The sequence below is a fragment of the Dicentrarchus labrax genome, unplaced genomic scaffold (assembly GCF_905237075.1).
Source record: "Dicentrarchus labrax unplaced genomic scaffold, dlabrax2021, whole genome shotgun sequence".
Classification (NCBI taxonomy): Eukaryota; Metazoa; Chordata; class Actinopteri; family Moronidae; genus Dicentrarchus; species Dicentrarchus labrax.
The window spans coordinates 20,461,177-20,522,124 of NW_026136718.1; the positions used below are offsets into that span (position 1 = coordinate 20,461,177).

General features: G+C 40.1%; 2 protein-coding genes across 4 annotated transcripts in view; one reads left to right on the forward strand and one right to left on the reverse strand.

Moving 5' to 3' along the window:
• polrmt (polymerase (RNA) mitochondrial (DNA directed)) overlaps positions 1-8,054 on the forward strand; it is a 46,688-nt gene extending 38,634 nt beyond the window's left edge. The window contains exons 17-21 of the mRNA XM_051375497.1: positions 823-921; positions 1,342-1,414; positions 3,180-3,271; positions 4,555-4,628; positions 7,144-8,054. Of these exons, the coding sequence (XP_051231457.1) occupies positions 823-921; positions 1,342-1,414; positions 3,180-3,271; positions 4,555-4,628; positions 7,144-7,193 (388 nt within the window). The 3' untranslated portion in view covers positions 7,194-8,054. The remainder of the gene's footprint in view (positions 1-822; positions 922-1,341; positions 1,415-3,179; positions 3,272-4,554; positions 4,629-7,143) is intronic.
• Positions 8,055-13,692: 5,638 nt separating this feature from the next.
• On the reverse strand, positions 13,693-60,703 carry hcn2b (hyperpolarization activated cyclic nucleotide-gated potassium channel 2b). 3 transcript variants are annotated; one of them, XM_051376065.1, is made up of 9 exons: positions 60,463-60,703; positions 59,157-60,212; positions 56,963-57,386; positions 51,227-51,388; positions 41,941-42,159; positions 30,676-30,822; positions 29,662-29,902; positions 25,228-25,392; positions 13,693-19,578 (listed from the first exon to the last, which is right to left on the reverse strand). In XM_051376065.1, exons 2-9 carry the CDS (start codon positions 60,032-60,034, stop codon positions 18,608-18,610), a joined length of 3,207 nt encoding a protein of 1,068 aa, XP_051232025.1. In that variant the 5' UTR covers positions 60,035-60,212; positions 60,463-60,703; the 3' UTR covers positions 13,693-18,607. The 3 variants fall into 3 exon arrangements, with proteins under 3 accessions (XP_051232025.1, XP_051232027.1, XP_051232026.1); XM_051376067.1 differs by lacking the exon at positions 59,157-60,212 and having other exon boundaries at positions 60,463-60,699; XM_051376066.1 differs by lacking the exon at positions 60,463-60,703 and having other exon boundaries at positions 59,157-60,230.
• Positions 60,704-60,948: the final 245 nt, after the last annotated feature.

Here is a 60,948-nt window from a genome sequence, read left to right on the forward strand (position 1 = left end):
TTGAATCAAATTGTGCTCTAATTTATTAATTTCTCTGTCACACCCAGCCTCCTGATTTAACAATGCGGCTGATGGAGGTGTGGGTGGTCGCTGTGTTTTCTGAGCCACAACCACTTTCTAGGGAGCCAATCACAATTTTCAATCAGAAAGTAGTCACATAATGTTTGATAAAGACGTTTTAACTTCAGTTTCACTGTGACCTTAAAAGGACCAGTGTGTAGGATTTAGTGGCATCTAGCGGTGATTTTGCAGATTGCAACTAACTGAACACTGCTTGTGTCTGTATTTAATGACCTGGGAATGAGAAGAGGCTGTGAAGTGTGTAGGAGAAACTACGATGGCTATAAAATGCCCCGTCTATCTACAGCTTGTATTTGATTTATTCCCTAGTCCCTTGTGGGCTACTGTAGAAACATGGCAGTTCTACATGGAAGGCGACCCGCGATGTCTGTAGATAAAAATGGCTCATTCTAAGCAAAGCAATTCCTATATTCAGTATGTCCAAACATTGCTCCTGGCTTTTACTTTATCTGCACATTTACTGTACTATTATGAAACTCCTCAACGGTACAGTGCGTTTTATGTAATGGTTACTAAAACCTGCTGTCTTCCAAGCAGTGCACAACTTAAAAAGGGAATGAAAATAAAGGTTTGCAAACTGTCTGCTCGGGAGTTATCAGCACAGTTCATAATGAGGCCACTTCAACTTGGCAGAAACATCCCTTTTTATATTAGAAAGCATCAAAGTACAGGTATCATTGCAGAAAGTAAAGTGTTTTTTATACTGTCAATACAATGTCTATGCTTTCTATCCTTTCTCAGGATGCCAGACACAGTTAAACAGAAGAATGCCTTCCCACCAAACTTCATCCACTCTCTGGACTCCACACACATGATGCTGACTGCTCTCCACTGCTATAGGTATCATTTAACATATCATACTTAACCCATAAAACCCATGCAATCATGTTTCTAAAGGCAGTCTGAAATATGCTCCTGACATTGACTCTCTATGTATGCATGACCTCAAATAGCTTTGAGAATGTACCCTCTCATTTTAAAAGCAATTATCACTTCAGATGAGCATTATATGATATCCGTGCAGTATAAGCTCACAGAATTGGCCTCTTGACAGGTGTGTTAATTCATGATTGAACTCACGCTGGCTTTACATGAAGGTCCGCTATGGTTTTAGGTATTATTGTCGCTGTAATACACCTTTGCCAAAGTCTACCAGTTTTTAATGACCTTGTCTTCTCTTTCATGTATTTTTCTTTGTCTGATTTCAATCCCTGAACATGGCTTCTCTTCAACCCTTTGTTCCCTCTCCTTTCCTCTCAGTGCTGACCTGACATTCGTCTCGGTTCACGACTGTTTCTGGACCCACGCCCTCACTGTGGACACCATGAACAAGGTATCAAATTACAGTCCAATCATTTTTTGCTCCCACCGGTTCAGACTCTTTCACCATTCTTGTACGTATCATCCTTTCAGAGCTGTTTTCAACCTGTCTGATCGTGTATCATCAGGGTTTAGAATTCTCCTGTTTTTACTGTGTAATTAAAGCTTAAGGTGACACGTGATTCAATTCTTCTGGTTCTATCTTTCCTTTACATCCAGGTTGGTTTGTTTTATATATTTTTGCTGAATTGAACAGAAGAAGGATTGTGTGTTCTTGAAAGCTGTGAGTACTTTTACAGTGGATGCTGGTGATAAAAATACATTTTACATGTAGCATCACTAGTGCTAGGTAGAAGACAGGTTTTGTGAAGCCACTAAAACAAATGAAATATTTTCACAGTTTCATACATTTACTGGCTGCTGGCTGTAGGTAGCACCTTTAGACAGAGCCTGTTGTGCTGAATAAATGACTGTCTGCCTCTGCCTGCTGAAACTAGCTTGTCAACAGACCCAGACTGAGACACAGCATAGAATAAAATGGATCAATTTACCTTAAAGTCCCAGTTTTCTGTAGATGTCAGTTTTATGTCTTCAGCCCATCTCAGAGGAGTTGCAACCAATGAAGCAGTTCCCTTTCAGTACATTCATATTTAATATCATTCTCAAGATATTAAATATCTTAGTCAACACCTAAGCACATGAAGAAGGTCCTTTTTTTAAGTGCAACTGACCCTTCCTCAATTCTTCATCCACCCATTTTCTGAACTGCCAGGCTGCCAGTATAAACAGGTTTCTGAGTGACGTGGGGGGCAGAAAACAAACCAGAATGACTGAGAGCGTATGAGAAGATCAATATGAGGAGTTCTGTTTGTCCTTTAAACTACAAAAGTAATGCATGGGAAGATTTAATATTCCAAGAAGGAAACCCTCCCTGTTAGCTCTGCTGATATAGTCAGAGGCCTGGGTTTTAGTAAAGTGGTTTTCTTGGGAGTTTGCATAGAAACTGGTGAGGGAGAAATGCCTTTCAAGGCAAGACAGCTCCCACTATTACTGCGTGTTTAGGATTTTTTGATGAATAGTGCACAAGTTTATCAAGCTCTATAATCAATTATTTGCTGATCAGTTTGTGTTTTGAGTATCAGTGTGGGATTTGTTGGCAGACTGGTGGCTTTGGATGGAAAATTTGTCATGTGTCTGATTTCTAATATTTCAGGGAATAGTCAGGTTTTTCTGAGTCTCTTTTCCTAATTCTGCACCCCTTCTGCAATGCACTGGTTTAATGGCACCAGACTAGAGAATTAGCACCGGCAGCTGTTTATCTCATAATATTAATCGTTGTGGATGGAAACGGACATTAATTTGTGTTTTCTTTTGTCAATTTTTTAGAAATTTGGTTAAAATTCACACTAGATTTTAATGAAAACATTTGAGACTTGCAGTGTGTTCTACATACTAAAATGCATCCTGGGAAACACATGGGGAGGATTCTAATAACCTGCAACCAACACAGAAATGAATAGCACTTCTTTTCCCCAGGTGATGCTGTGGTGTGTCAACAGCAATATAAATCAAATCCACAGTTTTTTTTTTTTTTTTTTTGGTCAAATTTGTATTTGACCAAAAAAAATTGTATAATTCAAGGAGGAATTGAGAAGACATACAGAAAAGTTGTTTATACTCTGGGAGATGATCCATTTTCCTGATTTGCTTGTAGGTCAAGTGTGTTGGCAAGATTAATTCAAAGTACACTTCTTTCTGCCTCTTCCTCCTCCTGTCAGGTCTGTCGGGAACAGTTTGTCGCCCTGCACAGCCAGCCAATCCTTCAAGAGCTGTCCAACTTCCTGCTAAACAAATACTGCAGCAGCCCCCCGTGAGTTCACACACCTGCATGCTGGAACACATTCGACTGTTCACACTCATACATACATAGGTTAAGTCTCAAGAGCAACACCGTGGTCAGTTATCTATAAGGTTTATGATGATAAAAATAGGTCTAGCTATCTTTTTTTCCCATCTCTATTTCAGGTACAAACGATTATTGTCATACAGTATCTACACTTAAGCAAAATTTTATGCAATAGTTACTCTGTCTGTGTCTATGCAACGCTGTATATTATCTTTATGGACCTTAATGGTATAGACAAAAGCCATCATACGCTGAACATGCAACTCCCAAATGTACATACAATATAAAACAGTCCAAGGAGAAGGTACACACACTAAAGGTTATAAGGCAATAAAAGTTAAATTAGCATGCCAGAGTTTTTCCTCCACTTGTCTGTGACCCCCCCCCCCTCTCTCTCTCTCTCTCTCTCTCTCTGTGTGTCTGTGTCTGTGTTACTGGCCTCAGGCTGGGTTATGCTCATCATCTGACTGTTTTTCTCTCTTTGGGATAATTGGACACCTTCTCTACAGCCTTTACTCCACAGCAGCCCTCATCCTCTTTGTCTTTCTCCCTCCCTCTCACACAGACACACATCACTGTTCCCTAATCCTTGCAAACACATGATTCATTCTTGTAGGTACCAGAGAGAAAGACTTGTGGGAATAGGAAGACTTTTTGGATTTCTTCACTGGCTGCAATGTGTAACTGAATACCAGTAGATTTTATTTTTTTTAACAATCCTTACAGTTTAGGCAGGAATTGGTTCAATATAATGATAGGTTAACCCCCTGCTTAAATGAAAACAAATGGATTAGTCTACATGTTCTTGCTTTTCAACTTTCTACTATCCTAGAAGTTCTTTCAAAGTTCTACAGTTCTAGTGTTATCACCCTACAGAAAAAACATTGTGTGGTAAAACATTAAAATGGCCTTTTTTGGGTGTACCAGTCACATCTCACATTAACATGTGTTCTGCCACCTCTTGCACATCACATGAGAAGTACTAATTATGTGCTAATTCCAAGGCAGTGAGTCATTGGACTTGCTGTTTTGTCTGAAAAACAACTCACAACAACCTCAAAAACTCTAATGTAACATCCAGGTGTCATAGTAGTTTAAATACGTGGGACCATCAGTCAGCAGAACCGGTGAAGACACTTGAAGGAGACGACTCCGAAAGGCCAATTAGTACTTCTATAGTCACTCAAACGTGTTCTTCTCAGAGTTTTTGAAGTCTTAACTTTTTTTGTTCTCCTCTTTTGTGGCAGGGTTGAGGACACGAAAAAGATGAATATGGAATATGAGAATCTGAAGCAGCTGCTGGCCCAAGTGCCCAAGACAGGTCAGTTTGTATGCAGCTGTCTGGCTCCTAAACACTTGGTTGCACCAAGGCACGAGTATTGTTTGAAAGAGCCAAATTACTGGGTGCTAGTTTTTTTCTGTTTTTTTAATTGGATTGAAGAGGACTTGTATGTCCTGAAGTTCGGTTTGAGGTTAGCAAGAATGATAGGAATGTTATTAAATTAGGTTCTTGAACAATCCTGTTTTCTATCCTGAACAAAAAGAATTGCTACTTGTTGTTGCCTATTGCTTGTATAGTCATCCCATTGTCTGAAGTCGGATGTCGAGCTGTCTGTGTTGCCCAGACATGGTATTCTGCCTGTTGATTCAAACAGGAAATGCCAATGAGTTTGGCTGAAATTCAATTTTCAGGTTATGTCATGAGTGGTCTAGCAGGTCCAGATTTCCCCAGTTTTCCTTTGACGCCACTGCAAGCATCTGTCTATTATTGTCCAGTGTGGAGGTACAGAAGCAGCGCCTCTCTGTCAGTCAGGTGGATGGGGGCTTTGCTGTTATATAACCCCTCGCTCCATTTCCATCTGTACCCTTAGTGTCTGCTTGGCACCGACAGCTGGGTTGTATAAATTGATTACTGTTAATTGTGTCCCTCCTCTGCATAATCAGCTTATGTGGCTAAGACCAGTCAGGTGTGCTCCTGACGGAGGGGTGTGTGCTTGTGTGTGTGTCCCTGAATGTCCACTGTGTTTAATGTTAAATATGAGACTCAATGGATCTGGACTCAAATCCATTATAAGCTTCACTATGAAAGATCCTGAACTGATTATTAAGGTGAGTCTGGTTTCACCGTGTGTAATCCAGCAGGAGGTCAGACGAATCAGGTGGATCTATGACCACAGAGACTGCAGAGAACACTGAATAACTTAGAGCCATTACCGTGCAAAGACACTAACGCAGCTAGAGTCTGACTTTGACGCTACAGTTGCTGACTTTTAGGATAGTAAATGCTTTAAGTTATTCAGTGTGTTCATGTCTTTACTCTTTTAAACACTGACATTTTTTACTTTGGTGTCATTTAACACCATTAAGGCTGTACGTTTGTAAGACCCAAGTTGGGTGGTTGTGAAGAAGCATGTCTTTTCAGCTTTATGTGCCTTCACTTCGGTACACAGTGTTGTACATTATGTGATTGTGGTAACAGTCTGTTTATCTGTTATCATTATTACCAAAATAGAAGATTGAAGTGTGTGCATTCTTAAGCTTTTTATGGCCTTTCCTCAATAATTCACGCTGTAGCTCCTGCTGGCGTACGCTGCTGTCAGAGAGGCAAAGAGTACACAAGGCAAAGTACAGAGTGCAGGACAGGGCCTCATCCAGAGCTAAAATTAGTAGTGTGTGTATTAAAGTTCATAGAAAATTTACTGGTGCCCAGTAAAACTAAAAAGTTGTATCTGATTTAAAAATTAAAGCTCCTGAGTTTGACCCACTTAAAAAATAACTTCTCTTCTCCCTCTCATGAAGTTTGTAACCCTGGCCTTTTAATAGACTCAGGACAAACTACATCCTACCTACATCCTAATGTTCTTAACAGTTTCCTTAATTGATCAACGACAGCATAGATGATAGATGGAAAATTGACCACAGTGCAAATTGTCCGAATTGATTATTTATCAGCATACAAAAACTCCTTGAAATCTTATTTTTAAGGAGTCCCATATATTAAAAGCTTACAAAATACAAAGTGCATATTCCCTCAGTTTTGTTTTTTGGTCATTATGATCAGGATCTGTTTCCCAGCAGCAGTGCCAGTCTGCCAGCTGGTCAGTCCACCACTTTCGTCCAAACTGAAATATCTCAACTATTGGATAGATTGCTATGAAATCGTGTACAGACATTCATGATGTCCACAGGAGAAATCCTGCTGACTTTTGACGATCCCCTGACTTTTCATGTAGTGCCACCTTGAGGTTGACATTTTATGGCTTTTACTGAAATGTTTTGACAAATATTGGATGGCTTGCTGTTGAATTTTGTCAGTCACGTCCCTCTCAAAATTAATTAGTGATCCGCCATAATCCAGTCCAAATGTCAGCCGTACTTGTGCTAATAAGTCTGACTCACTGGATGTAGACTGTGGGTATAAGCCTGCCATTGGCCACGTATTTCACGCAACATTCTCCTTCCACCGTCTGTGTGTTACTGTATTCAAAATCCCCTTCGCTATGGAAAACAAAAACAACCTCCGAGCTTGCAACTTATTTAATTGGAAAATGACAAGTTTACCCTAACCTGGTCGCTAAAGGCACGAACTTCAACAAGCTAGCAGCTGTTACTTTTTTCTTTTGCGGGTAATCAACCATTTTAATCACAGTGCTCGCTTCCCCATGTGCATATGTTCCTCCAAAACACAGCCACCCCCCCCCAAATTTGAACACGATCATATGTGGTGATTTTAAGTTTTCTTTTGTAATTAAAGCTGCAGTACATATACTTTACTTTCTCAGACTACCATCCACTGACTTTAACCTGCTCTGATACTTTGCCTCTTACCTCTCCAGGTGATTTGGATCTCCAGCAGGTCAAAGATTCCATTTATTTCTTCAGCTGAGAGGCTTGTGAGGGCGAGCAAGCGAATGCAGATGAGTGGAATTGACACAGTGCAGCAGGGAGGCTGCAGGCCCCAGGGTCTCGACTAGCTTTGTCTCCCCCAGACATCAGGACATTGATCCAGCCACACCCTGCCCGCCTCCTGGTCCACAGGCTGGCTGGAAACTGCTGGAGCTACTGGAGGCATTCGCAAACACTGAGCCCTGCCTGATTAACTGACTAGTGGGCTGATGGAAATGGTGGGGAGGGGGATACTCATCCAAGCGACAGATGAGGAAATCAGCACCGGATGGAAATGTTAAGACTTCAATCAGTGAAAAGTACCTCTTATAATGGATTTATTCAAGTGTATGTGTGTGTGTGTGTGTGTGCGTGTGTGTCTGTGTGTGTGCGCGTACATGACCCTCTACTGACTGAATCACATGGGAACTGTTGATTTCTTCATCACTCAGCAACACTTCTGCTACTCGATAAGACTGAGCAAAAGCTTCTCACCTACAAACTGTAATTGCTAGTGACTGGTGGTGTGTGAGCATTTGTCATGCTGTGAAGACCTCCACAGAGCGCTGACCTGCCTCTGCGACTCTCCCACCTAATCGTCGATCCCATCATTACTGGCTGGCAGGACGCTCTCTGACACAACGTTTAAACATTTAAAGGTTTTCTGAAGAAGTTTGAAGAGAAGACGTTTCAGGTGGAAATTAAATCAAACAAAGAATTACAGGATACGGGGCTCTCGGAGAAAGATAAATGTGGAAGGATGAGTAAAGGGGAGACAGCATTGTGTGCCAGGGTACTCTTGACTTAACTTTTTGGACTAAACACTTGACAGTTGCCTTTAAAATAAATGTGTTTCTTAAAATGTCTCCTTATTCATTCAGTGGTTCAAAGAAATAGCTGGTATTCTTAGTGGGCTTAAATAGGATGAATGACAGTCTGTTATTTTGTTATATGTATCTGCATATTTCAATTCTACTGTGTATCATGAGATGAAGGCCTCCTTTTAGATGCACCACAAAGGGTTTGCAGGCTTTGCTAATCAACTCAGATCTTATTTTTTCTGGGCCAGTGCCACATCTAGAAGTAAAAATAGCAGAAGTGCTATCTGATCATTGCTGGAAACGTTACAGCAGTTTCAGACAAAAGGTGCCGTGGATGTTCAAAGGCAAATGTAGGCTCAGACAAACAAAGCTGGCTGAGTGACAATGTAATGAAATGGAAATAATCTCCGAGGGGGCATAAATAGTGTGCTGATTAGACTGTAGAATTTGACATGATTTGCACAGCAACATGCACATGGAGATGTTCTTCATATTTTCTGATGTGAATGAGATGTGGCTTTGATCAATTATTTTATTGAGTTGGTAAAAATGATATATCACCTAATGACTTGATTTTACAGTGAAATCTTCTTTGAACTGTGCTCACTGTGCTCTCTGTGAGGACCAGCCATTAATATTTCCAAAGGCAAATTCACACACACACACACAAATGAAAAGTTTGAAAATGGTTTCATCTGTTTAGAATTGATAATATAAGCAGATGTGTCTCTCTTGTGTTTACAGACACTTTAAATGAAAGTAGACTTTAAAGGGACATTGTGTAATGTTTTAAGTATTGTATTAGCTAAAATCAGTCTTCATTCATTGGTGTAAAATTACCTCTGCCAATGATCTGACTTATCCTCCTAAGCAAATAATTTTTTATCTGTATATACATTGGATGGGCAAGTCCATGGAGGCTCGTTCTGCCATTTTGAAAAACTATAATCGCCGAGAGGGACATAAAGCACTAGCCTACTTGTCTAGCTAATCCACAACGCGGTTTCGTTCAGAGCCAGCGTCACGTGACTGAAACCAGAGGCGCTTGTCACTGCCCCGGCACACTTGAAAGTCTGCACTGCACTTTAGTTCATAATGGAGGATCATACTTATGCCGAGCCACAGGAGAAGGAATCCTCGGCGCCGAAAAAGGGAATTAAAAAGGCAACGTGACCGGAGAATTCAAAAAACGAGGGTAAACATCGGGGTAGCTTTTCCCAGGTGGAAAGAGCTAATGAAGGAGAAAGACTTTCAAAGGAACGCTGAAGTTGCCTGCTTTCTCCTCGACAGGTAGGCTTTTTGGTACATAACGGCTACCGTAGTTGCAATACGCATTTGAAAACGCGAGGCACTAGAGAGCACTATTCATTTAATGCAAAATACAATTTCACCGCTAGATGGGAGAAATTCCTACACAATGTCCCTTTAAAGACATTTAAACAATAAGTTGGATGTTGACCTTTGTCTATTAAGGAAATAATTTGAAAATGGAAACTATTTCTCACTTTCTTGCTGAGTTAGTTGAGAAGTACACTGTACACTAAATGAGAAACTAGAGCTAGTAGCTGCTTAGTTTAGCATAAAAACTGGAAGCAGAAGAAGGAAAAGGCTAACTTGGCTTTGTCCAACAACATCTACCTATAAACATGTTTTATTTTGTTTGTATAATCTGTACAAAACAACAAATGGTCTGGTTTTACGGGGGAATACGTGCAGAACTATTTCTTGGTCGGAAACTTTCTGGAATCTCTGCTGGTTGCCTGGAAACAGATTATTGTGTCAGTAGCTACGGAGCTTCTGTGTATTTCCTTTCTACCCTTTACTTCCCCCCGGTGGTGGTATTTTGTTACAATAAAACGTTACTGAGGAGGGAAAATAAAGCTGTCAGAGCTAACAAGCTCGCTAACCATCAGTTAGCTTTCACCCAATCGCTTAAGTTCGCACACATTTTCAAAAGATCTCCATTTCTAACATCAACTCCATTTATATTGTATTTCCCTTATAACTGCAAACCAGTGTTATTTTATAGAACTCTTTACTTGGTCAGAGAATTAGATTTTGCCATGAAATTTAGCCATTTGAAATTCTGCTGTGGGCAGGCCTTTAATGCTAAGCTAACTGATGGCTGGCGATGGCTTCATATTAACTGTAAGTTATATATATAACATATATATCATCATGTTCTCATGTAACCCAAAGGAAATAGGCATATTTCCTAAAATATTGAATTCCTTTAAGTTGAGGTTGCATTCATCCTCTGATTTTGTGGTGGATTTCGTTTGCGTTTATGTTCACAAGATGTTTACATCACACTTATAAACAGGTGATTAACATTCTTATTTAACCTTCATTTTCTCAAGGATCAGGTTATATGTGAAAATAAAGTTCATAAAAGCATGAAAGTCGCTACACATGTACAGTTTGGGGCCCTGAGTGGTTAACATATCACCTCAAATTTGGCACATGTATATCATCTGAACTCTAAGCCATCTTGGTCTCCTTCCAGCAGGCGTCAGGCCAGCAAGTCTCTCCTCTCCTTTTGTCTCTTTGAGACTAGTTGTCAAGGACAGAGCCCTCTCCTGTAAAGTGCTATTAAGATCTCACATACTTATCACATATTACATTTCACAGCTTAGCTTCTGACACACAGTCCATGAGTGGATGGATGGATGAATGCTGAGGGTATAAGCGCCTCAATCAATAGCAGTGACTCATGCCAGAGGGACAGTGGGACGACTGCTACAAATTAGCTTTAAAATGCTGCCAGTACAGCATTTAAAGTGGCAGAACATGTAGCTGGGTCACTGTGGAGGGGGGCAGGTCAGGGAACATACACATTTAATGTCTGTTTTTGTTGAGATGGCGTTTGTGTTTTCGGCGTAAACTACTGTTGACTTTGGCTGAGTAGAGTAAACAGGATATTGAAGATGTCCTTACTGCAAATTGCAGTTGCTGTGTAGCTTGATGGGCCTGTCTCAGTTTCTCTGGGGTGATTCCAAGGATGTCTGCTGTTAGATCAGAGAGCTGCAACGGTCCAGCCTGCAGTAATGGAGCAAAGCTTGTAGCAGGATATAGTCAGATAGCTTCCATTAGCTCTTCAGAGATTCACACATCTTGTTGATGATGATTTTGTATTAGGGAAATATATAGTACAGAGGTTATTGTGTTTGACATCTCTTGAGAGAGGAAAATGCAATTATTCACTACCTTTTAAAAAAATGTTTCCTTTTGAGCCCACATGTTCAGTTTTTATGCCCGACTTAAGCCTTTATGTATGCTGATATCTCTAAAACACAACAAGATTTTCAAGTATCCTTGTTTTACAGTATTTTTTCATTTAAAACGTATGAAGTGCCTGCAACCATGAATGTGCTTATTCAATGATTGAGGCCTTCAATCCCGAGCAGTGCAGTTAAACAGGAAGCTCAGTCTGTCATAATGTTTAAGGCAGTCAGACTTAGACGGGATGTTTACATGTTAACGTATAGTAACACTACAATATCATATTATAATATAAGATTCTAAGAGGCGTTTAGAAGTTAATGTAATAATAACTTAATTGCTAGAATGTGGTATATTTGGCAATTTTAATAGGTTATAAACAAGCTGTCTTGACCACTTACTAGCTTTTTTTCTTTTTGGAGCTTTATAGGATGGAGTTTGCTCAGTTTTCATCTGCTGATGAATACTCAGTAGCATCTATTCCTGTACACCAAGTGAGGAAGACTGTGATGCAGATGAATGCTCTGGGAAAAAAATTGGAAATAGAGTTAAGATTGTTTCATCAAGCTAGCTTAGCTGCTTTCTGCCCACAGTCCAGCTACACGCTGAGGTTTGAAATTGCTCATAAATGTGAATCCGAGTGTCCCTCTATCTGTGTTAGCCTTGTGATGTAGCAGGGACCTGTTGGGGGTGCTTCCCTGTCTCACACCCACAGCATGCTGGGATAGGCTTCGGCCTGTCACAACCAGAAATAGACATAAGCTGTTGAAACAATGGACAACCATGATTGCATTAGTTGATAGAAAGGGGTTCCTTTTCAAAATCCAAAAAGGGATGAATATTTGTCATGATAGATATATTAGTATGGAACACCTGTGCTGTTTTACATTACACTGAATTTAATGTTTGCTGATATGATAATATGTGACTGTACCGTTGAATTGAGAAGGAAGTATATCCTATCTAGCACAGGCAGTAGTGTTGGGCTTTTAGCAAGTTCTTTATTCCAGCCACAGGATCATTGGGAAGTGGACACTATGGAAGTGTTGGGCGCTATCTGCCAGGTATACCAGAACTGGAAGCCACTCTCTGATAGCCGGACCACTCACTCTCATTGAGAGCACTTTGATTTCCTTGCCAGGCTCCTGGGCTCTCCCGGCCTATCTCCTGCCCCGTGGCGTCATGAGCGGCCAGCACTCAGCGGCACTAGCAGGGGAGCAGAGTGTGCAGACAGTCCTGGAGGGAGCAAGTGGGGCCAGAGCTGTCTGACAGCAGGAGGCAGCACAGTGGAGAGGGAGGCAGGTGGTACAGTGTTGGCAGGTGTGTGTGTGTGTGTGTGTGTGTGTGTGTGTGTGTGTCAGTGTGAGATGCCTTTGTCTGACCTTTCTTCTGACTGACAGGCTGTGATGAGTTGATTAACAACCATCAAACATATACAGTACACACACATCTGGTGCCTGATGCTGTGACTTTTCAGTGAACATGTACTTCCAAAAGAAGGGGGTCTTTCTTTTCTTTACATGTTTAGATCTAGTTTAAACCTAGGTTGTTTTTTTTATCTTGATATATATGTGAGATTTATAACTTTGTGGATGTAGGGGCTTCTACTGTGGCAAAATAGCTAGTAAATTATGGGCAGAAAGTAATAAATCTACAGAGGCTTCTTTAATAATCCGCCTTTAAACAGAAAAGTCACACACTAAGTGTCTGACTTCTTTTCAGTTTCCCCTTTAGAAACCATCTGTCCTAATTGTACTAAAAGTCTGGCTGACAAATTTCCCCAAATTCCCCATCAAGAATCATTAATAGAGGAGAATAATGGATTCTAGAAAGATTTAACGGAGATGTTTGAACGGGCGTTGTTCCCTGTCCATACTACAAAGCAATACAAGAGTTTTCAAATGAATTCTCCTAGTGTTGTCACCAAAGTAAGTGACAATTTGTGCCTTTCCGTCATATTAAGATCAACTCAATTTTATATAGTTATCTAGTGCTAACAAAAAAAAACACATGTTCACGTAGAAACCAGCGAGGTGGAGGGAAGTGAAGTCGATCTAAACTTAACTTTCAGTGGGATCGGGAAGCACATTTCTTCAAGAATCAAGTGGTTCATGTAAATTCTTTATAGTCCTCGGTGAATAAACATCAAATTACCGCATATAAGAGAGAACCAGCTGCATACTAAAATACTGACAACTGCACATAAATAGGTTTTTAAAAAAATCACATTTTATAATGAAAGCATTCAAATACTCAACCTATTAATTCACTATTTCACACAAGAAATATGGCAATCTTTTACTGAGTTTGAAGGTTTTTTTTATCTCTTCATAACCAGGCAGATAACCAGATGTTATTAAATCAGTAAGAAGTAAACAATCAATAACAAAGATTCAGAGGCCATTGTAACTCTGACACATTAGCAATAACATCACGACTAACAGAAAGCAGAGGCAGTCACCATCACATGCCTTTATTGCATTAAGAAGTTCTGTTTCTATTAAGAATATGCAAAATTATTAACTAGTAACCTGTTTGTGCTTTTCCAATATGCTAAACCAAATTATTTACCTAAACATAAAGCAGTGGAATCATACTGTATTCAAATACAATTTATTTGTTTTCCTTTTTACATATATTGCAGTGGGATATAACTGACAATGATGTTTGCATTGTGAGGAGCTTGCATTTTTTTTACAGCCACACACACAAAGAATATAATACGTATGTGGAGACTACAATATATGCTAGGCACTAGGTATGCACAGTACATGTTATGGGATGTGACAGTTGTAGAGTGGCTCAATAAAAGAAAATCAGGTCCCTGACACAGAAACGCTTGTACTGCACTGTGTCTGCTTTCACAGACAGTGGCTGCCTGAGATCACCTGTTTGCTTCAAGGGAATTCATGGTTAGTGGTGAAGATCTCAGTGTACATTATTTGACCTACATGTGTCTGTAGTGTCTATAGGATTGTTTTTGGTATTGCTGTTGGATTTGTACTCTGTATTATTGAATGCCATTACACACACTAACAGGTCTGAGATCTGAGAACAAAAGCGAAAGAGTTAAGCTAACAAAAAGAAGGGATGTAAAGGAAATCACAAATATATGCTGAATGACTGTGGTTAGATATTGAATCATTTTGTATTGTATCCTGTAAAATACAGAAACAAATAGTATAAAAAAGTGCATTTTATATTTTTTAGTGTTGGTGTATTGGCCAATAAGAGAAAAATAATCTGAACTCATTAGCATGAATGTACTTGTGTGACAAAAGTTAGCAACACAAAAATCACACCATCGCTCAATCCACATGAACAGCCCTTGTAGGTTAACATTTTAAACACTCTGAATCCCCATGCTTTACTATCATTGATGAACCCACAACACAAAACTGAATAAAAATTGTAATGGAAAATACTTTGAAAAGGTGTAGCATTGAAGACACAAAAAAGGGGATTTACAAAGAAAGTCATAAAAAAAAAAAAAAAAACATGTTGAAAACACAACCTGGTAAATACAGATCCGTTGATGTTGCTGCTGCTGCTGCTGCTGTGTGTGTGGGGGCAAAGACACCTCCTTCCCAAATCCTGGAGGGTGTACTGAAAAAGCAGAGTTGTTGTAGCATTTACATAACATTAAATATGTTTGTAAAGTTGCAAAAAGAGGGAAAAGGGCATTTACAGAGTTCTGGGCAACATGCTAATCAGATGGTCGAGGTAACAGCATAGAAGGGGGAAAAAATCTAACGGACCAGGCTTTGCAAATGGACTGGGGTGTGAGATTAGAAAAATAAATAAACAAATAAAACAAACACAATAGAAACCATGCAGACCTCACAGCAACTGGCACAGGGTTATATACAAACTGTGGGTGGTACTGTGAGCGACTGTAGAAACAGAAGTGATACATCTTTTGTAATGCAAACGGTTTTGTTCTGCTTTAATTATATGCTCAAGTAATATCAGTTCATACCAGCTGATAATATGCATTTTGTCAAAGATTAAAAAGATATTCAGACATTTTCTTTTTCATAATGTCTACAGTTACAGTTAACTAGCCTAAATTAATAAATAGGTTTACATGATGAACACTACGAAATAACAACCATGTCAATAGTATTTGTCATTAAAGAGTGTGTTTTAAATCAGAATATCTCTTATCAAGTTCCTCCAAAAACAGACTTTAAACAAATTCTAAGTGAAGTTTGGTAAAGCCATCCAAAATGTGAAATATTGCATCTTCATTAACGCCTGCAGGATACAACAGAACATCGTCTGCATAAACTCACACTTCTTCAAACAGTTATTGCTTTGTGTGAAAATAAACATCACTTTCAGACAACATGACTGAATGGGTTTAGTGTTATGTTCTCTGATTTGTAAGTTTAGTCAGCGTGAATAATTCAGTCTGTGACATGTCAGTCATATCTTAACATTTTGAAACATTTGCATACCAAACATTACAGGCCTTGAAACTTTGGTTTCACTCTGTTCATTCTTCATCTTTTATTTAAATTGTGGGGTTGTTTAGGATCAGTGCGCTTCAGTTACTAAATATATGCTAGTGATTTGAGTTTAACTATTGACCGTTTTTTTTTGCAATCCATCCTGTTTCTACTTCCTTTCTTTCTCCTTTTGTCTGTCTTCCTCTATTGTGTGCTTTCCAATAGAGTAAAAAATGTCTATAAACTTACTGTCACTGAATGTATTTCCTGTCCTAAGATACTGCCTCAAGGACACAATGTGAAGTTGAGTGAAACACTAGTCTCATAACAAGCCTCTATATGAATTATTTTTGAGCATCCAAATAGGTTCCACAGGGCATAATTTGGGCATAAAACAAAAACACAACAGACCTCAAAAACGCTGTATAAAATTACTTAAGAAACCTTCAACTTTGTCCCATTTGGAACTCTCAATTCAGATAACAATGCAGGAACTGAAAGTAAATATAATGAAAATGCAAAAAAGATCATAGAAGAGGAACTCATCATTGGCACTGTACAATGAAATCCAATCAAAGGAGAATAATAACAGTCCCAAACAGACCTGAGGGATTCCAATTTCCACTCTCATTACTCAGTAATGGTTCAGACATTAGTGAGATGAGGTGAAGAGAATGCCAGGTCCGGGAGGAAAAGGTTCCCTTCCTAATGCTTTTGGACACAAATCAGCGGCATCTGATGAACTCTTATTGAGGCATTAATGACAGAGGCACACTGCAATATAGATCCTACAAAGTACCTGCACTGTCCTTGGCTGTTGATCAAAACAGTAGCGTTTACAGTAGGGTTGAGCTTTGCAGGAGTTTCATTATCAGTATGAATGGACTTTGGCATAGTGACACATTGCCTGACTGCTGCTGCAAGACATGTGTGATTCAGGGTTAGAAAATAATGGATTTATATTTTGATTATGTGAGTGTCAATTGATTTACATTTTAAGTCATATAAAATTCTTTGTCATTAACTGGCAGTGAATTATAATTTATAAGATACAATAAATACTTTCACAAAGTGTGGGATATCACTACTCACATGACTATAGTCCATAACCCCTTACTTTATAAACCAAATCTGCTATTAAGAGGAAGTGCCTTTTATTCAGGTATATTTTTTATTAGATCTTAACTCATTAGTCTTAAAGCTGCATTAATTAATTTTTGGACACTTGGGGGCACACAAACAGCAAACCAATGAAGTTGACATTTAAGCAAACGATTGGCTACTTACACATCCAGCAGTACCATAATAATCCTACTTTCTGGCTAACTGACAGATATATTTGATATTTACTTGCCTTATTATGGTGTAGTCCTGTAGAAGCAGAGTCGGGATTTCTGGCATGACTGCACCTACTTACAAGGTGCATCGAGAAAAGAAAAAGTCTAAACAGGTCAAAACTCCAGCAACACTTGTAGTATAACAACTTTATTTAACTTTACAAGTAGAGTTTTGACCCCTTCATATCTGGTTTATTCTACACCAACTCCTGAAAAAAAATATCTGTCTCTTTAGCTTACAGGCCACAATGTGCAGGCCACACATAGTGGGGTCTGTGGGCTTTAAAGCCAAAACAGTAAGCTTAAAAGGGACTAAAAAGCTCCATGGATATGCAGAGTTAAGCGATCATTCTTCTGTGGGCTCATCACTACAAGCAGCTCCCTTCACATTACCCTTATTCATCTGATTCACTGTTAATACAAAAAAATTGATTAATGCAGCTTTAAATTAAACAAACATGCAGACATTTCCTGTAGAAATCGATGGCTTGGCTGTCCCACAGCTGTAATATCAGTATGAAGGATATTCATTGTCTGTAATCTCAAGATCCTAGTTGCACGCATATTTATCTGTGGGGACTATCAGAGGTGAGGAAGACTTACAAAAGAGGCCAACTAGATTCTGAAAATGCCAGTTTGATTTTTAAATATACTCAATCATCCATTAATATCAATAGTCAAGGAGAAAATATGGCTTCAATTTTTTTTGCAATCCATCCCTCCTTTCTTTCTCCTTTTGTCTGTCTTCCTCTATTGTGTGCTTTCCAATAAAGTAAAAAAATTTCTATAAACTTACTGTCACTGAATGTATTTCCTGTCCTAAGATACTGCCTCCAGGACAAGTTGAGTGAAACACTAGTCTCATAACAAGCCTCTATATTAATTATTTTTGAGCATCCAAATAGGCTCCACAGGGCATAATTTGGGCATAAAACAAAAACACAACAGACCTAACTAAATACTGAAATAAACGCAGTGCTTTTGTTTCTTATTATTGAATATTATCAAATTGTTCCTACAAATTTTGTCCATAAGGATACTTAACTAAATTATTTTACGAAACCACAATTATTATACAGTTTTGAGAATCCCCTTTTACAGCCAGCCTACTGACAAAATGTGGTAGATACAGCAGTTAAACCCCAGTAAAGTGCCAACTTCTGGTATCTGAAGCAGGTCCCTGATTTTCTTTTAGTCCCATCCGACACCAAGTTTGCATTAAATGAGGTGATGAGAGGATAACGAAGCAGATATGTTGTTGACTATGTTATGAAATACAGTAAATAAAGGAGTCGGAGATGGGAAGATGCTACTTTACCACCACTACTATCTGTGCAACTCCTATGTCTGTGAGTAGAAACATCTCAATGCTGCAGATTTAAAAGTCACCATACAGACTTTATTATGTTAAAACAGTCTCCTCTCAGTCTCCCTGCTGCCACTCACTCAACATTCATACATTCGGATAGTCAAACTGGAGCAGATAGAGAGAAAAGGAACAGTAGGAGAAAGAGCAGAAATCCCCCCTGTGTTCCTGCAGTCAAGCCCCTCATTGAGTCACCTGTCAAGAAGATTTCATTGAGATCACAAGTTTGAGGATAGCCTGGATCTTACTTTGATGTGGTCTGTCTCAGGAAGGCTCACTATAGAGTCCTTCTTGGGTCGTCCCGAGTCCCCCAGACCTGTTCCCACACCCCCTACTGCCAGACCTGCACCAGCCCCAAAACCCTGCACAGAACCGGGCAGAGATGCTGCAGGGAAGGCGCCCACAGACATCTGGTGGGGCAGTACCACCCTATGTGGTATTGCACTCCGGATGCCTGTGTGACCTGATGGGGTCTGAGGGGGTCCAATGGACGTGGAGGAGACTCGTGTAGACTGGGGCGGACTAGGGGCACCTGGTTGCAACCCCTCATGAGGCAGTGAGGGCTGAGAGGCTGACAATGCCCTAGCGTCTTGGCTCAGACTGCCCATTTGCAAGGAATGGGTACTCTTATGTGTGCTGGGCCGGTGTGCAGGACTGGCTATGTGTTGCTGGGCAAGAGAAAGCTGGGAGCCTGAGGTGGGACCAGCTAGGCCACTGGATCCATACTGGAATGATCGTCCTACAACTGCCAGCGGGCTCTGGACAGGTGGGCTGGACAGGATAGGAGCAAAGGCACCGGAAGCAAGGAGCTGAGACTGCAGTGGAGAGGCTGAGACAGGGCTGGATACATTTTCCATCACCTGGAATCTCCTCACCATCCTGGGAGACTGCAGGTTTCCTGCTCCCACTGAGTTCCCTTGCATGGGGGGACAAAAGTTCATTGCTACGGCCTGCTGCAGAGTGGCAATTGCTGAATTCTGGGGTTGGGTGGAGGAACCTGGATGAGTAAAGATCCCACCATGTAGAGGAGGTGTCATGGACATGGCCCGCGGTCGTGGTACATCAACTTGCTGGACCATCTCCCGATCATATTTAACTATCTCCTGGATCATCTCATTCTCGCGGTTGTTGAAAACACCCGAGTTCAGATCATGCTGAACTTTGTGCATCAGGATTGAGTTCTTCTTGCCTGCAGTGACATGGAGACAGAAAGTTGCATTGTTGCTGAAGTAGATGCTATTGGTTGCTTAAACAACATTCTTAGTTATAAAAGTAAAGTTTTTTGCCCAGAATTATCCCACTTTCTCTTATTGTCATTTTTTACCAGACGCATAAATAACAAGTTTATCCTTTATTCTATTCCTGGCATCGAGGATATAGTAGCCTATATATGGAACTATCTGTCGTTTTCTCCACCCAATAATTCATCACTGACACACACACTCACACACAGATAGATGGGATGGATAGATAAATAGAGAGCACCTTATATTTTTCACTGATTCTCTGTTATGGGGATAGGCCAGTCTATTTGCAGTCACCTCAGTGCTGACAATGTGAGAGCAAGCATGTCTTTTACCAAACAATTTCTTTATTTGTGCTTCTGTGTCTATGGTTGTACGACCTGTATTTGATTAGATGATGCACGTGTTTGGGGTATGTGTGTACTCGCACATGGCTGGTATTTGGCATGCATTGGTCCTCCAGGAGGAAAGAATAGTTATCTGGATTTAACTCCAGCTCTATGAGCTGTAGTCATATATCAGGCTTCACTTTTACTTAACCCCTCATAGGTATGCAGCACTAGAGATAACTGATGCTCCTTCCATTGAAATAGATGGTAGCATGCCCTACAAAGGAGCAGCAAGCTTACATCTCAGGTCCCCTTAAACTCAAGAAACTGAAAACAAAGGGCCAGCTGAACATTGTCAAAGGAAGTAGTCCCAGTGAGTGGTCTGTGAATCACAATATTCACTGTGCATCTATGAATACTTGTGTGTGATGGGAGATGCTTCCTAGTCGCAGGTCCAAAGAGCCAAACCAGCTCATGTCTGTGCAGAAAGATGAACCATGAGCTACCAGTAGTTTACTGGATTCAGCCGCAGCAGTTCAAACCACAGCTGGATGCATCATAACTGGCCTAATTTTCAGAAACAGATGGGCAGCTGACACAAGGCATCAGCACCTCAGCTGTGACCGTGGTGACAAAAAAAGCAGTTGCTGTATCTGTTGATTAGCACTTTTCTTTGCACTTTTTTAATTGATGGAAAAAAACAGGCATGTGATGTATCACATAACCAGAATCATGGGGGCCTGTTGTGAGGTGGAAAGGATCAACAAGTCATCTATGGACCTCATAATTCCAATCTGCAGGAGCAATGCCAAAAAAATCCACCTCTTCTGATCAAAACTCAGCAGTTTATGCTATCCTGGCAAAACCCCAGTTAACACCATAACTAAAGTGATGACTCATAAAGGCCACACCACCTTAACAACTCACGTGACCTCAACCCCCCAACTTTCATGTGACATCAGGCTGTGAATGACTCAGGGCTATTTTAATGCTTGTGACATCTCACCAGTATGTAAACTCTCAAGACAAAATCACAGTTTCCTCATGACTTTCTGATAGATCAGAGGGCTAGAGGCATAGAGTGGTTTGCTGCACAGCTCAAGGTTAGCTCAGAAACCAGGTGCACATTTGAGAAGAGGTTTTGGGCCCACCCAGGGTCACACAACTGTGCTGAACAACACAAGGAGGTCATAATGGAGCAGGCATAGTGTAATGATAACCCTTGACTCTCACATTTCTCAAAAACATTTCCTATAGACGGAGATAGAGACATCACAGCAGGAAAGTGTGATCTGTCAGGTAATAAGATGAGCGTGTTAGAGACTGTTTTGTCTGAAACTTGGTGAAAGTTGACAAGTTTACAAGTTCCTCCTCTCTGATATAATGACCAGGAAGAGTGATGGAAGAGGTAAACAGAAACATCTCTCTTCTTAATGAAGAGAGAGAAGGAGCCTATTTGGTAAACAATTTTTTCTCACCTGTGAATCAATTGTTTTGACATGTAAAGGGAGGTAACTAATGGCGGGGTGAGGCAGACAAATCTTCAATATGTTTGCTGACAGAGTGCTGCAGGGATGACGTCTTTTTGTAGGCCAACACAGAAGTGTCACACTGGTTCTTTCGACAAAAGCCAATGGCATTTTGGATTATTGCAGAAAAAAGCTCTGTAGCAAACAAAGGTTTATGATACTTACACATTTTGTTCAGCAATATAATCTCTACAAATGAACACCACTTTTATAATTTTTAAAGCATAAATGCAATTGCCAGAAGTAAAAAGTTAATGTTAGCCTATAAACTACACTACACCTATATACTATACTACACCGCGGTCACATGACTTCACCACCGCTTAACTTCCAAGTTGTAATTAAGTCTTGAAATTAAAATCTACAAGTGTACTAGGTTGTTTATGTCGTAGAACAAAATGTGAAAATCTCTATGCTTGTGTGAACCACAGAACTTATTGCAGGCATGTAACCAAAAACCCATTAAAAGGAACCCATTGATTTTGAGGCGAGGAAACCAGAGGTACAAAAATGCTGACTGCAGAACTCTATTAACCGTACCTGAAGATGCTAGAGTTAAGGGGAAAGGGAGAAAGTCCAATCCAGGTGGCGAGCCTCTCGGTGTAGATAAATGGAGCCTTTCCATAACAGTTATAGGATAATGAGAGGATGAAGTAGGAGAAGAAAATATTTTTCCTTGAGAGATATTGTAATGTGTTGGGCTACACCCCCTTTTCATCCAATTTTTACTGGACATTTTGCAGGACGCATGGGGTTGGCAGCTCACCCAGGCTTGCACCCAGCTGATGGGAGGGCTGAAATGTTGAAATATGGAGCAGTCAGCCAACGATGATGATGATGATGATGATGATGATGATGATGATGATGATGATGATGATGATAAAGGCCAGTCAGGTTGGCTCTCTGCTCAACAAGCTCAGCTGGGGGAGAAGGTTGGGATTTCTTATTTGCACCCACATGATCCACCATCTGCTGTATCTTGGGGACGAAGAAAGATTCTCAGGAGATGGGCATGTAGGGAAGTGTGACTGTGGGCAACTTGAGTAGCGCATATTGCTCTTCTGCACTACTGTCACTGGTGATTAGCTTAGTTCTGAGATGCAGCAGGCGGTCTAGAGAGCTGGCAAGCAAGCTAGGTTGTTAGTCAGCACAACAGCCGAGTGATACCCACGAAACAAAGAGGTCTAAAAGGCTGGTGATGAACTTGTTCCTCTCTAATGCAGACAGCTGCCTGGCCAGAAGGAGAAGAATGGGAGGAGGCAGATCCAGACTATGGTGACGACTGTGCCCTCTGAGCATGTTGCACGGATTCCATCTGTGAACCAAAAACACAGTTTGGCAGACAGGGCTTGGTGATGAGGTTCTCTATCAGGCTCTGGAGAGAGGAGGGAGTGGAATCCCCATTCACTGTGCTGCAGCCTGGAAATGCTGGTGGTGATGCTGAGTTCTTCCTCGAGGAGCACCACAAGGTCTTCCTCAAAGAAGGCTAGAAACTGGTTAGAGCAGGATTGTCTGCCTCTGCCTGGTGCCACCAGCCGAGTGGTCAAACAAATTCTACAGGTGATAATGGCACTTAAGGATGAGATGAAAGGGAACAGAGCAACCATCTGATAGGGAGGTAGGCACAGTAGTGCAGAGCCTTACTGGGGGTTATGAAGCCTTAGAGGTAAGAATCCTTTTGAAATGGATGCAGTTAGTGAGCTGAAGCTTCCTCGTTTGCAGAACTCACACATCTGTTGCATCGTTTCTTTCATAACAATGTCTATTCATTATGAAGTAACACCTTAATTCCCCCCCTTAAATCACTGCTCTACAACATCTTCTGCTGATCTTATGTGACACTGTGTTTACACTTTGATGCATTAAGGGTATGAAGACAGGGGACAAGGGATTTACCCCTATCTATGTAGGATTGGCTCACAGGTCCAACACTGTTTTTATGAAAATGTCTGCATGGGTGATGGAGCAAGCCTGGTTGCATCAAAAATATGAGTAATTATGTTCCATCAGGTGGAACTGATCCTAAATAAGCACTCCTGGTCACAGATGCTCAACAAAAAAATCTTAAATGTGACTGAACCGAAACATTTGAGTTTGTTTTTTTAAACAATTGATCTTTGAAGCATTGCATCGCACTAGATTTTAAAATAAGGATCTTATAGAGACACGCCAAACAATCATTCTTTACGCTTAAAATGAACAAAGCTTGAGTGATTACTTGCAAGTCTGTAAGTTCATTTCATATTCTTAACATGGCTTCTTAATCTGAGTGTTTGATCCGGATGTCTTTTTCTGACAAATACTCTTGATAAAGCTAAACAAAAGAACACATTATTAGTGATTAATATTCATCAAAAACAGAGGGAGCCCAATGGGAATATTTGGTTGGTGGAAGGCCCTAAAGCAGACATGTCAGTCTCCCTCCAAATATGTGAGCTGAATGACTGAAGGCTGCTCATGTGTGGAATCTGGCTGCTATGGCAACAGCTGGCAGGTGGCGGATGCAGAGCTTTTGTAAACATGTGAAGTGCGGTCATGTGACAGGGGGATGTGACATCTGCAGCACTGCTGACCTTGGGGGGCAAGAAAAGTAACATGTTTCTTTTTATTTGCTAACAAGGGGCTTCTAAGACTTCACTGGGATAAAGCAGTCTCTGTGAATGTTTGTATGTGTGTGTGTGTGTGTGTGATTATGCATTTGAACCAAAGATGTTAAACCCAGGTCACTGCTGAGCAATTAATTTTTTTCAATCAGCAAATTAAGAGACAACAAAGGTAAAAAAAAAAAAAAAAAAACTCACATTGCTCAGCAGTTTCTGACATGATACCCACAAGTTTCAATATATGTTAAATAACATTTCCAAAATGGCATATATGCACAGAAAAAACATTCAATTGCTGGGATAAATTTACATATAAAATGATTCACAGCCATGAATATATTTTCAGCCTCGACTCCTTCCCCCAACACACACATTGTGTGGATCATCCATACAGTACATTACAGCTGTCAGATAGTGCAGTGTTTTGACAAAGACATCACATTAATGAATGAATACATTTTCCTTATGCTTGATTTCATCTTATGAATGGCTCATACAGTATGCTTATGCAGATACCATACCTGTCACTTTTATTTTTAGTGAAGCGTAATGCCAATTACTCATGACTAAACCTCCAAGACACGTTTCATATATTAGGTCTGGATGGAAAGATTGATTTGTTACATTTTTGTATTTACTGTAGATTTACAATAAAGGGATAGAAATTAAAAGCCACGTGGACTCACGTGTGCTTATTGAGAGATTTGATGACTTGTCTGTGAGACTGAAACCAAATCTCCATGGTTTGGATAGGCATGTGTTTATAAGACAACTTTAAGCTACCATAAAAACACTTTAGCTATAAGATGTCCACATTTATCAGTGTATAAATGTACCTAACATTGTGTTGGATGGGCAAAGTGAAAACAAGTAATGAGAAAATTGCTTGGCATGACCGAAAACTGGGAATAATAATAATAATAGTTTAAAAAGGCGCTGTTCACTTCTACCCAAATTAAGAAAAAAAAAAAAAAGATCCAAAATAAATCTTTGGGACTAATACTGACCAGTTATACAAAGGTTTGGACATCTTTACACACCAATGAACACTACGTTAAACTGTAATTTATTGTTAAACCATATCAAATGAAAGCAACTGGTGGAGTTTTTGTTGAACCAGGTGGCAGTCTTACCTATCCTGTCCAATCTGTCAATGGCAACTGTCTCAAAGGCCCTCCTCATCATGGGATACTCCTCCAGCACCTCATTGAAATTGTCCACTGAGAGAGAGTACAGGCGACAGTAGGTGTCTGCTCGCACACTGGCCGTCCGTCTGCCACGGGTCAGCAGGCAGATCTCTGATGGGGTGAAAGAGAGACCAGACAGGAGACAGTCAGATCACAAGATGGCAGACTGACATATTTCCGGGTGTCATGCTGTGACAGAGAAAAGAACAGAGATGCTACAAATGAGGAGAGATTTGTCAAGCAGTCTGAAAATGGTACCCTGCTATTAGACTATTACAAAACAACATGCACAAAAGATCTTTTATTGAAGACGATTAAAATTTTTGCAGCTTGAAGTCTTGTCAGGAAGTTCTTGGTTTGTAGCCTGAGCTGATGTCCATATGCATCAATACTACTACAAGTGAGTAATTCATACCACCTTAAGCCAAACATTCACTCTAAATATCACTTTAGGATACTGTATGTGCAATAAGTTTGATTATTTTCCATACACTTTGGCCCAAACGTTCAGGGTCAGGGTTATTTTAGTCATTTAAATATTTGGATTCATCAAGCTTTTGAAAGTCTGGGCTGAAACTCCAGGCCTTAAACAAATGTGTGCTCAGAATGAAATTGGTTTTTGCATGCAGTGGCTGTGTGTAGTCAGTCTGACCCACTGACAGAAAAACAGAGTATTTCCTCCAGCACTGACAGCTGTGTGAAGGACGCACACTCTATATTTGGAGATGTGCAGCTAAGCTTCATTACATTCAGTTGTTCGCCTCCCTTTCCCCCAGTATCTTCTTCTCTCTAGCTTTTTTTATGGGCTGGGGCTGACTGTTGTCTTGACAACCATATGCCCTTCTTTCCCCCCACCTAAAAGGTCAACCTCCTCTGACTCTCTGTGGGAAAGGGAGAAAAATAACGAAACACAAGGAGACTCCATTAGGAGGATGCATAGGGGCACTGAAATGGACTGTTACTGAGTGTTTGTGACTGTGGTGTCTCCAGCAGCAAGCCTGACGCTTCAGAAACCGAATAAACCAGGAGGGCTTCAAGAAAAACTGAAGACACACAAACCTATGCATATCATTTCAAAGCATAAATATATATATATATAAATATATGTATATATATCAGTCTTTATACTAAGCTAAGCTAACTGGCTGCTGGTTCTAGCGTCCTATTTACTGCACAGACATGAACTTGGTATCGATATTATCTAATCTCATCTAAAGCTTGAAGAAAATCTCTTAACTATTCTTTTGAGGCAGAAAAATAGTAAAATCAGCCATAATGGCAGGATCTAGGCATGGGGTTCCCAAACTTTTTCATGTCTTGGACCCCCACAATAGATGCACATTAGACTACAGAGCCCCAATTTGAGTAGCTTTTGTCTTAAGGAATCTCCTTAAGTATTTTTTATTTTATTTTTAGGTTTGAAGATAATAAAGTTTTCATAGTCAATCAATGATCAAACTGGGATCACTATAAATTACAATCAATCTTAACAGCCAAGCCTAATTCTTCCCTTGTTCCAACCTCCAAAAACTGTGAAAATCATTTATTTCTGCTGGGGATCCCGACAACCCCCTCAAGGACCCCGTTTGATTCCCGGAAAACCCCTGATCTACGCCTCAACTGCCGGATGTTTTCAGGGTTTCTTCCCTTGCATATAAACACTCAGACTGTCTGTATACAACAGATGCATACTGTACGTACAGTACATTCACATACACTGACACGCACTCACTGTCTATGAGTCAGGATACAGTAGCTTTTTATTCAGAGGTTATTTAAATGTGACCTTGGGCATGACCATGTTTTTTGCCTATTTGATAAAGGATTTATATATCCTCAGTAGATTAATGATTAATAGCCTCTGCAGAGAGACACTCTACAGCTTAATGGAAGTAAAAGCTGTTGGATGTAAAGCTCTTTAGACACAACACACAACTACAACATGTAGTCATAGTATTACTCAGGAATTTGTTGATTCTGAATTTAAAGCATAGTCAAATTAGCTAAATGTCAGTGTAAAGACATACTGAGTAACAAGTTTATACATTTTCTTTTTTGCCTGAGTTCTGTCTAGTCATGTTCGAGGAAGTTTTAAGCGTTACAGATTCAATAGTTTGGTTAGATTGGTGGAAAAATCCAAAAGATGCCCCAGATGTCCTTTCATAAATTGTCACTTAGGACCTTCCTTGTTATGCATAACACAACCATCTGCATTTTGCTTGTATCATTAGTGGGAAGGGCTGGGAGAGGATAACTAATGAAACCATCGGGGCTGCATTAAAAAGCTGTTCAAACCACTGGGTAACCATTTATAGCTTGTGGATGGGACAACTTTCATCCTCAAATATCATTAAAAATACAGAGAAATCCAGGATGGGTACAGTGAATTTTAGCAGTGATTTGAATATTCCAGGCACTGTGTGCAATAATGACTGACCTTTAACCTCAGATACACTGTTTCCTGTTCCCATTAGTAGAAACTATAATTTCCTAAATTCTCTTCTCTCTTCTACAGTTTTATTGCTTGATATGTTCCCAGTGAAACTCCTCCTGTTTCTGGTACCCATATAAACATATTTTCTCCCTTGTTCAGAAAATGTATGCCAGTTCATAGATAATCAGTTATCTACATAAGCTGCTCCATCTGCAGTATTATAAATATAAATTATTTTAATTACAAGACACAAAAGTGACTTTGAGGCAACATATTTCGAAAGCTTTGGCAGTTCAGACTAGTCACAACAGCAGTAACACAAACCTCCGCAGACTAACAGTCAGCTAGTGAATATGCAACTCTACAAAACTCAGTTCCCAATATTGTTACCAAATCCAATTTAGGCAAGCATAAAACAGTTATTTAATGAACAAATGGTAAGTGATGGATGAACAAGGGGTACATTATTACGTTATTCCAGATAGCAGCTTCTAAAGAAATAGCCAAAAGCTGCAGACTCAGCTGCATTTACAGCCATAGAAAATAGTATGCAAAGCTCTGCCTCGTTTCTAAATGTATTAATACAATAATGGAACCGATCCAGCCAAGGTTTACTAATGAGGAATGTTGCCAGTAGTACAGGCCAAGAAATCTAAATGACAGGAGACACAGTATTGCTTTTCTGTAGCATGTGTAACATTTATCAACACTCTTTGTCTGACTCTTAATGTTTTTAACCACTAATCTTAATACATTCTATAAATATAAATTGGAACAAAGTCACGTTTGGCCTGACATCACTATGTACTTCGTGCTACTAACTAATTGAGAGATTTTACCATAAATACACACAGCACTGCACCACCCTGCTGTGGTTAAACCATGTTGTCCCTCCAGTCCAAGCTCATGAAGAGACCTGTGATTTCCTCCCTGAAGGCAGGAAGGACTATTACAAATGGTGCCCATCATCACCGTTGTGCTGTGCTAATTAGCTGTTATTAATTGGATGAGTGTATGTGTGATGTGTACGTGCGTGTGTGTGTCTTTACCACTCCAACAGTGCCCTTTGGCTGCTGGCACATCAACATTACTGTCGATGAACTGCGGTCGCTCCAGAGGGCACCGGATGTTAAAAATGCAGCCCAAACCATCAACCCACAAGACTTAAAACTGTGTGTGTGTGTGTGTGTGTGTGTGTGTGTGTGTGTGTGTGTGTGTGTGTGTGTGTGTGTGTGTGTGTGTGTGTGTGTGTGTGTGTTTGTGCACGCCTGTGTGGGTTTATGGGTGGCGATAGCAGCAAAGGCACCACAGGTTTTTAAACAGCCACAGAAAAACAACAGCCTGAGAAAGTGGGAACAGAAGTTAGCTGTGAGGCAGGACTGCACAAAAAGTCCAAGCAGAATGTCAGGGTGCTGTTTTATTCCCTTTATCTGTTTGTTGCTACAATATTCTTATTTAAATAGTAAAGCCATTTGTGATATTACTGTAGTGGATTATATTTGAATGTAGCGGATTTCGAAGTGTAAACAGAGTGTGAATGCCTGCAAGCATTGAATAAAATAATATATTATATTATATTATGTTCTACCCTATTCTTTATGAGGTGTTATGTTCCTTTCCATGTTGTTCTATTCTGGTCTGTTATGTTATGATTTGTTATGTTCTACTCTACTCATTTCTATTCAATCCTATTATTCTGTTCCATTGTGTTAAGAACAGAATAAAATGGAATATAGTAGTAGAAGAGAGAAGAATATAACTGTTCTATCCTATCATTCTATTATATTAAACTTCTTTCTGTTATGTTAAATGAAGTTCAATCCTGCTCTGTTTTAGTTTTCTATTATGTTGTTATAAACAGAACATAAAGAATAATAAGATAGAACAGAACACAATAGAATAGAGCAGTAACCGATGATCCTAAGATGACAAAGACAGTGACATACCTCCAAAGTACGACCCGTCCATCAGCTTCATGCCGATGCTTCCTTTGGTGAGGACGGTGACCACCCCGTGCTGGATGAAGTACATCTTCTTGCCGATGGTGCCCTCTCTGACGATGTAGTCTTTGGGCTGGAAGACTTCAAATCTCAGTTTGGTCAGCATGGCTGTCACAAAGTTGGGATCAGCATTGGCAAACAGCGGCATGGAGGCCACCAGCTTACGGCAGTTGAAGTTGACGATTTCCTAAATGGTAACAGGAAACGGCGTTGGATCATAATGTTGTATTGGATGTCATAAGACTGTCTGTCTCAGTTTGTGTTTTCATGCAGTATTGCAGCCTTGTTAAATAGTTACACTGCAACAATTCCAACAGACAGTTGTGAAAAATATGTGCTGAGATTTAGCTTTAATTATTTTGGGGGTGTTCTGCATTGGCATTTCAGGACAACTTCTGATTATTTTTTTCATGATTCAGTTCATTATTTTCCGTTTTCTCTTTGAAAAAATGAAAAGTTATGACTGTTTACTCTAAAAATCAGGTTAATAAAAACCTCATATCCAGAGCAAACATTCCTGGTGAACCATTTTTGTTTATTTGCCTTGAGGGACACTGGCACAGCTCATTTGAGTATTCTCCCTATTTTTCTCTTCATTTTCTGTTACCTGAAGCATACTTTGAGTGTCTTTGAAGCAAGTGGACCTTGTTTACTCTCTACTGGAGTAAACATGGAGTTTCTGTTGGCAGCAAGAAAAACTTTTCTGTTTCTTTCTTTTAAAATTCAGTAAAAAACTGGTAAAAAAAAAAGTTCAGGTGACTACCTAGCAGTTAATAAATAAATCAATACAGAGAGTTCTGGAAATGACATTTTTAACTACCAGGTTATGTGTTTTTTTGTGCAGAAGGAGACTATAGCTGTTGTAATCAATTTATTCTGGTCCACTTACTCTGTGGGAGAGCTGAGAAGTGTGTGTATTTGTGGGTGAATGAGCAAGTGGATGCTTGGGTGTTTTCATACCTCGCGCAGAGGCTCATTAAGCTCCTCCAGGATGCTCTCTTCATCAAACATCTTGCCCTGGTATCTGTGCTCATAGTAGTCATGGATTTTCTGTCGGAAGTCAGCCGGTAGTTTGTGGAACGACATGTACTGCTCCACTTGTTTGTACTGGAGAATGGAGAGATAGTAGTGAGGAGAAACAGAAGCACGAATCAATGAAAACAGCACTCAGCAGCTCTTTTGTTAATTGTGACAAGAAGAAGTTTAAGAAGTCTTATACTGCAGCGTCATGGCGATCTCACAGCAGCTGTGGGGATGCCGTGTGTTTCTCATTTATGCTCAAAAGGTTTTCTGTCTGTCTCATCATCAGCTATAGCTCGTTCATGTCTGCAGGTTTTGAGACATACAGATTTGCAGACATGAAGATCCTGTGATCCACTTTTTCCTTGGAGCTATGAGAGGAAAGCTGTGATGAAGCTGTTAAGGAAACATGACAGCTCTGTTAAGCCCACGAGGATTCATTACGCTCTACTGTGTCTACAGAAGAAAGATGCTGCTATTGTACATCTTATCCACAGTGAGTCTCTCTCTGTCTCTCTCTGTCTCTGGTGGTCTTGGTGTACAAAATGCTTTATTTTGAAGGGACAAATCTACAAAAAAAATATTATCAGGCTTTGGGGAAATGTGTCTATTGTTGTTTTTTATTTTCATGAGAAAAAATATATGAACTCTTCCATGATCTATGAAGACCAGAAAAAAAAATACAGGTAAATAATTAAATGGAACTAGTGGGCATTTGTGTACCCGTGTTACTATTCTGAGAAAGGAAGATGTTTGTTATTTATGTTGGAATTGATAAATATGTAACTGTGTAGCTAGCAAAAAAATAAAATAAAATTGCTGAAAATGTTAGTTGGCTGCAGCACATTGTGTTTGCTCACCCACGTGATTCACACCATCACATTTTTACCACTGTTATCTACATTAAATGCAGCCTGAATGTCCACTTCTCTCAACTCATTATAATGCTCCATAACACATTTCATGCCTGGATTCCCTGTGAAAATAGCAGCTGCTATAGCTTCTCTCACTGTACACAAAATGGCTCTTGGGTTTGTTTTATTTATACCAGGAAGATGGTATGTGGTTCGCATGTCACCATCTTCCTGTAAAAAAAAAAATATATATATACTGTGTATACATATAGGCCTATATACCCTTACATTCACACACAACAACATCTTGAGGGTGAAAGAGTGGCCGAATAACTTGAGAACTGTTCACTTCCTGTTATATTATTATAAAAAACAAACAACAAAAAGAAAACCTTGCAAGCTGTAATATAAAATATGAATGAAAATAATCTTTTCATTAACCCCAAGACAGAAACACTGTTTTAAAACTGATCAATACTGTGCATTCTTGTGGCCCTGTTGTTTGAATGGCTTTTAAATGTTACATAAGGTATCCATACTGTGTGTGTGTGTGTGTGTGTGTGTGTTTGTGTGTGTGTGTGTTAAGCAGCATGAGTCATCCCACTGTGGAATAAATTGCCAAATATATGAGTAGTAGATTTCAAGCAGAGGAGCTAGGGAGAACCTTCCACGTCCAACGCCACACTGGTGGTGAATGGAAACGACCTAAAAGTGAGCAATACAGATAAAATCCTCGATCACAATACATCTATTTTACTTTGTGATATCAATATACATCATGGCATTGTGCATTTTCTGGAAAATTCATCGCACTGATAATATATTCTATACATTTCTACCACATTATAACGTGTCTTGTATGTTGTCTTGCAGTTTATATGCAGTGTTGGGTAGTGACGCATTACTTCGTAACGTGTTACGGTGGTGTCGTGACTTTTTACAGTAATGACCAGTGTAAGGGGATTACAATTTGACATTCAGTAATTACATAACAATTATTAATCCCAGTAATTCTCTGTGACTTTGACCATTTTTGAGTCGGCTCATTGATTGTTTTACCGGTTCTGTGTATTCAGTGGACCGACTGGTCCAGGACGTGTTAGCTTGGGGCACAGAGGTACAGGAGGATGTTCTACCAAAGGAGGAGAAAGCTGTCTTATTTACATGTTGAGTCTTCTTAGCTGGCAAGTCAACATTAAGGTTGAGAGGGTTAGAGTTGTTTAAAGTCACCTTTAATGGAGCTGGGCGGACGCACCTATTTAATTTTAGACAATGTATTGACTGAGGTGTAGAAATAGTGCAGTATATATAACAGAAGATGATCTCTAGCTGCCTCTGTGATACATGTATCAAGAGGAATCCAATTCTTTAATCATCTAGAGTGCCGATACCTTCCTGCTTGTGAGTCTTGACCACACAGTCACGAAGGACACAACACGTATGGAGGACTGTGGGGGGCACTGACAATGACCTTGCCTGTAACAGTCGATGACATGCATGGGATAGGATGGCTCGCTGTCCAGGAAATTGCATTTTGTCACACTGTAAGGTGACATGGGTTAGAGAAGAAAATGCAGGCTTGACCCTGGTGGAGTTGGTGACACGACAAATCACAATATCCTTAATAGAGCACAGACTGGCTGACATGGTAGCACATCATTCATTTTGTTTTTCTACAGGAGGATTTTCTTTCCATAATTTAAAGCAGAGAGTGGTTTTTATGAAAGGGAAAAAAAAAACTGGTTTATGTAAGAATTGCAATGTCGGTGGAAGAAAGTGATTTGTTTTTAATTTTGTCCTCTATTTGTTCTTCAGTGTGATGTATATACTGCAGAAATAAATACTACATACACATTGATACAGTTCAGCATGACCTTATACGTGACAAAATGAAAATCCGAGTGGATCACTTACTTTAATGAACCCGCTTATGACACTACATCTGCAAAAACAATTTATTGCATCCTTTTCTTTCTTACGTAAACCAATTTTAATCTCAATCTCATTTAGTCTTAATTAATTGTCTCAGGACATGGTTCATTTAGCATGAAAAGCCATGGCAGTGCTAAATGAAAACCTTACAGCGCGTCATCCTCAGCCATCTTTTCAGATTTCCAACTCACCTGGAAAGTAGATATATAATCCAGACAACAACAATCTGAATTGTTTAGGACATAAGAGGGGATTCCCTGAAATGAATGTACTCCCAACCAATAAAACAATAAAAGGACTAAGGCCATTTCGCCTAAACTTGACACATTTCTCCCTATTTGGCATGTGTCAGTAACAATAAACAAGCAGCCGACTTTCAGAGAATCCAGCTCATTCAATCAAGCGTGGGAATAAACTGGGAGGCTCCTATTAAGTGTTTCCTGCCTCGGGATTCAGTGTGTGGCAGTCTCAATTAAACTGAAATGACAACTCTCTCTCTCTCTCGTTCCCTCTCTTCTTTAAAAGTGGTTGTTGAAAGAGCAGAGTTTTATTAACTACATCACTACAATGATGTAGTTATAGGGAAGCTGAGAGGGACATATCAAGAAATGTGTTTTGGAAATCCATTATGCATACTGTGTTGCTATGTGGCCATGTTTGTTTTGATGTTTAAGAAAAAAATAAAGGGGAAGATGGGAGAGAAGACATTGAACTGTCAGTTAATGCTCTGACTCGGAAACACATTAAAGACATAGATAGAACCTGTATATAAGATCAAATGCCCATTTTTATTGCTAATACACATCATCAAGAAGGCAAGTTTACAAAATCTTAAAAATACTCTCTAAGTTCCATTCATTTCAACACAGGCAAACATACACATGCCGGACAGCTAAGATTCTCCTAAACTGTAAATGCAGTGTCCGTCTTATAAAATCAAACTTTGTGGTACTTGTATAAACTAACAAATGAATTACATTTCTCAAATCCAATCCGTTCCTCTCAGCCTGTGGACTTAGTTAAAGGGGGTTGGGTGAGGACGGGGCAAGGCAGCACAGAGGTTTTTTATGGGACATAAAGCTCCTAGTTGGTGGCTTGCGAGCATGATGCATGGCTGTCACTGTAAGCTGCCACAGAGGGAAGGAAGAAATTGAATTGGGCCTCCTGTTAATGGGCCATGTCACTGAGCGTCAGGGCTCAGGATGTGACAAGTCTTATATCTGTGTGTGTGTGTGTGTGTGTGTGTGTGTGTGTGTGTGTGTGTGTGTGTGTGTGTGTGTGTGTAAAAAACCCAAATTGACTTCAGCAGCCTCCTTTAGCTCATTGACTACGAGGAGCGGAGACAGACCCACAGAAACAAACACACAAATGTGCACACAAACCCCTCAGGCACACACAAGTATGAGCGCATACACTCACTACACTACCAATGTGTGTGGTGATGATGACATGGAGGGACTGAAATAAACATGTCAGAAGAGACGAGGTTCACAGTGTTCATGTTATAAAATGTGTGATGTAAGTCAGCAAGTTTTTTTTAAAACTTGTATCCTGATTTCATTATTCACCAATATATTTCTATTAGACATTTGCTCTCTTCAAGAAGTGCACTCATGTCATGAAACCAGGTTAAAGCCATCGTCAAACATTGATTTATTTTCATATATATAAACCAAAAATAAAAGAGAAAATGTGGACGATCATTTCAAATAAATATAAGGTGAAGTTGAGCATGAAACTACACTCTTCTCTCTGTATGAGTCTTTCCATCAACCATGAGATGTTGTTGAAAGCTCAAGAAAAATCAAGTAAGTGGACCTTGATTTCAATTTTATTTTTTCTCAAACTCAAGCTGATGTGTCTAATCTATCAAATCAAAGTGCCAGAGACCCAGGTAGCCCAGGTCAGGTCATCGTCCAAGTTATGAAGTCGCTGTTTGATTGTGTCAAGGCCCAGGGGCTCTGTGCTCATCACCGGAGGCCCCAGGGGTCACATCCCCCTCCTCTCACCACTACTCGGACACGCTGCTCTATGGCTCTTAAGGGGGAGGAAGTGATGAGGAGGAGGAGCAGGAGTGCAGTTACATAATGGCTAATGCCCTCTGTCCATGTGCGGTGTCCGCTGGCAGATGGTGTATTGCCCAACAGTCAAGGGCGAATGGACAGATGAAGCAGGGGAGGGCTGGAGATGGGAAAAGTGTTGTGGAGAAACACGGGATGAGGGCATCAGTGAACTCAACCTGAAGGAGGGGATGACAAGGGATGACTCACGCAAGCCACCTCTTAAACACTGGCCACATCATATTCGCACGTTTTCAAATGGTTATGTTTCCTGAGAACGGAGACAGTGATTCCCAACCAGGGGTACTTTTGTCCCGGGGGGGAGGGGGTATTTCCGCAGTTGGTACTGAGTATGTGGAAAGATTGTGGAGTCATGAACTTGAAAAAACTAAAATTATAATTTATTTAATAGTTTTTATTTATTATATATATTTTTTAATATACGTATATTTGTGTTTAAGAGGGAAATGACCATCCACACAGGATTACAAATTGGTGTGATGCTGATCTTTGGTAAATTTGTCACAATGTTAGCTAAAAGTAGCAATAAATGGTGTAAATAGTTAGCTGAGAGAGAACATTTACCCAGAAGAATGGATAAACTGGTAATATAATCACCAAAGGTTAATGGATAAACAGATGAAATAGCAAAAAGTAATGAATAAATGCTTGAAATAGTAAAGGTAATAGGTGAATAGTTGAAATAGAAGTTCAAAGTAATGGATAAATAGTTGAAATAGTAAGAGAAAAGTAATGCATTACTTTTTGCTACAGATGTCACAATACCAGAAATTTAGTAGTCAATACCAGTGAAATTCCAGGATTCTCCTACCTGAATGAACTGCATTCTGTTTAGTGTTTAATTTCGTCGTCTACATCTTTTGCGCAGATTACATTAATAAATTAATCATAATTGATTATTGTTTGCGGGGCTTTTGTTGCACTTGCAGTGACGTGGAGAGTTTGTGGCTCTCCACCGCTCTCTGCTCGCCAGAGGCTCAGCCCCGCCCGCAGCGGTGTTTCAGTGTGGGTTGATCGGCTGATCTCCTGCACACACAGCACGAACATTTGTTGACAGTTGGGAATCACCTCTCTACAGTGTTTTCTCATTAACATCTCCCTCTCTTATCTCACACTTACTCTGTGTGTGTGTGTGTGTGTGTGTGTGTGTGTGTGTGTGTGTGTGTGTGTGTGTGTGTGTGTGTGTGTGTGTATTTATATTCCTGTCCATGGACTGCTAAACACACCGCTAACCAAACAACATGTGTCCATAAAGCAGAAAAAATACCAGCACTAACTCTTAAATCTATATTAAACAGTTATAATCAGTATCTCTCTTTGGTCTGTGGGGTTGTTGCCTGCAGACAGGAGAAGATGCTTAGTGCTGGAGCTATTATGGCTGTCTCAACACTGAGTGCGAAGCTAACTGTTTACTCTGTGTTATGTCAATACAAGTCCATGCTGTCACTAGCATTTACAATATCTTAGAGCAAAGAATGTGTTTTGTCAGAGAGGCGAGTTCCAACCCATAGCTCTGTCTCCAGTCTGGTATCTGATGACGAGACTTATTGCGGACTGCAGCGCAGCATGGTTCACTTCATTGGTTAATGATGAACAAACAGTCATGGGGGACTGGAGATGGGCGAGATGAGTGGTCTTAGTCCAGCCTAGCAGGGTGTTGCCACTTTGTTCGTTACTTCACTGTTGTGCATCATGGAAGAAGAGGAGAATGAGAGCGATAGCAGGAACTGATTGCCGCAGACGTCACATCACTGACAGAGTACAGCCACACGTAACTGACAAAGAACAGACACTCCAGCATAGACTCAGCAGCTCATTTCCCATTTCTCTCATTTTTTCTCTTCAGTCTCTCTGCTTGCAGCAAGAGGACATCCTTTAGACTTATGGCATTAATGTCAAACAGCCCATCTGGAAACCAATTATAATATAATTGTATAGAAACTTTTCCCAACTATGTAACATACCAAATTTGGTGAGGACTGGATGAAGTTTGTAGGATGAATGGTGGAACATGTGTTTAGGCAGAAATGGGAATGGCTTTTAGTAATCGGCTTGAACCAAAAAATGATATTGTATATATATCATTCTAATTATATTCCTCTACTCCTCCGGGAGTTATGAGAAATGTTAAATGTTACATAACTGGCCACTTGGTAGTGCTATTCCTTGCCAAACACTAATCACACCCTCCTTAGACACTGACCTAACTTGCCAGCACATTCCAATAAAAATCTGCCAATAACTTTTTGAGATTTTAAGGACAACAAAATAAGAAACTAGCTAAAGCAAACTAAATGCTATTTTCAAAGTTTACAAAGCTCATTACAGGATAGCATAAAGGCAAGTATGAAATGATAAAATAATACAGCATAAAGCGCAAAGGAGATATAAAAATAGAAAACATGATCAAAAGAAAAATAACTTTAGAAAAGGAAATTAGATTTTAAAAATGCAAGGGGGAAACAATGCAAGGTTAAAAGTTGGCAAGATCAAAAGAGTCTATGAGAGTGCATTTTTTAGAAGTGGATTTAAAAGATAAGTGATCAAGAATCAGTGAGTCTGAGTTATTTGGGCTGGGCAGTAAACAGACCTGCACAGTAACTGTTAGGCTTGTTTGAGGGTTAAAATCCCATATAACAAGTCAAGAACCAAACAACTCTATATATTGTTTAATCAAAGTTATTGAAGTATATTCCAAAGTATCTGGTTACAAAATTAATTGCCATAAATCAGAAGCCAACCTTCTATCTGCATTTATAGAACTTAATCCAGATATAGGTTATATCATTACACTTTAAAATAAAATTTTAATTAATCTGGAAAATTGGAGTGAGTTTAAGCTTGATGTCCACATGGTACAACCACAACATATAAATAGGTAAACAAACTATTTATCGGGCTCAGTGGTTAAGACAAGGTATCAGAACACAGACGACCTATTTGAAGATCTGGTGGGACATCTTTGGAAATATATACAAATTACACATTGGATTAAGGGGTAAATTAACTTCACAAAAAATCCAGCCAAGCACTACGCACAACTGTGAACAATGTTTCATAAAGCATCAAGTGGCATGAGGTATGTCCTTGGGTAAATAACAATGGTTGTAAAAACCTTAGGATGATATGGCATTTAATGAAGGAATGTGGGAGAGGATTTTTTCCAGCAGCGGAGAATACATTAGAGAGGCCAGAGGCAAATTTATTCATTACATATACTAATAGTTCAGCACTACAACAAGACTCAATAAAATGGATGGTCAGTCTATGTTGTGTAAGTGTAAAACAGAACAGAGTACATACATGCACACATTGTGCCCTGTGGTATTTTTCTTTGTTCTGGAATACATGGGTGAATGGTTAGAGTGTAAACTGTCCAAATCACCAAGGTCTCCTTGGGGACAAAACTATAGTGCCGCAGTAGAGTACATTTGCATTTAGACTATTCACTGGATTAATAAACTCCTACAATGAAAATGTGGAGGGAACAAGTGATGGAAATAGTTGCATGTGAAAGGTGCTGGGAAGACTGGAAAAATGATATGGTGGGAGAGCTTTAGGGGGTATGGCTGGAGTGAAAAACCTAACTTGACAAGAATATGATGGTTTGGTACAGTACTGGAGCCAGACTGATATGGGTTTTTTAAGATTGATACCAATACCAATTTTAAAGGGGGAAAAGTAATCAATTACCAGTATGACAGTCGATATAGTGAATTTTTAAGTTTAGACTGATTTGGCCATGCAAAGATACTCAGAAGGCTGCTTTGTTAAATAACTTAATTAAAGAATATTTAAGTTAGATATTATTTAGCATGGTAAATAATTTAACATATAGGCTACACTGTCCGCCAATACTAGAAATGAACACTTAGAAAGTAAAGAATAAATAAAAACAAAACACTACAAGCCTTTTTTTATATACCAAAAAAATCTTTATAGAAATGTATATATATATATACATATATACATAAAAATCATCATCTTACCATGAATCTACTGAATCATTTAGGTTTAAAATAAGTTTATAATAACTTAAAAAAAAAACTTAAAAACATTTTTTTTCACATTTAAAAAACATCAATATACCCGTGTCACACAGTCCACGGCCTTGATAGGCAGTTTTCTGTTGAATTTCTTGATCACTGGCTCCACAACCAACCTTCTATTCACCTCCTTTCTATAGCAATGGCAGCAGAATTATTTTGTATTTTGAGTAAACTGACCGTTTAAATTATGCTCTGTCTTTTACCAACATCACTGAGGTGAAACTGAGGCCACACATCACCCGCTGTGTGTTTGTGTGTAACCACCATACACAGTTATACGTGGAGTTCTGTATCATCAGTGATTATAGATGGTGTACCCCAGATCCATTGATAATGTGTCTATTCCCTTCTGCATTTAGCATGCTCATGAATCTGACACATACATACAGTAGCTTCATTACTTTTTAAAGACCACCACAGCCCCTCCCACAGGAGAGTTGGTCTGCTATAAACTCAATGTCATAATTGATGCTTACTGATATCATGACCTAGAAAATAAAGCAATATGATTATCTCTCCAACGTAATGCATAACCAAGCCACAAGTGCCAGAATATAAACAGAATAAAGCTATACGGCCAAAACAGCATATGACGCAGAAAGACAGCCGTAAACCTGATCACCTTTTGTTCTAAACATTCGCCAGAGGCTTCAACTAAACAGCAAAGATTGACCAATCACTCTGATGTGTATGTGCGTGTCTGCATGCATGTGAACAAGTGATAGATAGCATAAGACATCTCCACATCACGCAGGATCTAAGGAAGCTAACAAGACACAGAGCACCGCTGACACCATGGCCTTATAAAGCAGGAGTGTGCTCCCCGCCCCGGCCTGCAGACACAGAAAGCTTTGATCTGCCGTTGTACGGAGATGACAGACAGGGCGAGGCCCAGCGAGCTGCAGCCATGAATATCGAACTAATGGAACAGATGCTGTTCCTATCAAAGTGTGTTGGAATCAAATGAGCAAACCTTCTCTGTTAATATCTAATGTGATAACCTTATCCACATTGTTGTAGAGGACAAGCACCCAATACAAATGGGGTCTCCTTATGGTGTCTTCCCATTCTCTAGAGGGGCAACCTGGGAACAGGTAAGGTAATGCTGTAGCTAACCCCCTGATTTATTTCACCAGTAATCTAAGATAGACTGTAGTAAAACCATCACTCCTTTTTTCTATTAATTTCTCCACAAAAGCTAGCAAGCTGTACTAATTATTTAGATAGTTTGAGTTTAACGGGTTGGTTCACCCAAATTACAAACAGCTGTAGTGGTATCTAGCCATGCAGGTTAAGATTTAGCATTTTACTTTTTTGAGATATCCTTCTCTGAGATTTCTGCTGCCGCACCAATACAAAGAGAAATTAAATATAAAATAAAAAATCTCAACATCTCTTTTGTCCCAGTGACTCCTGATAATCCACAGAACACACAGTCCACAGTCTCCATGGGGATTATTTCTTTGGTAGAAGGTAGTTCCAATAAAAAATGTTTACAGCATGGACTGTGGATTATGAGTGACCAGGACATTGTTTCTGAAAAGATTTGGGGATGGATTTACCTACAGAATAATTTGATATTGGGATTTATGGGAATATGCTCATTCGTTCTCTTTTTTATTAAACATACACCGAAGCCCCATACGCAACAAACTGTGATGCACTGTGTGTTTTGACACCTTTTTATCAGAACCATTGATGCAAGTGGGTCCAATTTTGCCTTTATTTCATAGGACAGCTTAAGATGGACAGGAAAGGTGGAGAGAGAGAGGGGATGACATGTACCAAAGGGCCCCAGGTCAGACCCAAAACCCACGGCCAGTGTAAGAAGGACACCTATATGTGAGGCACCAGCTCTACCAGTGGAACTATCAGGTTACCCCCTTATTTGCTCTATTTCCCAGAGTTAGATGAGAACATCAATACCACTGTCACCAGTTTGTCCATTAAGTATGAACCTATGGCCAGTAGCAGATTATTTTAGCTTTGCATAAAGACTGGAAACAGAAATTGCTATGGCTTTAAATGAGCTAGCAGGTATACTTTCTAAACTTTAGATAGAGCCAGGTTAGCTGTGTCCCCTGCCTCCTGGCTCTAGCTTCATACATACAACTTCATGCAAATACATAAGCGTGGTATCGATTTTACCTCTCAGAAAGAAAGCAAATAAGCCAATTTCTCTCAACTGTTGAACCATTTAATAAACATTTTCATTGCTTTTAACACTACAAAGTTCCATTTGCCACTATTGTAATGCTGAAATCTCAGAGACAGATATCTAAAAATTACCTTTTCTTGGTATTGCCGTCTGGATGAGTCCAGAGACTGGATGAGAGCGGTCGCGTGGCCGATGAACATGGCGTAGCAGGTGGCTCCAACGATCATACTGAGCATGGTCAGCCAGATGTCCGACATGCTCTCTGGGGCTTGTCTTCCATATCCAATGCACAGCATGTGGCTCATGGCCTTAAAGAGGGCGAAGGAGTAGAGCTCACTCCATGAGTCATTCTGTAGGGAGAGATGGAGGGAGGGAGAAGGGGAAAAAATTAAGTTGGGAAAACAAAATATAAGGCAGGTGGAAGAGATGGGAGAGAAAAATCGGGGTTATTCTGTCCTCCTAGAGTAGCTCCCTACTTTTATATTTTTACTTTCATGCTGCAATGGTTTTGACCTGCTGACCCCAGCCTGTCGTCTCTGCCAAAAGTAGACTGTTAAAAATACACTGCAGTGAAAGTTTATACGAGTTAGAGTGTGCCAGAAGTGGTGATAGAATTTAAGAATAAATGGGCTGAAGAGTGAGACATTCCTGGTATGGTATGGTATTCCAGTATATGGCTCTCTGTCTGGTGATCGTTTCAGGTTTTGTGGAGAGAAGAGGGAAAAAAGTGGGTGTTAATGAGGAGCCTGTACATCTGCCTGCTCCAGTCTGCCTTTGATTGGTGCTCACACACTCAGTCAACCCTAATTCTCCCATGTTAGATTCATTAGAAAGCCCTCCACAGGCACAGCTGAACCTCACATCCTCCCCTCAAACAGCTGTGGTTCACGCGCTGTCAGGGGTTTACTGCTGCATGTGTGTTTCTTCTCAAACTCCTTCTGTCCCTCTCTGGGACAAGTGGTATCTACAGTCAATGATTGACTGCTAGGATTCCTATCTGATTTGTATTTTTCCAGGGGAATTTGCATTTAATTTGAGATTCAAATTTGGTTGGTTTCGGAGGAGGTGAAAGAGGATATACTGGCAGGAAGCTGCCCTCAGATTTGATTTGATTTGAGAAACAGCAAAGAAAAAAAGATTTTAAAGGCACTTAGCCTCACGCAGCAGGATAACTCTGCCCTGGTGTCAGACCGTGAGCTTAGCTCCAGCCCCCGAGAATGGCTTAAAGTTTAATATCTGTCAGCTGGATCAGTTGTTTGGATTTCTTTGAAGAGATAAACTGGACCTTGTAATCTTCAATGAAGACAGATAAACTCACAAAAACAGAAAACAGGACTGTAAGACTACAAGAATCATCTTCATATCTACAGCTTTGTTGTTATTTCCAAATGATATAACCTTGTAACTGCGGACCTTGTCTAACTGTCAGCCATAACCCTTAAGCCCATTATAATAAGCAATATTTCCCCGACAGAGCATTTAAACACCCCCAGCCTCAGTGTGAGCCTCATCCCCACTGCCCCGGCTGGTGAACAGACCCAGTGCTGAATCCCTCCAGTCAACCATCAGCATGCTGGCCACATTGCTGGTGGATAAACAGCAGGAGCAGGAGGCCCTAACCCAGAGCCCAGGCACAGAAATAAACACCTTCTTACACACGACTGCATCTGTCTCTCTCTCTCTCTCTCTCTCTCTCTCTCTCTCTCTCTCTCTCTCTCTCTCTCTCTCTCTCTCTCACACACACACACACACACACACACACACACACACACACACACACACACACACACACTCAATATTAATATACAGTACAGTACCTTAGTGGACAGAGCACCACAGAATGATATCTTCAACTACGTTGGGTGGGGTTTACTCTAAACGTACTGTACAATACTCTGTACAAAGGAAACTAGATTACAATGCTAACAAATATGAAAAATGGACTGCTGCTGAGTAGATACTGTACATAAAACCCAGAAATAGCCCCTGGCTTGTCTGTCTGTGATCTATACGACAGCTCCTGAGGGGTTAGCTGATGATAAAACAGGCTATTTGGTACTGTCACATGCTATTGTGGCATTTATAACACAACATTACAGTAAATCCACTGGGGTACTGCCAGTAATAATATAACATATCTATGGGTCGAAGATGCATTACTCTCAGTCTGTCTGTGCGGCTGTGTGAGTATTCCTAGAAATGATTTTATCGACATCAATGTTTACGTTGCATGCTGCATATAAAAACAACACCACCACCACCACGAACCTGACTAAAGAAGAACTGATGCTCCAGGTTGATGTACTGAAACAAATGGACACATTCACACCATATGCATGTTTACATATACTGTAAATTAAAATGGACAAAGCATGTCTGGTTACATGTATGCTTTAAAAGGAATAGTTGATATTTTGGGAAATGTATGCTGAGAGTTAGATGAGAAGCTTGATACAACTCTCATGTCTGTACAGTAAGTATGAAGTAACAGCTAGCTATCTTAGCTTTGCATGAGCCGGAAAGCACTTTGAGAGAGAGACAATACGTGTTTAAGTTTGAGATAATAGCTGATTAAAACTGACACAGTGTACAGCTGTCTCTTACTATTGGACATTACAGGCTTCATAGTAACACAATAAACTAATTCTACTGAGATACCACCCTGTGTGAGGTGGGGGGGGGGGGGGACAAATGAAATTAGCTCTTGTGTTCATTTTATTTGCCATCGCTCTTCACTGAGCAGTGTGGATGATAGCTAATTGTACATAATACATTTAGGGAGGAACACAAAAGGGAGTATGGGACATCTATGATGCATGACGGCGTAAGTATAGAATAGTGAGTGTACGTGCATGCTGGCACGTCCATCTGGGTTTACATGCTCTTTGGCACTCAGCTTTGATTGGGTGTGTGTGTGTGTGTGTGTGTGTGTGTGTGTGTGTGTGTGTGTGTGTGTGTGTGTCAGTCATGCTGCTGAGCATCTCCCTGACAGGTTGCAGTCCCTCTCTGACAGTCTAAAACTGACATGTTGGGTTTGGTTGGCTTGAAAGGACTGACATGTAGTTAGATGGCACTGACATTAAGAATATTAATATGTAAACTGCCATAAAAGACCTTGTTAGCAATGTTAAGATCAATTATTTAGAGGCAGTGAGTTCCTGTTTGGATTCATTATTTAAAACCAAATGAGTACAGAAAGTTGCAAGATGGTTTGGTGTCAGCTGGAAGTACTTCACGGTAACCTATTAATGAAGAATGCGGACATACTAAAATATTTCGCTTGATTACTCATGCATAAACTTAAACCGGAGTGTGTGTTGAAGTAAAAATAACAGACTACAATAAGCTAAATTTAAAAGTTTTAATTGGCTGCTTCACAAGTTTAAATGTAGGGCTGTGTATTGGAAAGAAACTGGTGATACCATACATACCAAGATACAGAGGTTACAATTGAGTATATTAGGATATATTGTGATACTTATATATAGTAGTTTAATTTTAGGAAAACCGTTAAGAACACACCACCATAAAATCTAGTACTAAAAACTTTTACAGTCCCTTTAAAATCCATGATCATAGCCCTCAGTTTACATTTACAACATTGCTGTCTAGTTGTAGTCTGGTTTTGCGGGTTTAAACACCCTTTAAAAAAATGGAATTAATCTAATACTCAATTGCTTTTTAAAGTAAGATTCTTCCTCTGGGGACCATTAATATTCATACAACATTTCATAGCAGTTCTTAAAGTATTGTAGTCTGGACCAGAGAGGATGAACCCATTCACCGGCCAACAAACAGACCAACATAGCTAAAACGTTAAGTGAGTTGTACTTGAAGTGTTCTTGATTTTAATCATTTATTTTCATCTGGTTTATGGAAGTCTTACTGCGCTGACTCCTGTGTATCCTTAACTGACTTCATCAGATGTGAAATGGATGCTTGTAAATCATGTGGCAGGATTTTAATTGATTTAACAGAATAATTTGACTCAATGGATCATAGCTTGTGCTGCTCAATACGCTGTTATTGGGTTTGAGTTCATTAACTTTAATTGGTATTTCTCCTTTGATAGATATCAAGAGGAAGAAGTTCAACATCATGTGCTCAACAAACGTCCACATAATAATAATAACAGATCAGATGAAATTATGTGTTTACTTGCTTCAACTAACTATATTTCATGACTTCTGTATAGTTACAGTGGAGACTCTGCAATAAATTTTATACACTATTGAACTGTTACAGCAGCTAAAGGGAGGATAGTCTAACTTATTTGGGAGTACAGGAAGGGCTAGTTTTATCTCCCCAGATTTGTTTTCAGCCCTTCCTCTTACAGTCTATTTAACTTCCCCCCTCTGACACAAAATACAGAAATTGAAGGAGATTTTCTGCTTTGTAAATTGTCATCACATCTTTCTGTTGACTTTGATATATTATGCCTTAATATAAATGAAAACTGAAAACAATGAAGAACACTACAGCTATCATTCTCATATTGCATTTAAACTTAACATTGGGAAGAGCCAATTGCTTATTTAGCAACGCTGCCAGTATGGATTTATGGATAATAATGTTGGTCTGTTGATTGGTCCTCCCATTTACTCCAGGCTAAAATATCAAAACAGTATATTGAAATTGCAATTAATTCTTATTTATTGTTCATGACCAAATTGAAAAACTAATGAAATTCCCATCAGACTCAACTCACGTTGTGTTTAATTTTTTTTAACTCAACTTGATTGACAGCTGGCCCCCTACCAAGACGCAATCATAGCTGTTAATCATGATGCAAAAATGTAATAAAAACAAACTTATATGAAGTAATACCATTTGAATATATACATCCTTTATATACATTACTTTTGGGGAAAATTAATTTGATGGGTACTTTGAATTTTTAGTTTGGCTCATGTCCCATGCACTAATATAGAGGGTACAGGACTTATAACCTGTACTGCCACCAGCTACCAGGCAGTGATCAATTTAGCTCCACTTCCGGGGAGCTGCCATGTCATCCATCTTTATGCCATCTATGGTGCAGCCTCACAGAACCGAGTATTAACTCTTTCCAAACTAATTTCTTTACTTTTTCTTAGAGTTTAACTTGCTTTAAATTATATTATTTTAAGATATAAAGAGAAAAGTTGAATATTATAAACCTGAATAATTATCCGGTCATTCAGTAAAACTGCATACCACTGCACAGCTGAAACTTTTCTTCTTCAAATGAGGTTGGTCTCACAGGGGCATCTTGCCCCACAAAGACTGCAGCTCCAACCAGGCTGTGCAGCATTTCTTTTTAAACTAGCTAACACATGGCTTGACCTAGCAAAACACAAATTAGCTCAGACTGGAGCTAATAACCCTCTTCAATGTATGTCTCCTTACATTGAAGAGGGTTCAATTCCTCCTCCTCCTTACACTTTATAGTAAATTCGCCATATAAGTAATAGAAGAGGCTGTTTGATCAGAACAGACAATTGTCACTCACTCACATACACACAAACACCTCCACACACATCTCACACAGTAACTGTCCGTTATTCTTACGAGCGCTGACAGGCCTGCCTGCCAGTTAGATCACTTCAGTAATTGAATGAATGGAGGATATCCTTATTAACTTTCAAAGCAGGAGGGTTTCTTGAAGTGCATCCGTGTGTGAGTATATGCATAGATATTAAAGCCACACAAATCGGTGTACTATTGCAATTATAGCAGCTGTTCTTCTCCAGGAAAATGTCACTCAGCAGCCTTAATATTAAATACAGAAACAGAGCTCAGAGTGAAGCAGAGAGAAGTGGAAAAGGAAGAGAGAGGCTTTATTCTAATGCCATTGATCCAGCAGCCAATCCGACTGAGGTAGATGGGACAAAACCACCTGTCATCCATGTAACAGAGAGCCCCCTAAATAACAGTGATGATGATTTGGTCTCTTGTGATCACTGTGCTGCCGGAGCTTCATTATCAGGCTGATAATAAACACCACTGTCTGCTGCGTGCATATCTTTTACAAGTCACAGTCTGTTTTTGAGTGTTTTGAGGCAGAGCTGAATACATTACAGGACGGAAAAGAGTGAGAATGAGGCTATTTTGATTATCACTTATTTGTATATCACATAGTCTCACATACACATGGAAGCAGCTACGAAAGCTTCTGAGAGAGTGAATGAATCACATGTTGTTTATGTGGCAGAACAGTATTTCCATAGTCTAAGAGCATGGGTGACGCAATAAGGAAAGCAGGGTGGAGTCCAGTAAATGTCCGGCACAGACAGACAGCCAGTCAGCCTGAGGAGAAGCACAGGGATCATTTAACGCTGCGTCTCTCGTTCAAAGCCACTCTGAATAGGATCTCTGACCTTGATTACCCTGAGATCAGAAAGGCGCATGAGCACACCAGGCGGCCACGCCCACATGGGTGCTCGTTGGCATTGTGGCATCTCGTTCGGAAAATGACACGTAGGCGTAAACAACACAAGGGAGCAAAGGAGTGCAGCAAGTCAGCAAAGGCCGGGTTCATGGATGACAACTTAGAGAACAGTTGGAACAGTTAGAGAATATATTTTCCCTGCACTCATAGCTTTTGGTGATAATTAACATTGTACACAGAACTGTAATTGTACAATAAAGAAGCTGCCTAACCTCTGAGATTGGAAAACATCAACATAAAATGTAACTCTGAATTGGAGTTGGGTGCTAATAAGAGATCAGCATATTTATATTTCCAACCGTGAACTGAGAAAACAACTCCGGTTCTCGGGGGAGTAGGCATATTTGAGAGAGAAACAAGTGGAGCCAAGTAACGTCCAAACTCTTGTCACTTTATTCCCTCAGTCAAACCAAGTCAAATTCTATGATACTGCTACTGTGAGCCAGATATGAGTTATAAAGCTGGAGCACAGCAGTGGGGTTCTTCTTGGCCTCCACATTTAGTCAAGTACTGAACTTAAGTGCACTTTTGAGGTACCTATATTTCCCTTTTCTGATACTTTGTATTGCTACTCCACTACAATTTAGAAGGAAATATTTCACTTTTTACTCCATTACATTTGCTTGATGACTTTAGCTATTATTACTTTGCAGATTCAGATGAATAATATAGAAAACAAAAAATATATTATTATTATTATTATTATTATTATAGGCGTTTATTGAACATCAGGGGGGTAATATAACAGTTACTCAGCAGTATATTTAAAAAGTCATTAAAAATGTGTTCCTTTACCATCTGCATCATTGAAGCGTTGTACACATTAGTGCATCAAACATTAAAATCCAATGATATAATAAACATTATTCTGAAATGAACCATTCTGCATAATGAGTAATTACTTTTGGTAATTTAAGTATGTTTTGATGGTAATATTTTTGTACTTTTACTTTCAAGTAAAATTAGTAAGTAAAATACAGGACTTTTACTTGTAACAGAATATATTTTGTGTGTGTGTGTGTGTGTGTGGGGTGTGTGTGTGTGTGTGTGTGTGTGTGTGTGTGTGCGTGTGTGTGTAGAGAGAGGGAGAGTTAGAAAGAAAGATGGCCAGGGATAAAACGAGAAACAAGAGATGGAACGACAGAGAAGCAACAGTGATGTCCCCCTAGGGTCAATGGGTGTGAGATCCATCTGTTCCTGGAGATCTCACACACTCACACACACAAAACCTCCACACACAAGTACGCACAACAGTGTGTCATGCTACAGAGTGTTTTCAGAAGAGTATTTTCGAGGCCTGAGTGTCACAAATATATGTGCCAAAATTAGAAGCTTCATTCTCAGCAAATTAAACATTTCTTAGTGACAGCAGCGTCAGACGGCTCAGGAAACCGACTGCGCCCGACAAAAGCACGGGGAAGGAATTATCCAGTCTGCTGAACTTCCTTAGACACAACAATTATGTGATGTTTAATCCAAGAAATTGTTTAAGCCTCCTCGAAAGCTCAGATCTGAAGCTTCTGATGCTACAGCAATAAGTAGCAGTCCTCTTTAACTCCCAATCTATTTAACCCACTAGGTGTACCACAGGTAATACAGGGGAGGAATGTGTGTATGTATGTGAAATACAGAATATAACCATAGGGCTAGCAGGCCTATGTGTTTCACTGCTCACATCCCCTGACTTCATAATGCCTCTGGCACCGTCAGTCACCAAGTCTTTTATCTCCGTTACAGAATGAGAGTCAGACAGGATGGAAGGGTTTAAGTCTAAAATGATACCCAACAAGGGAAAAACTTTTTCCTTCTGTATTTTTCCTCTGTATGTGTTCCTGATTGTTTTTTATGATTTATTCAAGAAATCTAATAGCTTATAAAAAAAGAGGAAAAAAAGCTAGGTGTTTGTCCTTGGTGGAGCGCAGAGAATATAAACAGACAGCCCTCTGTTAAGCCCTTCGGTTGGTTCGAACCCACCAAACTTCTTTTGAAATTCTACTCAAGTAAAGTTGCTCAAAGTTTCCAAAGAAAACTGAATGTCAGACTGAGCTTTGGGGACATTTGTCTAAAAAGATGTACATCACATTGAATGCGCCCCCCATCTGGTAGTTTATTAGGAGCAACAAAAACTAATACAGTCTAACACACCAGCCCTGCAATAAATCCCACCTTCATTAATGTTATGTTCAACATTCATCCAAACAGTTTTATGTTATAGGGGTGCTAATCCAACTTTATGGCCATTTGAAAGCTGTTGTTTGTGGTACTGTTGATTGCTACTGATGCCTGTGATACTATTGTAAAGCTACGGGTGAAACGCTTGACTTAGGGTTTAAGAGGTTGACTGAGCAAGTGATGCTCCTGTTTGGCCAAATACTGGCTGGTTAAAGTTTTAAATGAATATGCTTTTAATAATTATCATTCATTAATTGTCTGGTTAGAAAGTTGTTTTTCATGCAACTGGAGTGTTGCACCACTTGCTCTCCAGAGAGTTTTTTCTTTCATGCCGGCATTTCAGAGAACACCTCTCCTATTGGCTTGCCTATCAGCAGATGGCCAGAAGCTACCTGCCAGTTTGAAGGAAGGACGGACAAGAGAATGGCAATAGAACAAACCACATGACAGGCTGCACGAACTGAAAACCGTCTCTTTTTCATCCCTGGCTTTCTGTACACTGGCACGTCTCCTGGGTTTAACTAGAGAGGGTTTAATTGAGGCTGGTCCTGTGTGTGTGTGTGTGTGTGTGTGTGTGTGTGTGTGTGTGTGTGTGTGTGTGCATGTGTGCAGGTCTCAACCTTAAATAAATCCCATTTCCCCATCTGCCTGCAGATAACACACCTTTGTGCTCCGTGGAGAATGCGCTGTATGCTTTCCTTTGTTCTGCCAAACACTTTTGCATACTGTTCATGTGATTGTGACTTACAAATACCTTAAACCCCCGCCAACACCCACATTCGCGGAAACGCATACACACAGAGCATTTTGCTTACCACCATCTTGTTGAGAGAGACCCAGCAGTCAGACGGAAAGTCCTGCAGCATGGGAACCAGGAACTGGAGACAGCCATCCCAGTGACACAGCAGCAGCATCATACCAATCAGGTTGAATATTCGCATCACAGCACTGGCCAGGTCATAGGTCATGTGGAAGATCTGTCAGGAGGAGAGGAGATGAGCAGAGAGGGTTACACAAGTGGAGAGGAAGAAAAAAACAGAGACAGATGTGTGAGAGGAATGAAAAAACAATTTATGTTAATACAGACTGAGGTAAAATGTAAAACAGTCGAGTCTGTTTTCACAAACTATACATGCAGCATACCGATATACTGAAGGTAGATAGTCAGTGAGTTTTGCTATTTGGCCTATATCGAGGTTATTTTCAGGAGATGTAGCTCTTAACTTATGCATATTTAGGATTTCTCAGGATCTAGCTAGATAACAGTAAAGAACAACATATATATTCTGTACTGTTATCTATAGGGGGATAGTTTGGCTAACAACATACTGTTAAAGCAGTATTAATATATTTTACCACCACAAGAGAGCTGCAGAGTTGGCTGATAATTTACTGTGAGTCTGGCACAATAAGCAACTCCCTTTCACATTACAGGTAGTCTTTCGATCAGTTGTTAATATTAAATATTGATTAGTGCAGCTTTAAGCGAGACAACAGCCTGGGAGGAAGAGCTGCAGGGAATTATATGTTTAAAAAGCCAGTTGGGTTTCCCAATAATGTATATGTACTTCAAATAGTGAATATATAACAGGGGCTACAACTTAACACAGTATCATGAAACACACAGCGTGATGACTAATCAGTAACAAAATTTGTTTTTTTTTTAATGCATGCTGTATATCATCCATCTTAGCAGAATAATGTGTCAGGCTGAGGTTCTACATTGTAACCAGGTGGGGAAAATGAACAAGCACAAAGTCTGTAGTCTGTTCTCATTCACAATAAAAAACCTCATCAGACTCTGATGAAGCTTTGATCAGCAGCCCTGGCCCCTCTCTGCTGTTTCTTACATTTACTCCCCTCAGGTGAGAAGGCTCCTTTGTATGGAGCTGGTCTTGTGGTCACAGTCTTATAAACACCACACACTGTGGTTTCGCTGGCAACTGGCCAGGCCTTGTTACGACTATGTGTGTCTGTGTATGAGGGTAGATTTACATGCATGTGTGTGCACTGGTGTGTAATCCTTGCTTAGCTAGGCCAACTGGAGGCTTCGCTAAATTGTAAGCAAAGCATATTCCCCACTAGGGAGCGAGAATTGTCCTACTAGGGAAGTAGGCCAGATGCTGCCTGTATGTCTGCATATAATATATACAGTATATTTATGCATATCGGAAAGCCCTGCTTTTTGGGCCAATTTGATGGTTTCTTTTATCAAAAATAAAGGCTCATTTCTCACTTGAGACCAGAAAATTGTTAGAATAAGGCCAGACACAGTGTGTGTATCATGTCTCAAACACACACACATTGCTGTGAATTTACAGTTTGGGGGCAGCCAGGTCAGGACATTCTCTGACTCAACCCGTCACCTCACAGGCCTCACTGACCTAAACTCGCAGCTCACTTGAATATAAAAACCTGCTCTTCTCTAAATCCCAGAGGTCCAAATCTCTCTTGTTAATTACAGTCTGAAAATAAGAGAGCCAACCAGTCTAACATATTCCTCCATCCAACCCGACCAACACACACCCCCACTCACCAGTGTGCATGATTCTTACTCATGCAGCTCTGGGCATTGTGTCTTATGAATTTCTTTGACTTTATCCTGTTTGTAATTTCCACATCAAATGCTTGAAATGCTCATTAACATAGTATTGTGTATTTTAGTTGTCTATGCTTTAAACATCTCCTCCTTATCTAACATATATAGAATATCTACATATATATTCAGCATCAAGGTGTTGTTTCTTCTTGGTGAATTACATCCTGTTTGATATGAAATATATGCTGTGATGTTTCTTAATTCTTCCCTCTTCTGCATATTTTAAGTTTTATCCCTCAGCTCTTGGTTAAAATGTACTTGGCCAGAGATACTAGTATCTATACTTTGTTGGAGTATTTCCTATAATGGCTAATGGCCTGAGCCAATTTGGAGATGGAGAGAGGGAAACACGCTGTGAGGCCCTGCCCTGTGATTAGGAAGCGTTCCCATCATGATTAATGAGGCTCCAGGACTAATGTTCCCCCCGACACCAGAACAGCACCTGGCCATGTGTCACTGTCAGACCACAATCTGGGTCAAGGCACATTACTGTGACCACAACTCACAGCCTGACAAAACACAGATAAAAGACTTTCTACTCCTCTCTGCTGCACATGGTCAAATACACGTTGATCCAGACGATTCCGATGAAAACATTTAGAGAAAACTATTGAACCTGATTAATATTACTCCCACTACCATTCTCCACTCTGACTATTCACTGTCATTGTCTAGTTCATGATCTACTGGGTCATGCCAGCAAGTGTAGAGCCTTGATACAAGCTTCCTGCCACAGGAAATTGCTCTGGTTATTCCTGACAATGCTTATCTCTGCTTCAACAAACACACACACCAATCTATTCAAGGATCATGTCAAAAATACATCACTTCGCTCTGTATTTTTTTAAATGATGAGCATGGTTGCCGACCAGTATTCTCTACTCATTTGGCCTGTGGCTGAGCTAAACGGTGAAATCATCACAACACTGAGATGATCTCTCAGGAAACCCCCAAGCTGAGCGAAGCTGAGCTGAGCCGAGCTGGGCAGAGGGGAAACGCAGCCAGCCGCGTTTGGATTCGAGCTGAGCAGAGAAGAGCTCAGCTGAACTAAGCTGATGGAGGGCAGGGCTGAGTCGAAGCAAAGGAGCATTCAGTTGCGAGCATTTGGATTGGTAATTATGGTTCTCATCGAGCTCAAATTACCACTCTGTAATCAGAAGAGCAGTGGTTATTTTCAGAGTGAGGGAACGCACACATTTGATTCATAGATGCTTGGTTAGTCCAAACAGGGATCCTCAGTTTATATAGGGGAGAGTGGGGTAAGATGAGCCATTTTCCATATTTAGGATCACTACATCAAGGAAATCATAGTTTTGTCACTAACCAATATATCTGCATATATTTCAGGATGTTGTGCATCCCTTCAAACAAACAGAATGAGTGTAAACATAACTGTTTCGATAATATAGCTTGTCCAAAAAGGTGGTCTCGTGGCTCAACTTACCCCATACACGGGGTAAGTTGAGCATAGGAGTGGGGTAAGTTGAGCCATATCCCTTCTCCAACCCCACCCTCCTCCCCACCTCCACCCCACCACTCCTTCACCTTCTCCCTCCCTAAATAACACTCACTTCTTCACATTCATGTGTATTTTATTTATTTGTAAAAGGCAGAATAACTTTTTTTTATTATTATTGCATATTACTGCTAAACAGCTGTTTTGTGAAAAAACATTTTAACATGAGGATGCCTTAAAGTGCGCTTAGGAAGAAAACATTAACAGCTGTGTTTTTGGAATATACACAGAGTATGTTTTTGGATACACTTATTAAGTGCATTTTGGCTGTAGCCACCGGCTCAACTTACCCCTGGCCAAATGGCTCAACTTACCCCAGAGCTACCATTTTGACTTTATTAGTCCACACAGCTAAAATGGTGCACTTTTATGCTAGGTTTATGACCTCATGTTGTAGTTCATAGATACCACAACTGATGTATAAAACACATTTAAAATGATCTATTTTGGTCTAAACACAATTCGCATGAAACTTATGATAGACTAAATTCACTTTCAAGAGTGAAAAATGATTTTTTGGAAATAAATATCTAACCACTTTACCCATGTGGTTCTTACATTCACAGACTCCATGAAATGATGCCTTCCTCCTAAATATTTGGTCACATGATTAATGTTTTTTACCATTTCCTAGCAACAAGGGGCGGCTCAACTTACCCTTTGGCTCAACTTACCCCACTCTCCCCTACTCAGTAAGCACTTGCACATAGCAGGCCAGGGTTAATTGTGTTTATGCAGCATATTGTTATATGATGGATGATAATGCATCATCTATCTATGGATGGACACTATTTCCTGTCATGTCATCAGAAAACTTGCATTAGCCAGTCTGTCAGTATCCATTTACAACAGTTTGATGCATTGATTCGTTGGAATGCCACAGTTAAACAATAAGAAAAATAAAAAAAAGGGTAGTTCTTGTTATGAGAATAAAAAGGCAATCAGTGTCCATGGAGGTTCATTCCTTGGAAAACTCCTTTTCACTTTCCCACTGATGAGCCAAAATTAATTTTTCATGAATTTTTAACAGCATCAGTACACTGGGTTATGATGAGCTATTATCCAGCTCCTATCGGGCTTATTGTTATACAACATGGTAAAACCTCATTTTTGGTGTAAGAAAGTAATTATACAGAGGAGGATTGTTTTGATATACACAAACCACTGCACTGGAATCCAATATTGTCTTATTAATTAGAGCACAGTCAGAATGGATTCTCTCTCTTTTTATAAGCAAACACAATTGAAAGTGGTGGGGAAATACAGTCATAATATCAATCTGCAGCTTACTTGCAACTACTGCAACATCAGCAATGATCAATAAAGCTTTGATGACTTTAATCTGGAATGAAGCCAATGAGCCTTTTTGTTCGGCCCTAAAATTAATCAGCAGGATTCATAACAAACATACAACTTTGTGAAGGCTTTCTTTCAATATCTATGTCTTCAGGTAGGAATGTAAAGATCAGTCGCGAGACAGTGATGATACAAATATGTGAAGATTCAAATCGGTGAGATGAAAAATTCATTGTGAAACTCTTTTTAAACAGCAGAGGGCGCTATCTACTTTTGACTTTGCTTGTCCAACTTCCAACGTCATACAGTAGCTGTATCAAGGTGCAAGGACATCAGTTTCACTTTTGCATAGAAAAGGAAATGTGCACATATGTGTATACTTCAGAATTTTATAAAAGGTTCTATAATTGATGAAGAAACAAAGGAATCTTTTTCAGTCATAATTTGTCTTCAATTTCATTTTGTTAAACAAAATCGTGATCATGAAATGCATTGAATTGTGACTTGAGTCTACCGTTACATCCCTACTTCATGGTAACTTAAGATGCTTCATGTTGTTAAAGAACATGTTGAAGAAATGTGCAAGATATTGTCTGCAAAGGTAAGAGACATTATATTATACAGCCCGACTGAATCAAATAAGAAGATGATATATCAGCAGTAATTTTTTAAACATAAACAACAATTTATAGAAGTCTGATGACGATACATCAACTTGTCAGTGGCTTCTGGTGGAAAAACAACAGAGCAGTTTCTAAATGACCTCAAAGCTACTTTGGCATTTCTGTACAGCAATTTCTTGTTAGTTATCGGCCATACGCGATACCAATTTATCAGTAGGCTAATATCTGCTGCTAATATTGTGATATATCGGTGGAGATCTAGTATCTATAAGGGAAAAGGAAGAGCAGGATACCAAAAGTGTTCATTTCAACTGATGTTGTTTTGTGTGATTTCCTTAATAAACCAACATACCCTCACCTTGTCATCTTTACTGGCCTGTGTTTTAGACCTGTATGCTCACAGTATACCTGATCTCATTAAATCTATGTTCTCCAACCAAACTCGTTTTTCCTTGAGTGGTCAGAGTAACACCCAAATTTGTCCCTGTCATTGAATCATAAATGTGGAATGTCCTACCTCCTCCCATTGGTGGATGTACCGGATGAGTCTGGACAGCCTCAGCAGCCGCAGCAGACTGAGGATCTTAGTGAAGCGGACAATGCGGAGCGCCCGGGCCGTCTTGTACACCTCAGAGTCGATCCCTTTCTCCACGATGAGGAAGATATAATCCACGGGTATGGAGGAGACAAAGTCCACCACAAACCAGGACTTCAGGTACTTCCTCTTAATCTTCTCGGGGTCGAGGATGATCTCTGTGTTGTCCTCGAACACTATGCCGGTCCTGAAGTTCAGCACCAGGTCCATGAGGAAGAAGGTGTCAGAAACCACGTTGAAGATGATCCAGGGTGTGGTGGTCTCGTCCTTGAAGAAGGTGATGCCCACAGGGATGATGATCAGGTTTCCCACCATGAACATCAGCATGGTGAAGTCCCAGTAGAACCTGACAGGGTAAAACAGTTGGGAGAAACAAAAAATTTGCTGAACTGCTCTGAAATATGAGGGGAATCAACACGTGACACGTATACAGAAAAGTGCTAAATCTGAGCCTGTTCAGTGTGTATGAACCCAGCCTGGAATACTGAATACTCACATTGTTGTTATTTGCTATGCATATCACATGACAGCAAATATGCTGATGCTATTTGATCTACGACAACTGATTTTTTTTTTTTTTTTTTATGAAGCAGAGCTCTCTCGGGGGCCACACACACACGCACACAAACACTCAGACAACAGCGCCACCCGTGAACACAGCTACAAATGGCTTATCTTTTATGAAACGCACTTTCACTGAGTGCACTGTATCTTCTCCCGGTGAGGTAACCTATACCATCTGACTGGAGACAAGGTCAAAGCAAGGACAAGCAGAGACACGGGAATATTACAGGAAAGATAAGCTGGATGCAATTCAGTCCAAATCAAAGAACAACAGACTGTAAAGCCACAGAAAGACGATGCCAAAGCTACAGTTCTGTGTTCCATATCTGATTTGTAGTTGTTTACGTTTTTTGTTTGTCCAAAACAACCCTCAGCTTAGAATTTTAAGCATTTTAAAAGCTGATTAACAGACGATTAATTAGCAACTATTTTGATAATCAATTAAACAATTTTCAAGCAAGAATTCCAAATAATAATAAGTTAATCTAATTTCAGTTTTTCCAATGTGAGGATTTGCTGCTCTTCCTAAATATGACATTTAAAGACAAAGACACAAAATTGCTATTTTTCACTATTTTTGACATTTTATAGACAAAATGAATAATCGAGAAAATAATTGGCACATTAATGAATAATAACAATACTCCTTAAATGCAGTCCTGTATGTTTTTCATACCACTATCATGGTTGATCAGATGGCTTTTGTTACAATGCTGTCTCATCAGCGGAAAGTAAGTGGGAGCCTGCAAAGCAAAGGGCTGATTAAGGAGTATTGCTGAGTCATGACTTGAATCCTCTGTTTCAGGAAATTGTTCAGTTTTAAATATTCCTTGACACACCCCATAAAACCACAAATAGTATCCTCCGAGTGCAAGTCAGTTATAGCTGCATGTATCTTCAGAATGCAGCTGTTTTACCACTGAGGTAACTGGAGGAGCTGTCCTTGGTGCTGAGACAGATGTTTAGACACATTCCAACTTAACGACGAAACTTTTAAGTTTACTTTAACTTTAAAGTACATCTTTAGGATAAAACTCACTGAAACCAAACCTTTTTGAGGGCACTTGCTTGTCATGAATACACACGTCATACAACAGTTATTCAAATATTTGGCCAGTGTAAACAAGAATTGTCCAGAGACCCAGATGTATTAGTTAACCAGATGGTCTACAGTGCAGTGTTAAAATCAGTATTCCTCTGAGCAAATACAAAAAAACATGTCTTTATCTGTCACAAAATGGGGGATATTATATATGATCATCTTAAAACAAGGTGACTGTCTTCTTGAGGCCTGCACTGCTCAGAGTATTTCATCATATTTGGAAAAGTTAAACCTATTTGGCATCTGTGAGAACTTACATCCTTTATAATAGCATCAATAAATGACTCTCAGTCTTCATAATGGATCAAATTATCCCTTTCTAAGCACAATAAGAATACAAGCCTAAATATCTAACATCATTTGGATTTATTTATGTTGTTATTTTTATTTCCTTTCCATCTTGGCTGCAGCTTAAATAGTGTTTATGAACTTAACTCAAGTGACCCATACCTGAAGTCGCTGTATGGGTGAATAATCCAATTACCCGCGGACTTTACGCGCTCTTGTTCTTTCTCCACCGCCTTCTGGCTGCCAAACATGCGCAGGGAGAATTTGTTAACTCCGGGCTGAAGCATGGAACTAAACTGCCGCTGCATGTAAGTCTGATTCCCCCTGGAGTCTCCATCGTCCGGCACTATCTGAGAGCCATCCTCAGCTTTAGAGAATGTGACAGAGTTTCTCGACTGCTGACCCGAGGTCTGTCCTTTACTAGTCGGTGCATTGGAGAAGGAAACTCTGGAGTCCTTTTTCTCCATCGCTGCCGCGTTCTTGTCCTCGGCCCCGGGCCCCTGTGTCAGGGACCCCGCTGAAGTGATAGAATCATCCATGACTGCAGCCTTGCCGCCTTCACTTGCTGCTGCTGCTGCTGCTGCTGCTGCTGCTGCTGCTACTCCATCTGTCTGCTTCTCCTGCCTTGAGATGAGAGAGGAGAGGCTCCCTGAACTGGTCGGGTCCCTTCTACAGTCTCCGTTTTTGTTGCATATCATACCGATGGCCCCCGCTCCTATCACGCCCGCCTCTGACACCGTGTCCCTTCCACCTCTGGGTTCTGACTCTGAGCCGCCGGCAGCATCCCTCTGGCATAACAGAGCAGAGGCGGTGCTGCCACAGGCACTGACAGGTGCGGAGTCCTCGCCTCTCAGGAGCCACAGCTCATTGTTGTTGGAGTTTGTGCGCGCAATGGACGCGGCTCCGCCTCCTGGCGTCAATTTCTTCGTCCTGGTTCCTCCGCTGCTCCCATGATCCTCGCGTCTGGCCAAGCTGGCTACTTGAGGTGGTCGAGCCTGCTGGAATTTGGGCTCCTCGTCGCCGTCCTCCGCCTCCTCCATCACGGGCAAAGGCAGGAGACAAAGACAGACACTCCCGTTACCTTGAACCTGGCGAGACTGGGCGGCGGCGGAGGAAGGAGTGTGGAGTTCAAAGCAGCAAGAGCCCTCTGCTTTTCATCCACACGCCACTTTAAGGATAACAGCGCACCGGTGGCGTTGCTATGGATGCAACCTGGCACTTGTTTGTGTTTGTGTGTGTGTGTGTTAGAGAGAGAGAGAGAGAGAGAGAGAGAGAGAGAGAGAGAGAGAGAGAGAGAGAGCATTATCTCTGAGCTGCAACCACCCACAGGTAGCTTATATTGGGGAAAAAACTATGTGAACAAAATCATTTTGATAAGAACAGGACACGCCCTGTAACCCAGCAGTGTGACTAGAAAGAAAACTATTAGCTCATATATAAACACATAGATATACATGTGTAAACTCACCTGACAGGAGGCAGGAACATCCTCAGGACAAAGGTGACAGATGAAGGTTAGGCTACCAAAAAAAACACAAGTTCTCCATCTTTTGTCATCCACTCTTGATCTCAGGTGAAATCAGCCAGTGTACTGCTGTGGTCAGGTGATCCATAGTAATTCTAATACTCGATCTGTTCTGGACTGGATTTAAGAGACTTGAACAACAGCGTCTGCCTGTTGCTTTAAGCTGAACGTGGCTCCGTCATTCTCGGTTAAATGGCTCCACCTGGTGGAAAAGGATACACATTGCACACTCAAGCTTCCTGAGCCACTATACCTTTTTAAGCACTCAGAGGCACCATGCACTGGACACAGCCTGTTCCTTCTGTGGCTCCAAGGTCTGGATCCTAAGCCCCTCAGAAGATGCATTCACTTGTGTTTTTGTCCTTATTAAAAACGTTTACCATAATTTACAGTCTTTTTTAGAAACTTTATCCTGCTGCAGCTTCTCAT

Bases quoted from the DNA above. Each gene is read 5' to 3' on its own strand.
- hcn2b (XM_051376065.1), bottom strand. From the start codon at position 60,034: ATGGAGGAGGCGGAGGACGGCGACGAGGAGCCCAAATTCCAGCAGGCT. The intron at 30,823-41,940 runs GTAATTTTTAGA...TCCATTCTCCAG, and splicing joins GACGGCAATACCAAGAAAAG to TACAAACAAGTGGAGCAGTA. The intron at 25,393-29,661 runs GTATGTCACTGT...TCACCCCATCAG, and splicing joins GGACGGGTCGTACTTTGGAG to AGATCTGCCTGCTGACCCGT.